The sequence below is a fragment of the Cervus elaphus genome, chromosome 15 (assembly GCF_910594005.1).
Source record: "Cervus elaphus chromosome 15, mCerEla1.1, whole genome shotgun sequence".
Classification (NCBI taxonomy): Eukaryota; Metazoa; Chordata; class Mammalia; order Artiodactyla; family Cervidae; genus Cervus; species Cervus elaphus.
Genome location: NC_057829.1, coordinates 8,596,738 through 8,668,826, shown reverse-complemented (window position 1 = coordinate 8,668,826; position 72,089 = coordinate 8,596,738). Strand labels below are relative to the sequence as shown.

The window sequence follows — 72,089 nt, the reverse complement described above, 5'->3', positions numbered from 1 at the left end:
ACAGCTAGGGCTCTGATATTAGAAAGACCTAGATTGTGATTTGAATCACAATTCAACTATCTGTGATTTCAAACAAGTTACTTAACCTCTCTAAGTCCATAACCACATCAATAAAATGGTATACTATAGTAGTATCTCATAATCAGGTTTTAGAATTAAATTAGGTAATATAAGCAGAGGACATAGCAATAATCTTGGTTCGAAGTAAGCCTTTAATAAATGTTTAAATGTTGGCACTTATTAATACAATTCTCACGCATGGCTCTAGTTTTGAATTCTCTATATCATCCATTGATATAGATAAATTTGCCTATTACTCCAAGGTATGAATATTTTAAGATCTTGGTTAAATAGCTAAATTGCTTTCAAGGAAGTCTGTCCATCCTCATCCCCGCAGACAATTTAGCAGAGTGTCACATTTCACCTAGTATTATTATGTCAAAGAATCTTTGCTTACTTGAGGCATGAAAGGTATTATGTCACATAAGTTTTAATGATGTGTTTCTTTGGTTGTTAATGAGCTTTCTGTATTCCCCCACATGTACTGACAATGTGTATTTGCTCTATAGTGAACACAGGTGACCATTCTCCCATCATCAGGACAGCAGTGCTGGACTCGTGGCCACATAGCTCACACTGCAATTCCCACCTCCCTTGCTGACTGTACCCATGTACCTAAATTCTCACTCATATAATATGCACAACTCTCACCTCACCCACAGAGGGCGGGATGTTCTTCTCTTCCCGCTAAACATATATCCACAACTCGCCCCACCATGCAGACAGGGAAATTCCTCATGATGGAATGGAACGGCAATCTGGAAGTAACTTAGATCTTAGAGCAGAGTTGTCTCGGCCTGCTGGACCACTAACTTTAGGATTGTTATTCAAGAAAGACTTTTATTGTCTTTGAAAAAAAATGTGAAAGTGTTAGTTGTTCAGTTGTATCTGACTGTTTGCGACCCCACAGGCCCCACTGAGCCTGCCAGGCTCCTCTGTTTATTCAACTTGCTGTATTTTTAGATCTTTGTATTAATTATACATAGGGCTTCCCTGGTGGCTCAGATGGTAAAGAATCTGCTTGTAATGCAGGAGACTCTGGTTTGATCCCTGGGTTGGGAAGATCCCCTGAAGAAGGGAATGGCAACCCACTCCAGTATTGTTGCCTGGAGAATTCCATGGACAGAGCAGCCTGGCAGGCTACAGTCCATAGAGTCGCAAAGTCAGACACGACTGAGTGACTAACACTTTCACTTATTAATAATACATATTATTTGTTCACTTACCTATTGGAATATTAACACTTTTTTATTGATTCATGGGGCTTCTTTGCTCTATTCAAAGCAAACATTTTTATGTAGTCATTTCATTATGCTGTTTCTGTGTGTGATATCTTCTTTGTATTAGCTAAATAAGAAACACTCCCTATACCACAGACATTATATGTCCTCATTTTTATGTGATTTTTAAATTTCTCATTTAACTCATTGATCTAGCCAATGTTATTTCAAATAATGAATGGATAGTAAAATATATCAAAATCATTTTTCCAAATAATTCATTTTTTCTTACTTCTTAGGACCATTTATAAAACAATTTCTCCTTTTCCTGATGATTAGTGATACTACCATCATCATATTCTATATACTAGTTCTACATTCGAAGATGTGTTTCCAGATTTTATATTTTGATCCAGTCATCAGTCTAGTCTAGCATCAATCTGATATTGTTTTAATAATTGTGGTCTTAAATTTGAGATGTTTCTTTTTATTAATGTGGCAAGGTGAGGGACAGCAGTTGCCACAATGTTGGGAAATTGAAGGAACAGACTTTCTGGGGGAAGCAGACAAGCCAAGGATCAGTGGGACATACCACACGGTTCCAGTAATCTCAGCGTCCCAAAGAGGTGCTATAGCCCAGGGCATCATTGGACACACAGCGAGATTTGATCTGAAAGGGGTCCTGCCTCCTCATTCTTTACCAGTTTAGAATGCTAGCAAGGCATCTGCTTTACATATGAATGTGCAGGTTTACTTCTCTACCTTTATATCAAAAGGAAAAGAAAAATCATGTAACATAGAATCAACTTCATGTAGACTTCCCTGGCAGTCTAGAGGTTAAGACTCTACGCTTCCACTGCAGGGCTACAGGTTCACGCCCTGTTCACGGAAGTTCCCCATGCTGTATGATGTGGCCAAAAAAAAAAAAGGAAGAATCAACTTAATGTATCTTTTAAAGTGAAAGTGAAGTCGTGTCCAACTCTTTTCGACCCCATGGACTGTAGCCTACCAGGCTCCTCCGTCCATGGGATTTTCCAGGCGAGAGTACTGGAGTGGGCTTTCATTTCCTTCTCCAGGGGATCTTCCCAATCCAGGGATCAAATCTGGGTCTCCTGCATAGTAGGCAGATGCTTTACCATCTGAGCGGGGTCAGGAAAGTTCCAATGTATCTGTTAAACAAGCAGTAATAAATTTAAACTTTCTTTTATTTAAATAAAATTCTTTAATAAACTAATGGATAGCTTCTGGACACAAAGAATATTTATAACAATATCCAGTCTCATATTCACCTGCTAAAATACATAAAAAATAAAAGTAGAAGTTTGAGCATCCCAGTTCGAATTAGAAACAAAACAGTGCTACTCCTCTTCACCATTATTCTCTAATGCTGTTCTGTAATTTTGAGCCAGCGCAATAAAACATGGCATAGAAATAAGATCTATTAGACTGCCAGTGCTAAAAGTAACATCAATATTTTCAGACTCTACTCAGCATGTTCCAAATGTAAAACTGTTTGTTTAAAGTCTATCAGAAAAGGTAAGCAGGTAAACATAGGTAGGTGATTTTGGAAAAAGACAGAAAACATGAGAAAGCAGCAGAAGTATCCACGAATGATAGCCGAAAGTTCAGGTTATCTGACTGAGCCTTCCAGGACTGGAGACACCTCTCCCACAGACAGAGAGGCTAATTTTTTTCTCATTACTAATTTCTCTGATCATTCAATTTTATTGGTTTAAAGTCTGCAGTGCATAGGGTCGCACACAGTCAGACATGACTGAAGCAACTTGGCACATATGTAGTTCCAGAAGAATAGAACCTTAAGGATGAGTCCTCTGGGTTAATGGAATTAATTCTGGGTTCTGTGCAATTCATTTCCTGATCTGATTTAAAGTTCTTATTGACCCTGTTTCCAATGTGAAGAGGACAGTGGTGGCCATGGCATGGAGTGACAAAACACTTCTGTACATTATTGGCTGTTAGACTGGCCATCAAGTGCCTGGAAAAGATAAGGCTCTGAGCGCCAAGTACTTGCTGCCAGAGAGCACCGTGGTGAAAACAGGAGGGTGACGGGCTGCTTGGTCGGACCAGAGTATTGTGCAGAACTTAGGGAAAGAAAATAATGATGTCAGGGCTTTAACTTTGTACTCTAAGGACTCTGTGGGGACCCTGCACCTTTCATGAGTGCCCTAAAGGAAGCGCTTCTCCTGTAGCCACTGGTCTATCATTTCTGAAAACCAAACCTGAAGACTAATCTATCAGGTGACTTAATTACAACTCACATTCATTCCTAATCTAGCAGGATCTCTTATTTCCCAGTAAGAGTACTGCTTGGGAAGATGTGGTATACTGAATATTGGTTTGGGATAATATGGACAATTTCATGCACCTGGAGACCTTGGATCTAGTGCCATGCTGAGCTATTTTGAAGCTTAAAGCAAAAGGATGAAGTCATTTATATTGATTCTGTCTTTATTAAAATTTTTGATATTTTGTTCATCATAGATATTTTGCATCAGCTTAGGTATTTTAAATATCACATTAAAAAGTTCTTTATTTTTATTATTGAATTGTTGGTGCCCTCTTAAAGTCTGCACCCAAAGCAGGTGCTACCCTCTGGTCTCCATCCTTCTTGAACCTCTAAAATCTGCCAAGTCTTCTTGACGAGGAAAAGTAGGAGGTTATGATTACCCTTTTAAAGAGGCTAGGCTCTCTTTCCCAGAGGAATCCATAAGGACCTTCCTTGAGACAGCTGCCTTGAAGACAGGAGTGGTAAGCTTCTAAGGACGACCCCACCACCTTTCACTGCTTCTAGACGTATGTGTGCTTAGTCGCTCAGTGGTGTCTGACTCTCTGCGACCCCATTGACTGTAGCCCGCCAGGCTTCTCTGTCCATGGAATTCTCCAGGGAGGAACACTGGAGTGGGTTCCCATGCTCTCCTCCAGGGGACCTTCCCTACCCAGGGATCGAACTCAGGTCTCCCACATTGCAGGCAGATTCTTTACCATCTGAGCCCCCAGGGCAGCCCCTCTAAACCTATAGCCAGACTCAAACCGAACTCTAATTGACCTACCTGGTGAAGACGTCCTAGCTGGCGTCATTTCAATTGGAGTGGCTTCTGTGTTGATTAGCCAATGTTCGTCAGTCATTAAGTATTCAGGCTTTTACCTCAAATATATATAATTAATGTTATATTAATATGTTGAAATATTCAACATCCTGTTTTTAAAAATCTACTTGATATATCAATATGATGAATTGTGTTTCTATTTTATTTTGTGTATTTCTATTTTATTTTATTTCTACAGTAATTGTGTTTCTCTGTTAATTTGTGGCAGTTTTAGTTCCAGATGGATAGATAGATGGGGGGGTGGGGTGGGGAATTGGTTTTATTTTTTGTGTTTTTATGCAGTTCACCTCAGATGACTTATAATAACTTCTTCAACATCAACTATAGTTTTTCCAGTTTGGAAATATACCTATAAAACTGTCTGGGCCTGGTTATCATAGAAAAAACATGGAAATAGAGAGCAGTATCCAAAGAAAAAGTAAAAATTCCACATCTGGAGACAGCACTTGTGAAAATTGTGTTGTATACTTTACAAAACCTAAGATTACAAAGCATGGGTTATTTTGGATCAGCTATTTTCCTCAACTCCCACATTAGAGAATCAAATGTGATTCTCACATTAGAGAATCAAAAGAATTATCACCTATTTGAAGGTGGTAAAATGCTTTAAAGATACAGGGGCATATTATCTGGGCTGTGCAGGTAATCAACCAGAGAAGTGAAAACAGATGGATCAATGGTGAGACTGAAGGGACAATTTCTAACATGATTTTTCCCCCTTCTGTCAAAATTTTACTTTTAGGATGTGTATCTATTTCTTCTCAAATAACAAAAAGTTATACACATTTTTAAGAAGCCAAGAAAGATTTGAATATCCCTTTAAAAAGGCATAAGTCAGAGATTAACAAAATGATTGATAATAAAATATTAATGGAACAATATACTGTAATAAAAGTTATGTGAATGTGGTCAAAAAAAAAAAAAGAATGTCATCAAAACACTGAAGGTATATTTAACGAGAATTTTATTAATTGCATTAAGTATTCAACGTTGATTGAAAAGTCAAACATGTATTTTAAGGGATGATCAGAGAATATCAGAGGAAACTGATTTTTACGCAGACTTGTTTTTCTACCAGTATATGGAAGAAATGCAGTCTAGATAAGAATTTTAGAAGGATGCTGCCTCTTCTTTAGGGGAAGTAGGAAGCTGTAAAATCACAGGGGAATCAGATCTAAAATGGAGAATCTCTATAAACCAGTCAGTCTTAAAGGAAACCAACCTTGAATACACTTTGGAAGGATTGGTGCTGAAGTTGAAGCTCTGATACTTTGGCCACCTGATGTGAAGAGCCGACTCATTGGAAAAGACCCTGACGCTGGGAAGGACTGAAGGAAGATAGGAGGAAAAGGGGATGACAGAGGATGAGATAGTTGGATGGCATCACCGACTCAATGGACATGAGTTTGAGCAAGCTCTAGGAGATGGTGAAGGACAGGGAAGCCTGGCGTGCTGCAGTACATGGGGTTGCAAAAAGTTGGACAGAACCAAGTGACTGAACAAGAACAACAAATGCCGTCTGCAGCAACGTGGATCAACCTAGAGACTGTCATACTGGGTGATGTCAGTCAGAGACAGACATATTATATGACACTGCTTTATGTAGAATCTAAAGGAGTGATGCAAATGAACTTATCTACAAATAGAGTTCCAGATGTAGAAAGCAAACTTATGGTTACCAGGAGTAAGGGCCAGGGAAGGCATAAATTGGGAAATTGGGATTGACATCCACATATATAAAATAGATAGCTACTGTATAGCACAGGAAACTCTATTCAATACTCTTTAATGGCCTATATGGGAAAAGAATTTTTAAAAGAGTGGATATATGAATATATATAACAAATTCACTTTGCTCTACACATGAAACAACCACAACATTGTTAATCAACTATACTCCAATAAAATGTTGAAAAAAGTGAAAAAAAATATGAAGAAAAGTCTGGGTATGAAGATTTTGAACTTCAGCATTCCACATTTTGCATTAGTATGTGCCACTTTAGAAGGTATCCCAGGAGAAAGTCCATGTGAATAAATGCTCTTTGTACTTTATTTACAAATTCATTCATCTTATTTTTAGTAACACCACATCTAATTATAAAAGCCAAAGTATAATTGTAGCAAATGTGAAATACAACTGTTCAGAAAATAGTAAAATTCCCCATAAACCCACATCTGGAGCCAGAACATAGTAGCATTTTATTGCATATTTTAGCAACACTTCCCAGGGGGTGCTAGTGGTAAAGAACCCACCTGCCAATGCAGGAGACACAAGAGACGCAGCTTCCATCCCCGCGTAGGGAAGATGCCCTGGAGAAGGGAGTGGCAGCCCACTCCAGTACTCTTGCTGGAAAATTCCATAGGCCGAGGAGCCTGGTGGGCTAGTCCATGGGGCCCCAAAGAGTAGACCATGAATGAGCACAACAAGGTCACGGAGTATATATTATTTTGAATCACCCTTGTTCACATTGTAGCACATTTAAGACACACTGTGAATGTCTTTCCAACGTTCCCAATCGCTTTTCTGCATTATCATCTGTCAGTGCTGCCTAGTCATCCATTGCTGGATATGCCATGATTCCTTTAGCGAAGTCCCTGTTTCGGCTGTTGTTTGTTTTTACGTCAGGCTCTTGAGATTCATGGCTTGAATTTGCATACCCAACTACTGGTGCATTCTTGACTAACTCGCCTAACCTTGAAAACTAAGTGTTCTCTTGTCAATGGAAGTTGTACAGAGTACCTCATGACATTTTTTACAAGGCTCAAATGAGATGATGTTTATAAAATTCTTAGCATAACACTTGGGCACATGGTAAGTCCTGAATGAATGATTTGTTTGTTTAGTCGCTTAGTCCTGTCCAACTCTTTGTGACCCCATGGACTGTAGCCCACCAGGCTCTTCTGTCCATGGGATTCTCCAGGCAAGAATACTGGAGTGGGTTGCCATTTCCTTCTCCAGGAATCGACGGTAGCTAATTTTATTCAATATATTGGCATGAACATACATGTAGATAAATTTTTGTGTGCATTTACAATGTCCTGATTAAAATAAAATTTTAGAGACAAAGTAGCTGAATCAAAGGTATATGCATAAAATTGTGTTAGGTATTTCTAAGCTTTCATCAAGGGATATTAACAATATAGCAAAGATACTTTTGCCTGAGGTATGTGAGATAGCTTTTACTCCCTTTCTTTACCAACTTTGGATAAGTTAGAGCTTCTTAAAATTGGCTATTTATACAGGCAAATACAGAATTTTGTTTTAATTTTCATTTCTTTAATTACTATGAGATTTAACATTTTCATATTTCATAAAATATCACTTATTATTGCTTCTTTGAGGAATTGGTTTGTATTTTGCTCATTTTCCCAATGGACTTGTCAGAACATTTAAAAAAAACTGCAAAATTCTTGCATAGTCAAATACTAATACTTTTATGGCTTCACCTTTAATCTATATACAGTTTATTGGGTGTTTGGTGTAGGTCAACTTTATGTTTCTAAGTTGTCTGTTGTACCAGGGCCTCTTGCCGTGTGGATAAGGGTACACAAGCAAGTCTGGGCAATCAAGATTTTCAATTCAAGTTTAAAAGTGTAGGAAGTAGTAGAATTAAATTAGTTTACAGAATTTATCAAACGCACAAAAGATGAGTATATTTTAAGCCCAGGCTTAACTGAAACCACAGGGGCAAATTTTTTTCCATCATTTGGAGACTGTTTTCTCAAAATACTGAAATCCAGGAAACTCAGACATATGAAGAAGTCCTGGGTTTTAGCCTTTCAAGTGAGAAAATATATATATATAAAACATAATGCTGCTCCACTTGTTTTTTAATTTCAGTATCAATAGCTTCATCTTAAACTTATCCTATTTCTTGTCAGCTACAAAATCGTGACATAAAATCAGTTTCTACTGGTGAGAATATGGTTGTGGGTGAACCATAAAGTAACTTTGAGTATGTGGTACATTATATTCTTATGACCACAGGATCCCTGGTTCTCTTGCTAATTAAAAGAGTAGAATATAAGGCTTCCCTGGCGGTCCAGTGGTTAAGAAATCTGCCTGCCAATGCAGGGGACATGGGTTTGTCCTGATCCAAGAAGATTCCACATGCACAGGGCAACTAAGTCCATGCGCCACCACTACTGAGCCTGCATGCCTAGAGCCCGTGCTCTGCAACAAGAGAAGCCAATGCAGTGAGAAGCCTGTGTACCCTAACTAGAAAAAGCCCACATACAGCAATGGAGACTCAATACAGCCAAAAATTTTAAAAAAGAGTAGAATACATAAATGTATTTTATAAATATGACTATGTATGTGTGTATTTTTTCCAAATATTAAGGATCCTTAATGAAACACCCTTAATTTACAAAGGAAGAAATTGAGGCTAGGGCTACAGTCTCTAAATATTTTTTATTTCACAATCTTAATAAAAATGGGTATGTATATATATATTTCTGAATCATATTCATGTTCTACTTATTAAAGTTAATGTATTTTGTAAAACACAGCACACATACTAAACTTTTAAATGATGCAATGGAATTGGATCTAACTAGAGATACTGATATTGTTCTTCCTCACCCCAAAACAACATCCCAAGGACATATAAATAACCCCACTTTGAAATAACCAACTTAAGAATTTAACTGACTTGTCCACAGTCGTGTGAGGTGGAAGAGAACTATAATTGTGGTTTTCTAACTCCAAGTTGCATTTATTGCTACTACATTGACCTTTTCCTTCCAAATATATCCTCAAGTTAGAATTGGGCCAGGATTGACCAGGTTAATAGCTTCCACTCTTATAAACTCTATACTTAGAAATATCTTATTTCCACAAATAACTGAACTTTAGATTTCAGGCTAATATTAAAGGTACACTGGTGCTAACTTAAAATTCCCCCAAATTGACTTTAAGGTTATGTCAAAGGGAAAGTTTCAGATTATTAATTTCCTGCCAGTCTTGTCCAATGTTGGCTTAAACCTGCAGTTTATTCTTAGAAAGCACTTCCCTCCCCAACACAAGGCACTAAAGCAACTTTTAAAATTCTAAAATTATAACACAGAGACATTTCTTTCAGAACGTAACTTTGTCTTCTTGTCCTTGAAAAAAGAAAAAAGATGTATTTTCCTAATCCAGATCCCCCTACAGTTGCAAATAACTTTACCATCTCATAAGGTGAACTTTTGAGATTTGTCTTGCTTGATACGACCAGAATTCTCCTAAACTGAATGTTCTAAAATGGAAGCATTTATACTTGAGAATGAGCTAAGGGGGAAAAAAAAGCGGCAAGGTGTAAGTGCATGGACCATGATTATCTTGACATTCGGATGAGCGTAATTGAATGTTTTCATTAGAACTCCAGGCAGTGTGTTCTCGTCCTTCTAGCTCAGGATTTCTCAAACCAGGCGTGCAGTTGTAGTCTTAGGGCTCTGAGCTCTCTTTAGGGCTTTTGTGTGTATGTGTATTTGTTGGTGCTTGTACATGCTTTCACAGCATGGTAATCAGAACCATATTTGTGAGCTCTGCATATTCTGGACCTTCTGAACAGTCATCTTAAACTTAAATATCACCACCTTCCCAGGTGGTTCAATGATAAAGAAATCCCTGGCCAATGCAAGAGACATGGGTTTAACCCCTGGGTCAGGAAGATCCCTGGAGAAGGAAATGCAACCCACTCCAGGATCCTTGCTGGGATAATCCCAGGGACAGAGGAGCCTAGTGGGCTATAGTCCACAGGATCACAAAGAGTCTGACATGACTGAGTGATTTAGCATGAATGCACACATACATGTGCAACATTAGTGCCTGGATTTGCCTTTGGATTTATGACTGCAGCTAAGAATATAAAAATGTGTGTGTGTGTGTGTAACTGAGCCATTTCGCTATACAGGAGAAATTAAACACAACGTTGTAAATCAATTACACTCCAATAAATGTTTTTTTAAAAAATAGCAGACTTATCACAGTCACTTGAAGCCACCTCAGAAGAAGGAAAGAGCCCTGTCCCTTTAGTATCCATGTATGATACCAGGGTGGGGCTTCCCTGGTGGCTCAGTGGTAAAGACTCCACTTGCCAATGCAGGAGATGTGGGTTCGATCCCTGGATCATGAAGATCGCCTAGAGAAGGGAATGGCTACTCACTCTGGAATTCTTGCCTGGGAAATCCCAGGGACACAGGAGCCTGGTGGGCTACAGTCCATGGGGTCGAAAAAGAGTTGGCAATGATTTAGCAACTAAAGGACGGTGATACTGGGTAGGGCTCTAACCTGCTTGGGTCATTTTCCATCCATAGGGCCAGAAAGTTGAGTACTAGGTTCGAAATCCAGATCACATGGCCTCTCCTTTGAAGGCTGAGTCATTCAGCTTTGCTGCTTATCCTTGTGCAGGAGGTGGGCAAGGAGAGTTATGTAAAAGAAGGGATACTAGGAAGAAAAGAATCAGCCAGTGGTCTGTACCACAGGCAAAGGAAACCAGAGCAGACAAATCAGAAGTGATGCATTTGAGCTAAATGAATGCCAGATGGTATTGCAGCATGGTATATAATTAAAGGTTTAGCCGTAGTCTGAATAAAAAGAAGTGGTGGTAAAACTATGATCTCATGGCACATGATAGCATGCCAGCTTTAAAAAACAACGCCTTTACAGCATCAGTACCATAATATAATCAGACTGCTAATGTGACTTTTAGTAGTTCCACTAAAACTCTATCAGCACCACATTAAATTAATGTTTGCTCAATTTACTTGTTGATTTGTTGGTTTTTACTGGATCTTTCTGTATTTAATCAGTAAACATTTTGATTTATTAATGTATTTGTTACATAACTACATGGCTGCCCACCCCAGTATTCTTGCCTGGAGAATCCCATGGACAGAGGAGCCTGGTAGGCTACAGTCCATAGAGTTGCAATGAGTCAGACACAACAGAGTGACTAACAATTTCACTTTCTTTCATAAGCAATTGCATACCTGGTTTATGGCTTATGTATTTTGCCAACATTATAGTAAAAACAATGTTAACCAATACTATGCTTGACTATTCTTTCTATATAAGAGAATCCATACAATATTCAGTTTCAAGAAGCCTTGCTAACTTATCCATTTCATCTGAGATCCACTCTCTTTTTCGAGGCCAAACACTATAATTCCCTCAGTCTTCTTTCATATGATCAGATTTCTGAGTTCCTTTGGACTCGGGATTCCCAAACTGGGGGCGGTGCTCTTTGGAGGTATATTAGAATCATCCAAGGGGCCTTGTCCAGCCCTGAAGATGCCCCTAGCATTCTGAAATGGCCTTTTAGGAGGAACATTCTCCAAAAGGATGTTGAGAACCACTGCCACGGTAATCTGCATTCACAATGAACTATCTGATGTGCCTCAAGAGTACCAGGGTGGAAAGCAGGGCAAGTATCATGGCTTTTGAATGCCAACCCCTTTACATACAGCTCCCAGAACGGAACACAGTGGTCTATGTACGGTCTAGTTGCCAGAAAAGGCAGAAAAGCACCTGAGTTGAATCTAGTTTTACTCACTGCACCCCTGGTTCTCAGTCCTGTCTCTCCACTCACTTTGAATCTCTGGATACTGACTATGGTGGACAGGGGGTAGGCTGCCCAGATCTTCCTCAAAGAAAGGACTTGCTGCCCAGCAGCCAGCTCATGTAGAGTCTGTCCTAGAGCCTGTCTGGCCTGAGGACTATGGCTTTCCAAGGATATCCGGCCCTTAGTGATCATTCTGACCAGCCAGAGACCCTGTGAGGGGCGATCCATGAGTTGGAGCTCCCTGGCAAGTCAGCCAAAGGAAACCCACAAAAAAGAGGGGATACATGTATAGGTATAGCTGATTCACTTTGCTGTACAGAAGCTTTAACTATACTCCAATCAAAATTAAATACAAAGATTCGCTGGATCTGCATCACAGTTGACATCTTCTTCTGCCCCTGCCAGCGTCCTTTGTTATGGACTGTTTGTGTCCTTCTCCCTCCATTCATATGTTAAAACTTCACTTCCAGTGGGGTGGCCTTAGGAGGTGGGCCTTTGGGAAGTTTTGGGTCATGAGGGCAAAGTGCTCAGGAATGGGATTAGTGCTTTCATAAAAGAGGCCCCAGAGAGCTCCCCCACCTCTGCCACCACGTGAAGACACAGGGAGAGGACGGCCATGTATGATCCAGGAAGGGGATTTTCACCAATGAATCTGTTGGCAGCTTGACCTTGGACTTCCAGCCTCCAGAACTGTAAGAAATGTATGTCTGTTGTTCATAAGCCACACAGTCTCTGGTGCTCTGTTTTAGCCTTGGTAGCAGAATAGGCATGCCCCCTTCCTCTCACATGTTTGCTGTCACATAAACACCTTGCACCCCTAACGCCACCTCAGTGCCTGCGCCTGGAGACTGACCATGCTCTCCCGGCCACCTCACTGTGTGCTGACCCTGCCTGGCCACCCAGACAGTGCTGCTACTTCCTCCTCAGTCTGATGTGCTTCGTTGAGATACTCTGCTTAAGGATTCCCAGATGCAGATCTCTGGGATACAGAGAGAACAAGAAGCATTTTCAGATAAGTAGACTTATAAGTATTGTGCTTCACCTGAAAAACTCACAATACCCCATATCTATGGAGTGCTTATAATGTGGTGAATACTGTTTTAAATTTACACTTTGTGTGAATTAATGGGGCTTTTCTGGCTCAGTGGCAGAGAAACCATCTGCCAATGCAGGAGACTCAAGAGACTCAGGTTTGATCCCTGGGTTGGGAAGATCCCCTGGAGAAGGAAATAGCAACCCACTCCAGTATTCTTGCCTGGAGAATCCCATGCAGGGAGGAGTCTGACAGGCTACAGTCCACTGGGTCGCAGAGGTAGAGATGACTGGTGTAAGGCATAGTTCGGGCGAGGCAGAAAAGGAAAGACGACCTCAACAGAAGTAGGTTACCTTTATTCAGGCAAGGAGGGGCGACAGTCGGCCTAATGACCAGGCTGAGCGCTGAGAGGGATCAGGGAGGCTTCATACTTATAGGGAGGTTTGTGGAAGCGATAAGGGAAACGTTAATCAGGCAGGATATTTTGAGTATTCTTTTGTTGAGATGACATTTGTAGTTGGGCAGGGGGTGATAAGTCTTCTGGGCAGGTGTAGGGGGTGCAAAGTTCCCGGACAGGGGGCGATAAGTCTTCTGGGCAGGTGTAGGGGGTGGAAGGTTTCTGGACAGGGGTTGGTAAGTCCCAGATAGATGCAACCGGCCTGGAGCATCAGGGTGGAACTAAAATTCTGTTTTGTTTTCTCCAAAGTTAGATGATTCAGCAAGGGGCCTTTGAGACTGTTGTTCTCTTTTCTAGGCCCAAAAGACCCCTTCAACTGGACAACTGAACACACACATATGTGAATTAATTCATCACAACCCTATTGTTAATACTATTATTTACTCCAGTTCTTTTAGGTAAGGAAACCAAGGCATAAAAAGTAACCAGACAGTGAGTTGGTAGAGCTAGGGTTTAAATTTAGGCAGTCTTACTGCAGAGTCCACAATACTGATCACCATGTCAGTGTTCTCCTCTTTGACATGCACCAGTATCACACGGAGGACTGCCCCCTCGTATGCTATTTGATGTGGCAGATCTCAGGTGGAACTGGAATATTTGCATCTCCAGCAAGTTTCCAGGTGATGATGCTGATGATGCTGTTCAGGGACTCCATTTGGCAACCACTGTGCTTCATGATATGACCTCTTAAGTGAAATAACAACTGCTGTCACTGGGGGTTAGTACATCTTTCCATATGATAAACAAGAGTTTCCAAATTTAATAAGCTTGCAGAACACCAGCTAGATAACCTTGTCATGCCTTCTCCAATATCATGCATTTCTCATCTTCTCTGGGCCATGCTTGACTCTGTTACCCATATGTGGTCAAGTACCTATGGCAGGACCCTGACTGCAAACCCAGTGTTGCTTTCCTTGGGTATTAACAGGAGCCTAGCGTGGATAGATAAAGGATAATATACTGAAGTGTGCTTAGACTTAGACTTTTAAAAAAAGGGAGAACAGCTATTGTTAGCTCAGCCAATGGTAAGGTCCCCAAATTCACAGCATAATCCCAAAGGTAGTATTTCAGAAATTTTGCTAAGCAGGTTGTGTGAAAGCACATCTATTTTAAAAACAGCAATACAAATGTGATACTTTTGAATCTTGGAAACAATAAGGCGATGTGATAGATTGTTTTCTAAATGTGAATCTTTTATTTGTTCAATAATTCATTCAATTAATATTTAGTAAGTATCCATGAGTCTATGGCATAGCCTTTGCCAAATTATATATCATTATAATTGTTGTAATAATAGCCACTAATTTTTTTTTATTGTACTCACTTTCTTGGGGAATTGAAATTCTTTCCAAACTTTAGGTCATTGGTTTTCACATCATCTTCATAAGTAAGATGATCTTGTGTGCTATTATGTCCTGTGTGTACCCCAGAAAGCTAAGAACCAGAGAGTCAGCACTGCCTCCAGGCAAAACTATACTGGAACCACAAGTAAAATGCAATCTTGGACTCTTACTCTGCCAGACAATTTTCTATCTCTGGAGAATGATCTTTCCTAAGTTTTCATGGTAAAATACTTACCTCTAATTTTACTTTTTTAAAAAAGAAAAAATTCTATAAGATGGTTAAAAAAAATTAATATGTTTGGCTCTCCCATGATTCTAGACAGGAAATCTGTTGCATACACCTCAAGTCCCAAGGGGGGAGCTCTACTTTGCCCTCTATAGGGTTCTGTAATTTATAGCCTCTGGGAAATAATATTCCAGGTTAAGAGAGAACTGTGAGGAAGTAAAAAGGGGGAAGACACATGCATTCGTGGTATTGTAATATTACTATTCTTTTTACTTAGCTTGTGGGCAGATGGAATATCTTTGCCTTTTTGAAAAGACTATGATCTCATAGAACTATTGTTATATATATACAATTGTCTATTTATTTCATATTTTATTGGAGGTTTAACAAGTCCAGTAATACAGAGTTCAGCAAGTCTTGTTGGATATAAAATCAATATTCAAAAACCAATTGGATTTCTACACATCGGCAACAGTTAAAAGCACAACTTATTAAAAGAAAGTGTTAATATTTATAATAGGAACAAATAAATAGGGTGCCTAGAAATATATCTGAGAAAAGCTGTGAAAGGCACTTATGGAGAATCATTGAGACATTAAAGAAAGCCTACATAAATGGAGAGATATGGCATGCTATTAAGTGGCAAGATTCTGTAAAGTTGAGATGTCATGACTTCTTCCCAAGCTGATGCAGAAACTCCAATAAAAATCTCCATAATGCTTTTCCAGGGACTTAAATCAACTCTGAAATATTTATTCAAAAGAGGAGCCCAAAATCAAAAAGGGCACTTAAAGAAACATTTATTTGTTTATTTAGGTGCACTGGGTCTTAGTTGAGGCATGTAAACTCTTAGTTCACCACGTGGGACCTAGTTCCCTGATCAAGGATTGAACCTAGGCCCCTGAATTGGGAGTGTGGAGTCTTAGCCACTGGACCACCAGGGAAATCCCAGGAAAGCATTCTAATAAGAAGGGAAAAAAATGGAATTTTCCCTACTGGATAGTAAAAAAAATTTAGGAAGTTATAGTAATTAAGACAGTATTGGTACCAACATGATAGATAAAAATAAATTACAAAACAGGGTAGAAAATCAAGAAACAGAACTTTGAGTGCAATAAAATGATATATGACAGAGACAACATTACAAGTTTTGGGGGGAAAGAATGGACTTTTACATAAATAGCACTAGAACAACCAGCTATCAGGAAATAAAATTTGACCTCTATTTTATGCTAAACACAAAAATCACTTCTAGGTATAACCATGTGTAAAAGTCAACACTTAAAACATTTAAAAAGAAAATACAGCATAAAATATCTATGACCTCAGAGTAAAGATTTATTATACAAGACATAGAGATCACTAATAAAAACATAAGGAATGATAAATGTGATTATATTTTAATTGAGAACAGATGTCCATAAAAGTTTACTATAAAGAAAGTTAAAACATAATCTGCAAACTGGAAATATTACAAACACACACATGCAGACATACACATAAACACATATATGTTTATAAAAAACTTCCATAAATTAATAGGAAAAAGAAAACCTGTAGAAAGATAGTCAAAAGGGTAGATAAAGATAATAAACAAACCAGATGTTGTTAGTTTCCTTAAGTAATCAGAAAAATGCAAATTAGAAACAAATGAGATACCATTTTTTATCTACAGCACTACCAAAAATAAAAATATTGATACTATCTGAAGCTGGTGAGAATGTAAATTGATATGGCCCTTTTGAATAATAATTCTGGCATATTTCTTTAAAAGATGATGTTATTTACAAAACTGAAACAGATTCATAGATAGAGAAAACAAATTTATGGCTTCCCTTGTAGCTCAGCTGGTAAAGAATATGTGTGCAATGTGGGAGACCTGGGATCGATCCCTGGGTTGGGAAGATCCCTTGGAGAAGAGAATAGCTATCCACTCCAGTATTCTTGCCTGGAGAATTCCATGGACAGAAGAGCGTCGCAAGCTATAAGGTAGCAAAAAGTTGGATACAACTGAGTGACTTTTACTTTCACTTTCTTTCAAAGGGAAAACAGAGGAGAGAGATAAATTAGGAGTTTGGGATTAAGAGATATACACTCAGTTCAGTTCAGTCGCTCAGTCGTGTCTGACTCTTTGCGACCCCATGAATCGCAGCATGCCAGGCCTCCCTGTCCATCACAAACTCCCAGAGTCTACTCAAACTCATGCCCATCGAGTCGGTGACACCATCCAGCCATCTCATCCTCTGGCGTCCCCTTCTTCTCCTGCCCCCAATCCCTCCCAGCATCAGGGTCTTTTCCAACGAGTCAACTCTTCGCATCAGGTGGCCAAAGTATTGGAGTTTCAGCTTCAGCATCAGTCCTTCCAATGAACACCCAGGACTTAGCTCCTTTAGGATGGACTGGTTGTATCTCCTTGCAGTCCAAGGGACTCTCAAGAGTCTTCTCCAACACCACAATTCAAAAGCAGCAATTTTTCGGCACTCAGCTTTCTTCACAGTCCAACTCTCACATCCATACATGATCACTGGAAAAACCATAGCCTTGACCAGACGGACCTTTGTTGGCAAAGCAATGTCTCTGCTTTTTAATATGCTATCTAGGTTGGTCATAATTTTCCTTCCAAGGAGTAAGCGTCTTTTAATTTCATGGCTGCAGTCATCATCTGCAGTGATTTTGGAGCCCAAAAAAATAAAGTCTGACACTGTGTCCACTGTCTCCCCATCTATTTCCCATGAGGTGATGGGACCAGACGCCATGATCTTAATTTTCTGAATGTTAAGCTTTAAGCCAACTTTTTCACTCTCCTCTTTCACTTTCATCAAGAGGCCTTTTAGTTCCTCTTCACATTCTGCCATAAGGGTGTGTCATCTGCATATATGAGGTTATTGATATTTCTCCAGGCAATCTTGATTCCAGCTTGTGCTTCTTCCAGACCCGCGTTTCTCATGATGTACTCTGCATTTAAGTTAAATAAGCAGGGTGACAATATACAGCCTTGACGTACTCCTTTTCCTATTTGAAACCAGTCTGTTGTTCCATGTCCAGTTCTAACTGCTGCTTCCTGACCTCCATACAGGTTTCTAAAGAGGCAAGTCAGGTGGTCTGGTATTCCCATAGAATTTTCCAGCAATTAGAGAAGAAAAAGAAATAAAAGGAATCCAGATCAGAAAAGAAGAAGTTAAGCTCTAACTGTTTGCAGATGACATGATACTGTACATAGAAAATCCTAAAGATAGTACCAGAAAATCACCAGAGCTAATCAGTGAATTTAGCAAAGTTACAGGATACAAAATCAATACACAAAAATCACTTGCATTTCTATATACTAACAATGGAAAATCAAAATGAATTTAAGGAGTCAATCCCATTCACCATTACAACAAAAAGAATTAAATATGTAGGAATAAACTTACCTAAGAGGACAGAAAGACTGTATACAGTAAATTACAAGACACTATTGAAAGAAATCAAAGATTACATAAACGGAGAGATATTCCATGTTCCTGGGTAGAAAGAATCAATATTGTGAAAATGACTATACTACCAAATGCCATCTACAGATTCAATGTGATCCCTATCAAATTACCAATGACATTTTTCACAGAACTAGAACAAAAAATTTCACAATTCATATGGAAACACAAAAGACCCCAAATAGCCAAAGCAGTCTTGAAAAAGAAGAATGGAGCTGGAGAAGTCAACCTTCCCAACTTCAGATTTTACTCCCAAGCTACAGTTATCAAGACAGTATGGTACTGGCACAAAAACAGAAATGTAGACCAATGGAACAAGATAGAAAGCCCAGAAACAAACCCATGCCCCTATGGGTGTGTTATTTTTGAGAAAGGAGGCAAGAATATACAATGGGGCAAAGATAGCCTCTTCAATATGTGGTCCTGGAAAAACTGAATAGCTACATGTAAAAAAATGACATTAGAACACTTCCTGACACCATACACAAAGATAAACTCAAAATGGATAAAGACCTAAATATAAGACCAGAAACTATAAAACTCTTAGAGGAAAACATAGGCAGAACATGCAATGACATAAATCAAAGCAAGATCCTCTATGACCCACCTCCTAGAGTAATGGAAATAAAAACCAAAGTCAACAAGTGGGACCTGATTAAACTTAAAAACGTTTGCACAGCAAAGGAAAGCAAGGTGAAAAGACAACCCTCAGAATAGGAGAAAATAATAGCAAGTGAAACAACTGACAAAGGATTAATTTCCAAAATATACAAGCAGCTCATATAACTCAATACCAGAAAAACAACCCAATCAAAAAGTGGGAAAAAGACCTAAACAGACATTTCTCTAAAGAAGACATACAGATGGCTAACAAACACATGAAAAGATGCTCAACATCGCTCATTATTAGAGAAATGCAAGTCAAAACTACAATGAGATATCACCTCACACTGCTCAGAATGGCCATCATCAAAACGTCTACAAGCAATAAATGCTGGACAGGATGTGAAGAAAAGGGAATGCTCTTGCCCTGTTGGTGGGAATGTAAATTGATACAGCCACTATGGAAGATGGTATGGAGATTGCTTTAAAAACTAGGAATAAAACCACCATAAGACCCAGCAATCCCACTGCTAGGCATATAACCTGAGGAAACCAAAACTGAAAGAGACACATGTATCCCATTGTTCACTGCAGCACTATTTACAATAGCTAGAACATGGAAACAACCTAGATGTCCATGGACAGATGAATGGATAAAGAAGTTGTGGTACATATACACAATTGAATATTACTCAGCCATAAAAAGGAACACATTTGAGTCAGTTCTAATGAGATGGATGAACCTAGAACCTATTATACAGAGTGAAGTAAATCAGAAAGAGAAAGATAAATATCATATTCTAATGCACATATACAGAATCTATAAAAATGGTACTGAAGAATTTACTTACAGGGCAGCAATGGAGAAACAGACATAGAGAATAGACTTATGGACTTGGCGGGGGAGAGGGTGAGATATATGGAAAGAGTAAGATGGAAACTTACATTACCATATGTAAGAGAGATAGCCAAGGGGAATTTGCTGTGTGGCTCAGGAAACTCACACAGGGGTTCTGTATCAATCTAGATGGGTGGGGTGGCGAGGGAGATGGAGGGAGGTTCAAACAGGAGGGGAAGTGTGTATACCTATGGCTGATTCATGCTGAGGTTTGACAGAAAACAGCAAAACTCTGTAAAGCAATTATCCTTCAATAAAAAACAAAAAAGAAAGAAATGGTTTGCTGTTTTTGCATAGAATAAGAGAAGATGACACTTCAGAACAATGATTTTTTAAATTTGTGGTCATCTGGTGGCTCAAATGGTAAAGAATCTGCCTGCAATGCAGGAGACCTGGATTAGATCCCTGGGTTGGGAAGATTCCCCTGGAGGAGGGGATGGCAACCCACTCCAATATTCTTGCCTGGAGAATCCCATGGACAGAGGAGCCTGGCGGGCTACAGTTCATGGCATCACGACTAAGCACACATGAGGCACCCACTTGTCAAGCTTTTTCACCTTTCCAATTTATTCCAAACAGCCTTAGGATGGTTGATGTTGAGTTCTTCGGCAACTTCTCATGTAGTTATAAGAGAATCAGCTTCCATGACCCTCTCAGTTGGTCATTGAACTTCCAATGGCCAGCCACTATTCTCCTCATCTTCAAGGTTCTTGTCTCCTTTGTAAAACTTCTTAAACCACCACTGCACTGTACATTCATTAGCAGTTCCTGGGCCAAATGAGTTGTTGATGTGAGTTGTCTCTGCTGCTTTACAACCCATTTTGAACTCAAATAAGAAAATCGCTCAAATTTGCTTTTTGTCTAACATCATTTCCCTAGTCTAAAATAAATATAAAATAAGCAGCAAGTAATGTCATTAGCAAAAAACATAAAGTGAGAAGTGTGTATCAAAATGATCCATAACATAAGCACATTTAAGAATGTATTCCAATATCAAACAGCAAAGTTCAAGAATGCAAACCCGCAATTACTTTTGCACCAATCTAAGAACACTGTAGTGGGTCAGATATATATATCTGACATATATATATATGTATATATATATCAGATTATATATCTTATATTATATATAAGATATTCAATATATCGTAATAATCTATAACAAAAATGAATCTGAAAAAGAAATTATATATATATGTGTGTATGTATGAATAACTGTTTCACTTTGCTGTATGTCTGAAACTAACACAGCATTGTAAATCAACTATACTTCAGTAAAAATTTTAAATATTTTTAAAGAAATTAAAAATTTTTATGTATGCATCGAAACTAAATATGTAAGTACCTTTTCACCCAGGTGTTCTATTAATCAGAATCTATTCCACATATGTATAAAATAAACAAGCAAACAAAAAACTATTGTTATTATTTCTAACACTCCTACAAAATAATGATGGAACCTGACCTCATTTCAGAATAAAAAGTCATCAAACTACTGTCACTGGCTGTGATATTGCACACAGATCAGAAACCCACATCAGAAACCTTCTGCTCTGATCAACAGAAGATGACAGGAAAGGAGCTGGGAATTTAAAATAAAGGAAAAAAATTCAATTATAAAATGTGAAGTTCTTTATATGTTTGCAACCCCCAGGTTTCACAAATAAGTTCACTTTACAGATTTAGATTTTACCAGGGTGTCTTTCCAGAGTACTAAATACTCGTTCAATATGCAAAAAGTGTCAAGTTAAATGATTTTTGCATTGATTATCATTTATATCTTAAAACCTAAAGAGTTATTATTTGGGGAAAGTCTTTGGGACAATTCCATCTATCAATATACACTAAATCATTAAGAGAAACGACAATATAAAAGGACTCAGGCTTCCTGGTTTTTATCCAAGTAAGCATCAATCAATGTAAATTCAGACTGTGATTTTTATTCAACTAAGCATTTTATAGTTGAATTGGTAACACTTAGGGAGAAAAAGATTCTAAATTATATCTTTCCCCTTCCCTCTAAGTATACATTGATTAAGTTAATGCTCTTTAGGTCATCAGGCTTTAGGCGTTATTGTAACATAAAATCTAAGATCATGAGAAATATAAATTATAAAACAAATTTACAACAAAGTTTTCATGAAAGTGAAAATGCAAGTTGTTCAGTCGTGTCCGACTCTTTGTGACGCCATGGACTATACAGTTCATGGAATTCTCCAGGTCAGAATACTGGAGTGGGTAGCCTTTCCTTTCTTCAGGGGATCTTCCCAGCCCAGGGATCGAACCCAGGTCTCCCGCATTACAGGCAGATTCTTTACCAGCTGAGCCACAAGGGAAGCCCAAAGTTTTCATAATGACATATGTATAACATGCATGCTAAGTCACTTCAGTCGTGTCTGACTGTGCAACCCTGGCCCACCAGGTTCCTCTGTCCATGGGAGTCTCCAGGCAAGAATACTGGAGTGGGTTGCCGTGCCCTCCTCCAGGGGAATCTTCCCAACCCAGGGATTGAACCCACATCTCTTACATCTCATACATTGGCAGACTGGTTCTTTACCACTGGCGCCACCTGAGAAGCCCCATATATAAAAGAGCCCCATAGAATGGAGCATAAAGTTTTCTTTATGAAAAATCATGAAGTCAGAAATCAAAGCAAAAGCATCTAGGTTTGGGGGACAAGATTAACATTTACTAACAATGCAATTTCAAGGGTGAAGACTATTTGAATGCATGTTCTAGTCAATGAGAAACAGTATTTTTACTCCTTTTGGAAGATCTTTTTGAAGTACCTTGTAGGTCTATTTTAATAGTCATAATAATAATGTTAGGGAAACACATTGAAACTGCCCACCTTGGCCAGGTACCATATTAACCATTTGCATGAGTTATTTTATCACAGGAAGTCCTAGTAAAGAACACAGAACTGACAAGCCACCACCAACCAGAAGAATTTGGGAAAAGTCAAAAGGAGACACCACATGTCCTACTACTTTCCAGAATCCTTCTTGCTGGCATCCACCTTGGCTGAGCAATGCGTGCCTCACCAGGAAAGACCCTGAGTTAGAATGATTGGCCAAAGACAACCTGGGAACTAATCCCATCACCATAAAACCTGAGATTGTGAGCCATGTGGCAGAGCCGTTCTCCTGGTTTCCCTGACCCGCCTGCTCTCCACCTGGGCATCCCTTCCAATAGTCTCTTGCTTTGTCAGCATGGGTGTCTCCTTGGACAATTCATTTCCAAGTGTTAGACAAGAGTCCATTCTTGGGCTCTGGAAGGTATACCCCTTCCTGCAACTATAATAACAGTCATCATTCATAAGCACCCCAAAATTAAATGTTAGTTACTCTAAAAATCTAAAGGCTTGGCAGAGCTAATGAGCTATGAGTGAGACAAAGAAAAAAAGGGAAAGAATGGAGGCAGTATGGAGGTCCAGTGTGGGTCAGGAGGGTTAGGATGAGGCATCATAGTAAGTGAACTCTGCACGCTGTGGGGACACGGAGGATGGGAGGGCTCGTACGTCTTGCCACATGGCAATTTTTCCTGTATCAAGTACCATACTGGATCTGTTTCTGTGACTTTCAGTTCAGTTCTGTTGCTCAGCTGTGGCCAACTCTCTGAGACCCCATGAACTGCAGCATTCCAGGCTTCCCTGTCCTTCAGTGTCTCCCGGAGTTTGTTCAAACTCATGTCCACTTTAATCCTCGTTTTGCTTTGTTTTCTCCTCACTTTTGTTATTAAGCATACATAATGGCCTGCATCAGGGAACCCTGCCCCCCTCTGCAAGACCCTTAAACTAAAGTGCCTTTGTTTAGTTTACAGAGAGATACTCTGACCCTGAGCACCTGTGAACGACTGTCACATTATTTTTTTTTTTCTTTATTAGTTGGAGGCTAATTACTTTACAATATTGTAGTGGTTTTTGCCACACATTGACATGAATCAGCCATGGATTTACATGTGTTCCCCATCCTGATCCCCCCTCCCACCTCCCTCCCGACTGTCACATTCTTGAGTTACTAATACATCCCCCTGCCTGAGGCCTGCCATTCTAGGAGATATTTGCAAAATATTAAATGGGCTTTTGCTTTGTTTCCTCATTTCCCCCATCTCTGATCCATAAAAGAACCTGGCATCCAGGCCCCGACAGGATGGCTATTTTAAGACGTTAGTCTGCCATCTTCTCAGTCAGATGGCTCTTCGTGTAAAATCATATTCCTTGCCTCAACACCTCGTCTCTCGGATTTATTGACCTATCGTGCAGCAACCAGAGCAAGCTTGGACTCAGTAACAATGAGGCCTATCTCCTTGGCCTACAAATGGCCACATACTCACAGTGTCTTCTTGGGGGCTTTTGTCTGTGTGTACACACTCCTGGTGTCTCTTTCTTAAAAGGACAATAGTCCTATTGGATTTTGGCTCTACCTTAACAACATCATTTAACATCAATTACCCCTTAAAGGCCCTGTCTCAAGCCGTGACTTTGGGGGTTATGTCTACCACATATAAATTTTGGGAGAACACAATTCAGTCCATATAATACTGCCATACCCTTTTCCATAATGGTTGCACCATTTTACAATCCCACCCACAGTGCACAGGGTTCTAATTTCTACATGTCCTAGCAGACATTTGTTCTTTTCCTTCTTTTTTTTTTTTTTGACTGTAGCCATGGGTGTGAGGTGTGACCATGCCCCTTTATGTGGGGCCTGGGGAAGATGAACTGAGTAGTCACACTTAAATATTGAATTCTTGGTATTTATGGCAAGTAGTATTTCCCTAATATGCCAGGCTTTGCAGGTGGGGAGTGGAGAAACAAAGGAGAAGACTGACATTTCCATGAAAGGGAGGAGTTACTTAAGAAAATCTGAGCTAACTGAACACGGAGTCTGTTTCTAGCTGGGCTGGATTACAGTTTCCTTAGGTCGTTGCATGCATTAAAAGTAATCCTTTCAAAGAAGGCAGAGCTCACACTTGCCTGGTATCATTTACAGCCTCAGCTGCAGCTGCAGCAGGGGTCCTGGCCCTCCTGCTGTCTGGTGGGCACGGAGAAGTCTTCAGAGAATGTTCACACCCGGTGCCTCGACAGAAAGGAAACCTGCTCAGAAAGAGAAGCCCAGGTATCAGAAAACTGGCATGGGGAGAGAGTGCTTAATCCTGTTTACTTTCGTTTAAAACCTAGGGCCTTGGATTCAGTCAACCATGACTTCAAAATCAAAGGCAAATTGAACACAGGAGGGTCTCTTTGAAAAGGTCCACACATTCTGTGAGGTTGTCCTTGGTTTCTAGAAAACACTATCCCATACAAAAGAACACTGCAAATTGAGAGGAATCAGAGCTTTCTTTTAAATATTTGCTTTTTAAGTTTTTAGCTCAGGATATTTTCCAGACTTAGTCCTCTGCACGAGTAAGTCATATAGATATAGTATATGCTTGGTTATAAAAATTCTCATATCTTTGGGACTTTGAAATGGTAAATATTCATGATGTGTGAAAGAGCATGATACATAACTGTATGATCTTAATTACATAAAAATAGAAGCTTCGTTGTGAAAATACACAAATGAGATCTAGAAGGACACATCAAACCATCAACTGCTTGTGCTTATAAATGACTCTGTTCTTTGCTTCTTGTGTTTTTGGGTTTCCTATTATGCACATGTTAACTTTTAAGAAATAAATGTTGTTTTAAAAACCTTAAAAAATTATATTCTCCATTTAGACATATGTCAAATATATCCAGGTCCAATATACAGAAACAAGATCTAAGTTCACTAAAAGAAAGACCATTATGGAGCAGCTTATGGGGAATGAGGGTCAGCAACTCATGTGGGTCAGAAGATCACTCCAAGACAGAAAGAGTTTGCAAAAGAAATTCAGCCTTTGGGAAAAGAAAGATCACATCCAGCCAGCACCACCAGAAGAGAACTTCAAAAAGGACATGGTATTTGAGTTAAACTTAAAGAGAGCTCAAGTTTGAGGCTTGTGGAGAAGGAGAGAGAATATCCTAGGCAGAAGGAAAGCAGACCGTAAATCCAGCATTGAGAATAGGAAACTTTGTGTATAAAAGAGTAACCGTAAATGGCTCAATTTGGATGGCAGAAATAAAGGTGAGAAGTTGGTTGGGATCTGGTCTTAGAGGTTCCCATGTTTTTATATAAAATTTGGAAATGTTACTATGCACTCAGCATTTTATGATTGATACATATACACCTACTTACAGAGCGAAATTTCCCTTTTGAAGTTCCAGTTCAAGACATGATAAACACATCCATATTTTAAGGAAAAATAAACTTTTAAATGTAAATTGTGCTTGTTACCTTAAAATATTGATAGCTGGTGGAAAGTTCCAGCAGTAAATTAAGATATAATATATACATACACAGGAAAGGTGGGGAGGGCATTTCTTCTTGTAGTTATGCAGCTGGCATTGAGAAATGAGGCAAGGTCAGAAGGAATTGCAAACACGTTTGGCCTTGAAGATCTATAAATAGGAAGCCTGCTATTTATACATAACCTACTTACAAATGCTCCTTAGTTTAAGTGCTACTTGGGACAGCCATCAGAACTTAATTCTGAGCTGTCCAGAAGCTCACAACTGCAGCAAGGAAAAGAAATTCCCCCCAGAAACATTATTATACATCACGGTTAATTCCTACAGTCCTGAAGACCCACCACTACACTGTCAGAGGTTCATAGATCACAGGGCTGATCTGAAGAAACATGGGAAACAGAACTCACTAACTTTTTTTTATTACAAAAGGTTCAAAACATACACAAAAGTATCAAAAATAATGACCCCACATACATTTCACACATAGATTCACTAATGATCAAGACTGGCACATTTGCTTTGCCTATTTCATTTTTTAGAAAAATCCTGCAGCATTGTGAAGTGTTCCAGGCATCATTCTTTGATTCCTACAACTTCAGTTGGCATCTCTCATGCACAGGAATATTTTCTTAAATAATCTTAATGAGATTCACACAATGTTAACAATCATTCTTTTGTTTCATCTAAATGATAGACATTTATATTCAAATTGCCCTTATTGTGTTAAACATGCTATTTCTTAGATAGCTTAAATAAGAATCCAAAGAAGGTCCACTCTTGACATTGGTGGTTACGTCTCTTAAACTCTTAATTTTGAGCTGCCTCCTTCTTTCTCTCTCTTTTTCAACTTTTTATTTTATATTGGAGTGTAGCCAATTAGCAATGTTGTGATAAAGATAGTTTGAGGTGCACAGCAGCGTGACACAACCATACATACACATGTATTCATTCTCCCCCCAAACTCCCCCCACCCAGACTGCCACATAACATTGAATAGAGTGCCCTGTGCTATACAGTAGGTTGGTTATCCATTATAAATATAGCAGTTTGTACATGTCCATCCCAACTCCCTCACTATACCTCCCTGCCATCTGCCCTCCCTAGCCACTATAACCATTAAGTCCATTCTCTAAGTCTGTGCATCTGTTTTGTAAATAAGTTCATTTGTATCAAGTCTTCTTAGATTCTACATTTAAGGGATGTCATAAGATATTTCTCCTTCTCTGTCTGACTTACTTCACTAAGTATGGGAATCTCTAGGTCCACCCATATTGTGCAGCAGCCTCCTTCTCTTCCTCCTTTCTCTGTGCCCTTGACTCGATTAAACAAGGTCAGTTTTCTTATGTAATGTACCACATCCTGCATTTGCCTCTTTGTTTCCATGTGGTATTATTTAATTGTTTCTCTGTATCAAAATGCATTTCTGAATTGGATAGTGTCAGTTTTCTGTTATATTAATACTCTCTTTGAGCAGAAATGAATGAGCTAAAAAAGGATTTATTGGGATGAAGATAAGCTTTTTCTTTCTCCCTCAGAGAAGCAACACTGAATTTTAGTGCCAGCTTCTCAACTTAATTGTTGTGTAAATTCATACTTGTATATGTTTTAACTTCTCCAAGTTAGTTTTATCATCAATAATTTCATGGGGTTGCTGTGAGGGTTAAAGAAAGAGAATCTGCAAAGGACCTAATCCAGTGGCAAGCACATAGAAGAGGAACTGTTGTCAGACAAGTGTAATCTCCTCGGTTCTGTCTCATCACAACAAAGATTTGAAGTGACGGACATTAAAGCCCTCAGTGCATCACAGCTCTTGGACAGAACATGTCACAGCTCTTGGGTCTCGAACAGACCATGCTATAGCTCTTAGACAGACCAGTGTTACAGCTCAGTTTTATTTAGAGAGTAGCAGGAAAATACATCCTCAAGGCGTGAGGGAATGCAGACCCAAAGACGCGAAGAGAAGAGAGAGCCCCGGCCCTTTGGCTTCTCTTTTTATATGTTTTTTCCTCCCCTCTGGACCTGCCCTATGTAAATTGGGCTAGCCTGGAGTGCTGCTTCTGAGGTCCTCACGCCAGTCCTCAGACCTCCCTTTGACCTTCTTTTGTTCTATTTTTGTGGACTTTTTCCTTCCGTGTCTTTTAGCCACTGCCATTTTGGACTCTTGTTTCCCATTCTACCTAACACTGTGAAATGGAACTTTCTAGATAGTTATATTAGTATCTAACTAGACAGGGGAGCCTGGTGGGCTGCCGTCTATGGGATCACACAGAGTTAGACACAACTTAAGTGACTTAGCAGCAGCAGCAGCAGCTTATTTATGGTCAGAATCTCCTGAAGGACGGGCTGCTTCATGAAGTTATCAACGCTTGGTTTACTTCCCAGATTTCAAAAGATAAGAATCTTACTAACTATGGAAACAACAGCTGGCTACATTTTTGTTGTTGCTCAGTTGTATCCAACGTTTTGTGATCCCATGGACTGTAGCACACCAGGCTTCCCTGTCCTTCACTGTCTCTCAGAGTAGTTTGCTCAGACTCATGTCCATTGAGTCAGTGATGCCATCTAACCATCTCATCCTCTCTTGCCCCCTTCTCCTCCAGACCTTCCCAGCATCAGGGACTTCTCGAATGAGTCAGCTCTTTGCATCATGTGGCCAAAGTATTAGAGCTTCAGCTTCAGCATCAGTCCTTCCAATGAATATTCAGGACTGATTTCCTTTAGGATTGACTGGTTGGATCTCCTTGCAGTCCAAGGGACTCTCAAGAGTCTTCTTTAGCACTACAGTTCAAAAGCATCAATTCTTCAGCAGTCAGCCTTTCTTTAAGGTCCAATTCTCATATCTGTACATGGCTACTGGAAAAACTATAGTTTTGACTATATTCACCTTTGTCTTGGAGGAGTCTAAATTATACAGATAGTCATTTAAAATAAACTCAACTTAAAACCCAGTCCCATTAACAAGAGTAGCTATTTACGTTAGTCTTGACAAGATGGTCTAGGTCAAAAGGCCCAACAGTGTTGATCTGCACGTGAAAGAAAGACTTCATGAATTAAATTATGTCTTTTAAGCCTTCCCTATTGCTGAAGGCAAAAAGGGTACCCAGGCTAAGGGACCTATAGCCAGTCTTGCCTGGATCAGTACAATGGCCTTGGAGTCTTCAATCTAGGATTCAGGCTCTTGAGGGGGTTTCTTACAGTCTGTAAGTTGGGCTGTTGCTGCTGCTGTATTTCTTCTCTTGGCTTGGGGCATGTTGACAGCAATGCTTCATCGTTAAAGGCTACCCATTTCTTTTTTTTTTTTTTCTTTTCTACCCATTTCTTTCCCTCCATTTTACTTGGAAAGCATGAGAGAGGGACTTTGATTGCATGAGTCATTCTGTTACTCTATTGGCTTGATGATAATAACATTCTTCTTATTACAAACATCACAAAAAGTAATCCGTCTGTCCTCAATGTGCTAGAAATTAGGGTGATGGTTCTCAGAATCATCTGGACACTAGTTACAAATGTGTTATCTATGGGCCCATTTTCAGACTTAGTAAATCAAAATCCCTGGAAGTAGAACCCAAGAATTTGCGTGTTAACATGCACACTACAGCTTGAGAATGTATGAGATATTCTGGGATGAAATCTCCCAGAGGTGATGAACTCGAGCCAGAGTTACATGGTTATGAAATGGAGAAGCTGATATTTTAATCCAGGACTGCTGTGCCCAGAACTCCTATGCCCATTGACCTCTGCCACATTTCTAATTGCCAAGGACTGGCATGTAAGTCTCACCAAACCATTCCAATCAACCATGTGTACTATTTAGCTTATTAATGAACCCGTCCATCTTCAAAGGTCTTCTGAGGGGGCTCAGTAGTGGTAAAGAATCCACCTGGCAAGCAGGAGACATGGGTTCGATCCCTGGGTTGGGAAGATCCCCTGGAGAAGAAAATGGTAACCCACTCTAGTATTCTTGCCTGGGAAAACCCATGGACAGAGGAGCCTGGTGGGCTACAATCTATGGAGTTGCAAGAGTCAGACATAACTTAGTGACTAGACAATAACAACCATCTTGAATGCTTAAGATGCTGCATCTTTCCAATGCCCACTCCTTTCTGAAGATAGATTTTTCAAGAGTGGGGTTTCAGTCATTCATTCCCTTTATCACTAGTGATTTCTTTGCTTATAATCCAACCCCCTTAAATCCTTCCCGCCTACTGGCCTGTTTTCCTCTTTATCCTTCTTTTTTTTTTTTTAAGATTTTTTTTATGTGGACCATTTTCAAAGTCTTTATTGAATTGTTACTATATTGCTTCTGTTTTATGTTTTGGCTTTTTGGCCAAAGTGTGTGTGGATCTTAGCTCCTCAGCTAGGTATCAATCCCACACCCTCTGCATTGGAAGGCAAAGTCTTAATCCCTGGACCACCAGGGAAGTAAATACCTGTCCTCCTTAAGTGAAGGAATTTCCCATATCAAATTCTGGCAAGTTTAACATACAAACTGAAAAGGCAACACACAGCCTTGGTACTGCAAAAAAAATTATAGAATTTCCTTAGATTATTTGTGCTTACTGACAGCAGCTTTTCCATGTGTATGATATGGGAAGTGGTAACTATGATTCTGATCGTAAGTCTGTCCTTGATTTAATGACAGCAAGATGGAAAAGCTATGGTGCCCCCCATGCAAAAGTATCTATGCTCATAGAAAGGGGTGAGAAAACAAAGCGAAACAAAGGACAGGAGACCCATGTTCAAACACTGCACACATTCTGAGCACAAAAGTTATGTCATCTTTACAAACAGTAGAGTATGTCAAAGAGAGTGTTATTAAAGTTATTAAATCATGTCTGACTCTTTGCAACTCCATGGACTGTAGTCCTCTAGGCTCCCCTGTCCATGAATTTCCCAGGCAAGAATACTGCAGTGGGTAGCCATTTCCTACTCCAGGGGATTTTCCTGACCTAGGGATCAAACCCACAGCTCCTTGAATTGGCAGGTAGATTTTTAACCACTGAACCACCAGGGAAGCCCTAAACAAAGGCCTAGCTATGACATTTAAAATTTTTCCACGTTCATAGAGTCAAATAGAAAAACAGCACAGAGCAGTAGCTTAGAGCCTGGATTCTGTAGCAAACTACCCAGCTCAAATCCTGGCCCTGTGATCATGTACTAGTTTCTTAACAGTTTGTGAATTATTTTCCTTATCCAAAAAAATGAGGTAGTTATAGTGTCAACTTCATAAATGTAAGTATTAAGTGAATTCATATTCACAAAATTCTTAGAACAGTGCCTGGCACTTAGTAAATTCTTATTCAAACAAATGTTATTTTATTCATTATTTGCCAAACAGCAGGCACTTTTTAAATTTAAGTATAGTGGATTTAATAATGATTTGTTAGTTTCAGGTACACATATATGTATATTTATTTTCAGATTCTTTTTCATTATGGGTTATTATAAGGTATTGAATACAGTTCTCTGTGCTATACAGTAAGTCTCTGTTGTTTATCTATTTTATATAGTAGTCTGTATCTGTTAATCCAAATTCCAAATTTATCATCCTCATTTCATTCCTTTTTGGTAACTGTAAGTTTGTTTTCTATGGCTGTTATTTCTGTTTTCTAAATTATTCGTATCATTCTTTTTAGATTCCATATATAAGAGTCAGACATGACTTAATGACTAAACAACAGCAACAAACAACATTTACTTGCAACATTTAACATTATTTATAATGAAAAAATCTTACTCTATATTGTAATGTCAGTGGTGTAGAAGTGTCTGGGTAGAGTATTTATCATCCATGTAGAAACTTTATACATTTTGGGAATAATGTTCTTATGAAGGAGGAACACTGGTTTCTTTGTCTATAAACTAAGTGCGAATATTACACATTATTAACCTTACTCAAAAGACATACCACAGGTATCTTCAGTGAGGAATTTTATCTACTGTTTGTCTAGCATACATGAGCTCAATACCTCGTCGCTTTTCACTTGTGAACATGCTGTGATTTATTGCTCCATGTCACCCATCTATTAAGCATGTCACTAGATAAGCTTCCTCTTAGACAGTAAGATTCTGAAGGCCAAGAGCCGTGTCTTCTATTGACACACTGCAGTGAAATCTCCCCATGAGTTCACGCTAAAGCACCAAGTCCCTCTAGTCCTGAACTTGTCTTTGTGTCTCACAAGGTTCTTCTGTGTTCAATGTCATATAGTTTAACTATCAATTATAAAGTTGTCTCAAGCTGAACATACATAAAGTCTGGCAGGTATCTCAAACTCTATCTAGCCAACAAACCCAAAGTAATCTTTAAAATTCAACTCTGTGGGAGACTTCCCTGGTGGTCCAGTGGTTAAGAAAGGCTTGCAATACAAGGGTGGGGAGTTCAGTCCCTAGTTGGAGAACCAAGATCCCACAGACAATTAAGGCCACAGATAGCAACTACTGAGCCCACGCTACAACTAGAGTGAACCCAGAAGGAAAGACCCTGCATGAGGCAAGGAAGATCCTGATGCACCAACTAGGACTCTTCTCAGCCAAAAATAAATATTAAAAAAAAAAAAATCTGTACCTCCTCAATATTTTCTCTCTTAATAGCAGAAAATTTTCACCTGTAACTTGTCTCACTCACACTCACTTCAGTCACTCAGTTGTGTCCGACTCTTCCTGACCCCATGGACTGTAGTGCACCAGGCCTCCCTGTCCATCGCCAACTCCCGGAGTTTACTCAAAACTCATGTCCATTGAGTTGGTGATGCCATCCAACCATCTCATCCTCTGTTGTCCCCTTCTCTCACCTTCAATCTTTCCAACATCAGGGTCTTTTCCAATGTGTTAGCTCTTCACATCAGGTGGCCAAAATATTGGAGTTTTAGCTTCAACATCAGTCCTTCCAATGAATATTAGGACTGATTTCCTTTAGCATGGATCCTAAAGGATCCTTTAGGATCTCCTTGCAGTCCAAGGGACTCTCAAGAGTCTTCTCCAACACCACAGTTCAAAAGCATCAATTCTTCTGAGCTCAGCTTTCTTTATAGTCCAACTCTCATCCATACATGACTACTGGAAAAACCATAGCCTAGACTAGACAGACCTTTGTTGACAAAGTAATGTCTCTCCTTTTTAATATGCTGTCTAGGATGGTCATAACTTTTCTTCCAAGGAGCAAGCGTCTTAATTTCATGGCAGCAGTCACCATGTGCAGTGATTTTGGAGCCCCAAAAAATAAAGTCTGCCACTGATTCCAGTTTTCCCATCTATTTGCCATGAAGTGATGGGACCAGATGCCATGATCTTTGTTTTCTGAACGTTGAGCTTTAAGCCAACTTTTTCACTCTCCTCTTTCACTTTCATCAAGAGGCTCATTAGTTCGTCTTCACTTTCTGCCATAAGGGTGGTGCCATCTGCATAAATGAGGTTATTGATATTTCTCCTGGCAATCTTGATTCCAGCTTCATCCAGCCTGGCATTTTGAATGATGTACTCTACATATAAGTTAGATAAGAGGGGTGACAATATACAGCCTTGACGTACTCTTTTTCCGGTTTGGAACCAGTCTGTTGTTCCATGTCCAGTTCTAACTGTTGCTTCCTGACCTGCATACAGGTTTCTCAGGAGGCAGGTCAGGTGGTCTTGTGTTTCCATCTCTTGAGGAATTTTCCACAGTTTACTGTGATCCACACAGTCAAAGGTTTTGGCAAAGTCAATAAAGCAGAAGTAGATGTTTTTCTAGAACCCTCTTGCTTTTTCAGTGATCCAACGGATGTTAGCAATTTGGTCTTTGGTTCCTCTGCCTTTTCTAAAACCTGCTTGAACGTCTGGAAGTTCATGGTTCATGAATTGTTGAAGCCTGGATTGGAGAATTTTGAGCATTGCTTTGCTAGCGTGTGAGATGAGTGCAATTGTGTGGTAGCTTGAGCATTCTTTGGCATTGCCTCTCTTAGGGACTGGAATGAAAACTGACCTTTTCCAGTCCTGTGGCCACTGCTGAGTTTTCCAAGTTTGTTGGAATATTGAGTGCAGCAGCTCTTTCACAGTATCATCTTTCAGGATTTGAGATAGCTCAACTGGAATTCCATCACTTCCACTAGCTTTGTTCATAGTGATGCCTCCTAAGGCCCACTTGACGTCACATTCCAGGGTGTCTGGCTCTAGGTGAGTGATCACACCATCATGATTATCTGGGTCGTGAAGATCTTTTTTGTACAGTTCTTCCATGTATTCTTGCCACCTCTTCTTAATATCTTCTGCTTCTGTTAGGTACATACCATTTTTGTCCTTCATTGAGCCCATCTTTGCATGAAATGTTCCCTTGGTATCTCCAATTTTTTGTAGAGATCTCTAGTCTTTCCCATTCTATTGTTTTCCTCTATTTCTTTGCACTGATCATTGAGGAAGGCTTTCTTATCTCTCCTTGCTATTTTTTGGAAATATAAACTTCTCTCTAATCAAGTTCTATTTAAAAATTCTGCTCTCACAAATGTCTCATATCTGTCATTTCCTTTTAAACTGCACCAACCCTAACCACATTCTGGTCACAATTATCCTTCATTAGACCACTGCAACAGCCTCCCGAAAAGATTGCACTGAATTGAATTTCTTATTAGTAGAATCCATCCTTTGTATTGATATTTGTACTGCTAGGTTTCCAAACATCAATATAATCACATTTATTAATGTTAGTTGGAAGGTTAGGCATGAGCAACAAAGGGTGGCCTAGCAGAAAAGGAAGAAACCTGACCTCTAAATCCCACCCCAGACATACCCCACTGCTGCCCCAGGATAGCTCACAAATATGTTACAAAATAACCACACTTTTCCAACTCCAGCACAAGCTCTGAACCTACACAGTGGATACAAACTAACCACAGGGGCATCTACAACTCTGCACATGTGCCCTTGGTACACAGCTGTGTTCTCAACACAAGTGACCTTAAGCAGCCAGGAGCCCATTAAGGGTTCATAAATATTCTATACATACATACATACATCTGATTATATCGGCCTGAATTATGGGAAAGACATGGGTAATAGAGTCTGTTGTTATGTAACTTACAACTGTCAATCAAAACTGTCAGTCCATGCCCACCTAAATGAGTATATAAAAGCCCTGTTTTAAAAATTGCCATACCTCATCATTCCAGTGCCAGTGACTCTGTTGGCTTGGCCCACCTCTCCCTTGAGGTGCTCTTTGTCTTCTTCCCTTAATTAACTTGTTTTTGTCATAGGTAAGACCTCAGATTCTTCTGAGGAATCTGAAACCAAGAATGGAAGTCCATGAGAGAGGGTCTTCTTTGACCTTCCCTACCCAGTAACAACTCAAAATAATTTATACCAAATAAAGTCCAAATTCCTTGCTATGGCATTCAAGGCTACTTGTGGACCTTGGTTTCAACCTAGCTGGCTAGCTTTTTGAGGTTAGAAGTATGTCTCCTTGAAACCAGGCTAGAACTATAAGTCTCCCTCACCCCAGCATTTATGTAGATACATTAGTTTTTCAATTTTATTTATTTTAATTGGAGGATAATTACTTTACAATATTGTGATGTGAATTCATCAGCATGAATTGGCCATAGGCATACACATGTCCCTCCCTCCTGAACCCCCCACCACCTCCCTCCCCCACCATCCTGCCAGGTTGTCAAAGAATGCTTACTTTGGGTTCCCTGTGTCATACATCAAACTCACACTGGCTATCTATTTTACATATGGTAATGTATAGGTTTCAGTGCTATTCTCCCAAATCATCCCATCCTCTCCTCCCCCACTGAGGCCAAATGTCTGTCTTTATACCTGTGTCTCCTTTGCTGCCCTGCATGTAGCATCATCAGTAGCAGTTTTCAAGATTCCATATATATGCATTAATATATGATGGCTGTCTTTCTCTTTCTGACAGTCTATATAATAAGCTCTAGGTTTATCCACCTCATCAGAACGGACTCAGATGGTGTTCCTTTTTATAGCTGAGTAATATTCCATTGTGTATATGTACCACAACTTCCTTATCCATTCATCTACCAACAGACATCTAGGTTGCTTCCATTTTCCATTATAAGTAGCATTGCAAGAAACATTGGGGTACATGTGTCTTCTTCAATTCCATGTCCTTAGAGTATACGCCCAGTAGTGGGAATGCTGGGCCATGTAGTAGTTTTGGAAATACCAAAACTAGAATTGGAAGTGGTCAAACAGGAGATGGCAAGAGTGAATATAGACATTTTAGGAATCAGTGAACTAAAGTGGACTGGAAAGAGTGAATTTAATTCAGATGACCATTATATCTACTACTGTGGGCAAGAATCCCTTAGAAGAAATGGAGTAGCCATCATAGTCAACAAAAGAGTCCAAAATGTAGTACTTGGGTGCAGTCTCAAAAATGACAATGATCTCTGTACGTACGTTCCTAAGGCAAATCATTCAATATCACAGTAATCCAAGTCTATGTTCCAATCACTAAAACTGAAGAAGCTGAATTTGAATGTTTCTATGAAGACCTACAAGACCTTCTAGAACTAACACCCAAAAAAGATGTCCTTCTCATCATAGGGGACTGGAATGCAAAAGTAGGAAGTCAAGAGATACCTGGAGAAACAGACAAGTTTGGCCTTGGAGTACAAAATGAAGCAGGGAAAAGGCTAGCAGAGTTTTGCCAAGAGAATGCACTGGTCATAGCAAACACTCTCTTCCAACAACACAAGAGACAACTTTACACGTGGACATCACCAGATGGTCAATACCGAAATCAGATTGATTATATTCTTTGCAGCCAAAGGTGGAGACGCTCTATACAGTCAGCAAAAACAAGACTGGGAGCTGACTGTGGCTCAGAGCATGAACTCCTTATTGCCAAATTCAGACTTAAATTGAAGAAAGCAGGGAAAACCGCTAGACCATTCAGGTCTGACCTAAATCAAATCCCTTATGATTATACAGTGGAAGTGACAAATAGATTCAAGGGATTAGATCTGATAGACAGAGTGCCTGAAGAACTATGGAAGGAGGTTCATGACATTGTACAGGAGGCAGTGATCAAGACCATCTCCCAGAAAAAGAAATGTAAAAAGGCAAAATGGTTGTCTGAGGTGGCCTTACAAATAGCTAAGAAAAGAAGAGAAGCTAAAGGTAAAGGAGAAAAGGAAAGATACACCAATCTGAATGCAGAGTTCCAAGGAATAGCAAGGAAAGATAAGAAAGCCTTCCTCAGTTATCTATACAAAGAAATAGAGGGAAACAGCAGAATGGGAAAGACTAGAGATCTCTTCAAGGAAATTAGAGATACCAAGGGAACATTTTATGTAAAGATGGGCACAATAAAGGACAGAAATTGTATGGACCTAACAAAAGCAGAAGATATTAAGAAGAGGTGGCAAGAATATACAGAAAAACTATACAAAAGAGATATTCATGACCCAGATAACCATGATGGTGTGAACACTCACCTAGAGCCAGACATCCTGTGGCCTTAGGAAGCATCATGACAAACAAAGCTAGTGGAGGTGATGGAACTCCAGTTGAGCTATTTCAAATTCTTAATGATGATGCTGTGAAAGTGCTGCACTCAATATGCCAGCAATTGGGAAAACTCAGCAGTGGCCACAGGACTGGAAAAGGTCAGTTTTCATGCCAATCCCTAAGAAAGGCAATGCCAAAGAATGTTCAAATTACCACAAAATTGCACCCATCTCACACGCTAGCAAATTAATGCTCAAAATTCTCTAAGTCAGGCTTCAACAGTACATGAACCACAAACTTCCAGATGTTCAAGCTGGATTAAAAAATGCAGAGGAACCAGAGATCAAATTGCCAACATCCACTGGATAATCAAAAAAGCAAGAGAGTTCCAGAAAAACATCTACTTCTGCTTTATTGACTATGCCAAAACCTTTGACTGTGTGGATCACAACAAACTGTGGAAAATTCTTCAAGAGATAGGAATACCAGACCACCCAACCTGCCCACTGAGAAATCTGTATGCAGGTCAAGAAGCAACAGTTAGAATCGGACATGGGACAATGGACTGGTTACAAATTGGGAAAAGAGTATGTCAAGGCTGTATATTATCACCTGGCTTATTTAACTTATATGCAGAGTATATCATGCGAAATGCTGGACTGGATGAAGCACAAGCAGGAATCAAGATTGCCGGGAGAAATATCAATAACCTCATTTATGCCGATGACACCATCCTTATAGCAGAAAGTGAAGAAGAACTAAAGAGTCCTTTGATGAAAGTGAAAGAGCAGGGTGAAAAAGCTGGCTTAAAACTCAACATTCAAAAAACTGAGACCATAGCATCTGGTCCCATCACATCATGGCAAGTAGATGGGAAAACAATGCATACAGTGACAGACTTTATTTTGGGGGGCTCCAAAATCACTGTAGATGGTGACTGATCTGATGCCAGGAAAGACTGAAGGCAGGAGAAGGGGATGACAGAGGATGAGAAGGTTGGATGGCATCACTGACTCAATGGACATGAGTTTGAGTAAGCTTCGGGAGTTGGTGAGGGACAGGGAAGCCTGGCGTGCTGCAGTCCATGGGCTTGCAAAGAGTCGGACAGGACTGAGTAATGGACCTGAACTGAATGATAGTTTTGGTCCTAGTTTTTTTAAGGAATCTCCATGCTGTTCTCCATAGTCGTTGTATCAGTTTGCATTCCCACCAACAGTGTAAGAGGCTTCCCTTTTCTCCACTCTCTCCAGCATTTATCGTCTATATCTTTTTGATGATAGTCTTTCTGACCAGTTTGAGAATACACCTCATTATGGTTTTGATTTGCATTTCTCTAATAATGAGTGCTGCCTTAGTTCTGATGTACCGAAATCATTAACATAACTCTCCTACACCTGGATGCCTCAGCTGGCGATGTGCCCACACTCTGCATGTCCCAGCGCCACCACACTAAGACAATGACCTCCATGCCACTTCAGAGCCATATCCTTACCTTTTGGGTAACCAGCAGCACAGAAGGCCAATTGTGGACAATTAGCTGACTTGCTTTAGCCTGGAGACTCGAAAGGAAGCCCTGATTTACTTTTAATATTCCTCCGATAGATTTGACAGGACTCCAAAATTGCATGGAACTTGTAGTGATAAAACGTGACTTGAACCAAAAACCATGCGCGTACTGCTCTCCCCACCCCGCCCCATTCATAGCTTCGGTATTACAAGCATTGTGTTAATACAAGTCTGGAAACCAAAGAGGTACAGTGAAAACCAAAAATTCCCACAGCAGCCGCATCTCGGACCTGTCCGGGCGCCCTCTCAAGTCTCGCGAGAGAACAGGACAGACGCCGGGTTTTCCCTGTTTCTCGCGAGAACGAAGGACTTCAGCTTTCGGCTCCCAGCGTTTCCGGGGTAACAGCAATGGCGTCCGTGGTGTCTGAGCGGCTTTTCTCGTTGGAGCTACTCGTAGACTGGGTATACCTTGAAGCCTGGCTGCCGCAGCCACCCGTGGTTGCGGAGGAGGAGCAAAAGGAGGAGGAGGGAGAGGCAGCATCGTCGCCGCTGCCCTCGCGCAGCCTGTGCCCCGCGGTGGCCTTCCGCCTGCTGGACTTCCCCACGCTGCTGGTTTACCCTCCCGCCGGGCCCGCCGCCCCCTCCCAGGAATCTCGGCCTGGCCTGGTCAGCTTCCGTCGCGGCAAGTCCTGTCTCTTCCGCCTGCAGCCCGCCACCCTGCACCGCCTGCTCCTTCGGACCCCGCTTTACGCCTTGCTGCTGCAGCTGCCCCCCGGGCACCCAACCCCTGCCCCGCAGCTCCTGGGGTCCTGCAGCATCTCTCTGGCCTCGGCGGTCCACAAGATCTTAGGGTCCGCCGCCCCCGGCAGCTCCCAGAGTCATCGGGGAAGTTTCCCGCTGTGTAACCTAGACGGGGAGCGGATTGGGGACATTGCCCTGGGTTACCGTCTGACTGATCTGGGAAGCAGCTTGTTGGGCCATCTGGAGCGGCCAGTCGCTTCCACAGGAGGTGGAGTGGAGGGTATGGAGGTGCAGAAGTCAGTGCAGGTCAGTCCCCAAACCTGGCAGGAAAATCAGCAGCTGCAGCAGCCAGACTCAGAGCCAAGCCCAGGAGAAGCCGATAAGCCTCTGGTGGATGTAAAAATCTCAAGGGCAGGGAAGGATTTGAAGGGAAGAGCTTTCCATAGCAAGGCTGACTCTGATTACACGGATTCTATGGAAAATGGCAAAACCAACTCTGTTATGTGTTCAGAGGGTAGCAGTGAGAGGAGTAGCCCACCAAATCAGGAAGGCACAGAGATGGAACTTGAAACTAACATAATTTGCCCTCCTCCTCTGTATTACACTCATTTGACTCAAGAAAAGGCACCCCCTAAACTGGGTAAAATAACCATTGAGCCTCAAATTAATGCACCTGAGGAATGGGATGATGGTACGTTCCTGAAAGAAAACCTTGTAAATCCCCCAACACATACTAATCCTCCAGAACATACAAATTCTGCAACAGGTGAGAGTGGTCCAGTGCTTGTAAATCCTGCATGCATTCAGGATACAGGAGCAAGTAGTCAAACTACAGATCATCCTCCAACTGAACATAATAGAATTAATACTATAAGGCAGCTGCCTTTGTTAAATGCTTTGTTGGTTGAGTTGTCCTTGTTATACAACCAACCCATGGCAAGCCCTACTCATATACATCCTCACTTAGCCTGGTTATATAGAACTGAGGATAAGAAGTCACCAGAATCTTCAGTGAAATCCACCTGTAAATCTGAATCTAAGAAGGATAAGCTTTCTGTGGGGGAAAATGAGAAGTCAATGAGTCTTCAGTATAAAAAGAACCAAACTGAAAACCTTAAGAAAGGTAAATATTTTGAAAAGAAAGGTGGTGCCCCCCCCAAAAGAGTTTCAAGGGGAAGACTACTTTATGGCTTAACAAACACACTTAAACTACGTTTAAAACAAAAAAATCCTAATATGTTGGTAGAACATGAAAAGAGAGAACAGTATAGAAAAATGCAAACACAAATGTTAGGTGCAAAACTCAGAATTCCATCATCCAAAGTTAAGATACTAAGTTTTGCTGAACTGTATCAGAAGCCACCTGAACTACCTAAAGAAAAGTGTTTAGAATCAGATGCATCTTGTGCTGAAAATAGCAATACCTCAAAGCAAATTAGTGTAGTTGATGATGACCCTAACACAACCAAAGAAACTAAACTGAAACGTGCAACTGAAAAGACAGCTGATTGTGATGAAAATAGAAGCAATAATGGTTTTTTGGGAGAAATTGTGAGTCCTGCAAATTCTGTCATCTCAGAAAGGTTTATTCGTACAAATATTTTGGAAGGAAAAGTGGAAGTGAAAGTCCAAAGTCCAGGTGTTTTCCAGCAGGTTGCAGTAGTTGACAGAATTGTAATAGATAAAGAAATAGATGACAAGCAGGTCAAAATCACTAGTGATGACATTCTAACTGCTGATATCAATGAAAACAATCAAACTACAAGTAGTTGCTCTGACAGTATCTCAGAACTAAAGTATTCAGATGACTTCACCAGCCCTTGCAGTTCTGAAGACACCAGCAGAATTTTACGAGCTCGTGATAGCAGTCCAGGGACAGAAAATCCAAAACACAGTCAACGTACAAGCAAGTCCAGTGAAACAAAGTTGTCCATAAGGAAAAACAGCAGTGAAAAGAGTTCTGTTCTTAGCCCACCTTTTTCAGCTGGATCTCCAGTACTCTCATATAAAAGATTTCCTGTTTCAAAGACTCAAGATAAAAGTTTGGAGGAAGCATCTTCCAGTGATTTCTCTTCATCACACTGGACTGAGGAAAAAGAAAACCAGAGAGACCAAAACAGTATGCATAATTTTAAAGTTCTAAAGCAGGATCGTGACATCTCTGCTAAACCTAAAACAAGAACAGTTTGCAAGTCCTCAGAAAAAAGCCAGTCACCTCGGACATCTCAAGTGAGTTCTTACCTGCCTTCTAATCTGTCGGAACTAGAACTTAATGTCCTGGATAGCAGTACTTTAGATCACTTTGAAGAAGACAGTGATGACCTTGGTTCACTAAACATTTCCAAGCAATGCAAAGATATTTGTGAATTAGTAATAAACAAACTTCCAGGATATACAGTGTAAAAATATGTGCTTTTAAATAATATTTAATTTGTTTTATAATCTGTGTGTACTATTAGTGAAACAATTTTAATAGCTGTACATAATTTTTAGTACATAAATTAATGTGAATAATTCTTTTTCAGAATATAAGTGTTTCGTCATTCCTTTGGGGTTTAGGATTCTGCCACTAAATCTGACAAGACTGATCATGAGATGATCTTATAACGTAGGTAAGATTTAAGTTGTTTAACCTTGTAAAAATAAAAAGTATCTTCCTAAACTGCTCCTATTAAAGTATCCTAAAGCTGACTTCATTCACACCATTGAAAACTGAAGGCTGGTTAACAAAGATACCTTCAAATTTTAATGGGAATAAATCATTTAATGGATATAGAAGACTTACTGTATGAGACCCAGAAAGGTACAGAAGAATTTAGGGTATAGCTACTGCAGTTATAAGGGCTTACCATTTTATTTAGATGTGAGTTCTTTAGGGAAATCTTCCAGGACCCATATGCATTCCACATCTCTAATAGGCGGAATCCTTTTTATATGCTGTCATAGTGCTCTGTGTACCTTTTCTTAAAACCACAATCTGGGTGGCTGCTTGGTTAATGTTTATCTTGTGCTAAACCTAAGTTCTGTGATTGAAGGGACCATGTCTGTCTGAGCAGCAATATGGTCTTAGTACCTGGCACAGTCTCTGGCATATGGCTGGGGTGCAATAAAAGCATTTGTTGAACAAATAAGTGATGGCCGTACACTTAACATACCTAACGAGAGAGGTTAGAATTAAGCAGTAAAACATGCAGAAACCTAAAAAATATCCTTCTTGGATACTGGCTATTTGACTACAGTATTTTTGTTTTGCTGAAACACCTTTTGATGTTCTCTGAAGTATTTGGAGAAAGGAGCTAAAAAAGGTGTCTTCCTATACAGTTTATTGTATAGAAATTCAGTTTATTGTCATTTCAGCCTTTTCAAGTTATTTTTAATGTATGATAGTTTGTTCCTATGAAATCTAGTGATCGTTTCTTTATAATTTCTTCCATTGTTTTTATATTTAGATCTTATTCTGTGTGCAGATATTTACATGTATTTTCTTCTGTGTTATATTTAAATTTTACACTTAAGTTTTAATATAGCTAATACTTTTGGATATATGAGGTGAGGTCCTAATTTTCTTAAGTAATTAAATAATTATGTAGGTATTATCTTGTCTGATCATAATAATAGAATTTAGTTAGATGGTGAGATGAAGAGACTATATTTTGAGGAGAAATATGAATAAAGAATAATGATGGGAATGAACACAATGTCACAATGTACTCATGGGACTGAGAAGACCTTATGTGATCTTGATTAGAATGGTAGAGTCACACTAGAGTGGTAGAAGAAAAATTTGTTGAGTAAGAAAATACCAGATTGTAGGAGCTTCAAATGTCAAGCATACCCATAAAGTCCTAAGCAGTAAAATCAGTATTTTAATGTATAAGTGAGCACCAGTAAGTAGTCATGACATTTTGAATATTTTAAATTATTGAAATAAACTTTTAGAGATCCAGAAATTATACCAGTGAAAATTTTGGAGTGTGAAATGTTTTTAATGGCTATGACCTTACTTTTTTGGTAAATAGAAAACATAGTGTTTCATTTCACAAAATCAAGCTAATTTACTGCTAGATGCTGCAGCTGGCTACTCAGATGACATCATTTTGGCCTGCAGATTGTTAGCAAGTTTTCATTATCATGGAGGAAACAGAAAATATAAGCAATATTAGAATAATCAGAGAAATAATTCTTTAAAAACTGAGAGTAAATTGTTGTGCATGATGAGAATGGGTAAGGAAAATGGTGAATTCAGTATATTTAAGGTTCAACAAAGACTAAAGAACTTTAAATTACAAAATTGAGTAGCTAAATAAGCTTCTCTTTGAATTATTCCATGAACACCTATTTCTAGAATTGTGGAGGTGGTGGTTTTTCCAGCTTAATTCTAATGAAATACCTGTTTCATGTATTTAGCACTTCCTGTTTGAATCCTATATTCAAATTGTACTTCATGTTTTAATTCTAAAACCTGTAAACTTAGTACTTTAAGAATGTCATAATAGATACTACTCCTGAAGCCTTAATTATCTCCTTAAATTACTTAAAATCATTGACACATGAAATAGTTGTTTTAGGTTAAAAATGAGACGAGAAGGATCCAGCAAGTCCTGGCTCACAAACTGTCATTCTGTACAAGGATCAGATATTTTAATCTAAATTAAAACATAAATAGCCCGAAGGATGGCTATATCTCTTGGTCCAAGGACAGTTTATGACTAGGCAAATATAAATATTATGTATCTAATAGACAGATACAGATATTATTTATCTTATTTAGATGTTGCTTTGTTATGAAATTTCTTTGCCTTGCCAGCAACACACTGTGATAATTAAAAACTTGTTTTTTAAAATTGATAGTCTTTTCCTGAACTTTCAGGGTCATAAATAGGGAAGAGTGTCACTTAATTGTAAAACTGAGCTGCTGCAATCCAGCTTTTCTGAGCAGCTTAGGTATCTAAACTGCTGTGTTAGGGCTACCTCTCTATAATATTAAGAGGCAACTGTCAACAATGACAAGTTCTTTGAACTTATTAAAGCAGATTCAAAGAGGACTGTGCAGATGCATATGTCCAATTTTTTTTTTTTCTGGAGTCATCTGCATGCTATTCATGACATTTCTAAATACAAAGAACAGTGATACTGAACTCTTAGGCACTTGTGGCTCTGTTGAGAGCCACCTGTTCACATCTTGATTAAATTAATTTTTCTGCCTGTACAAGCAGTGCGTTTATTATGCAGTCACATTTAGGAACCAAATTTTATTTGTTACAACATACAGGTCAAGACTATCAATTAAAAAAAACAAGGTTTTGATTATCACATTGTGTTGTTGGCAAGGCAAAAAAATTCATAACAAAGCAACATCTAAATAATATTTATATTTTATTTGTCTATTAGATACATAATATTTATATTTGCCTAGTCATAAACTGTCCTTGGACCTCGAGATATAGCTGTCCTTTGGGCTATTTATGTTTTAATTTGGATTTAAAATATCTGGATCCTTGTACAGAATGACAGCTTATGAGCCAAGACTTGCTGGATCCTTCTCATTTCTAACCTAAAACAATATGAGGGTAATTTACTTGGTCAAGGACCAAAACATTTTTAGTGTTTTTCTCCAGAGATCTAACTGTCATGCCAGGAAATATTAGACCTCAGAATGAGCTTTATTAGGTTGGAGTGCCAAGCCACAGTACTAGAAATATTTTCTTATTTTCCAAACATTTCTCATATCTCTGTTATACAAGTAATATGTATATCAATTCTAGAAAAAATTAGAAAATTCAGATAAGAAAAAAGTTTATGTGCTTTAAAAATTTTAAATTTAAAAGGAAGGTTATGGTCCTTTCCTTTCAAAAATCCCACCAAAATGAGAGAAGAGGTATAAAAATTAGAGTGAGTCCCAGAGAATAAGGAAAATGCTGGTGGTGGACAAGATACTTGGAGGAACTTCCAGAAGAGACAAAGCAGATGGAATTAGGTTGCTGAAAAATTGACTGGAAATCTATTCTTCAACATAGCTCAGGGAGATGCTGCTGGAGAGATGAGAAGATGGTGTTTTCTAACAAAGCCCAGAGATAAACATCAAATTCAGTGAGCAAATCTTAAGAAGGAGCAGGTCATGGGACACAAAGGGTAGAAAGCAAACGCTGAGTGTGATGGAGAAGCTGGGGCTGGGCTAAAGGTTATCTACTAGAAGAGGTGTTGGGACCAAAGAGAAAAAATACTTTTGCTTTGGATGGCAAAACATGTTAGCAATGTCTTTCTCAATTTTATTGGAAAGACCACTAATCCTAGTGGCAAATTACAGTGTTAAAGCCCTGGTCTTTGGAGACAGGTGGGTGGTGATTACATCTTTGGTCATGCTATGTATTTTTTTGACATTATTTCTTCATTATAAGATTAGTTTGGGGGTTGAATCAAATAACATTTATCTAGCATATATAACAGCAAATGCGCCTGGACTGTTGGTGTATTTAATAGTACAGAAAATGTACCATGTATCTGTATTCTTGCCCTTCGGGGGATATATTTTCAATAAAACCTCAGTCAGGAAGTCAGCTCTTCCTTCCAAAGGTTAAAACAAATGTTTCATTTGACATTGTAACTGAGTAGGAGAACCCTTGACAACAGGAATCCATGGAAAGTTTTGGGCTTTAATAAGAATGTTTGTGTTTGTCCAGCAGCAGGCCAGTGCAGGAGATCAGACAAGCTCCTGAGTAACAGTACAAGATAGCAGCTGAAGGCCATAAGGTAGAAAGAAGGCATGTGCAAGGGGACAGGTCCACAAATCACTAAATGAGGGAGTTATTACAGGTTCAGAAACCTATACTTGCAAACTTGACTATTCAGGATACTTTGTCTTATTTGTTTATTTTTTGTTTTGTTTTCTTCTTGGTTTTAATATAGTTCTCCTTGAACTATATTGTAGCTGAGCCATAAGAACAAAAGGATCTTGTAGTTGAGCCATAAGAGCAATAGGAAGTGGATTTGGCTATGGCTCATAATTGAGCTGAAACCCTAACAGAGGAGCAGTAAACCCCCAGGGTCTACATAGTGAAAGACAGAAAAAAGATCCAACCCCTCTTCTGTCCAGAGATTTCTCCTTCAGCTATTCTCCCCAAGAAACCTTGGAGGGTTTTGCCTTTTGTTTCATTAAGGGAAGCTGCTCAGATTCAGAGTTTCACACCCAACAGTGGCCTGGAGGACTGTGTTTCCTTAATTGTGATGTTGATGTTAATGCTGAGGAGAGAATTGGGGCAGGATTTGGATTCAGAGTGACATAAATAATGGATTGCTTTATATGTGGAAGAGCCTGTTGTCAGCAGTGTTAGTCTGAAAATGATTGCTTGCATATCCAGAATTCTTAAGGGTATTTCCACATACTTTGGACAGTATTTGTTAACCTGAAGGAGGAGATCTTTCTGATCTGGAAATGTTCAAGGCATGAACGCTGGCGTTGTGTCAGCAAAGTTCTCCATATCTCCCTCTGTAGTGGCCAGAAGCCAGGTGTTTAGGGAGGCACATTTTTTCTTTTCAGATGGCACGGCCTTACATTCCAGTGCACCTTATCTGAATCTATGATTTCTTGCTACTCTCTTGCTACTTCACTGATCACAGCATGAGCGCATACCGTCAGCATCTAAGAATCTATGTGAGAGGTGAGATTTCACTAAAAGAATGGCCTTTTCACTGGAAAATAGGATTGCTGGAGAAACAGAGTATTTTGGTCTCCGTTAATGTCATTAATTTAATCCTAATGCTTCCTGACACTGATTAGCACCTTATAGCTGGTGAAGGACTTCCACTGTCTCACTTCATCTTCACGAGCACCCCATAAGTTGTTAGTATAGATGAGAAAACGGAAGCTGTTTTTCTCATTCATTGCCTTTCTCACTTTCTAGAAAAACCAAAAGACTGTTGGTCTAAATCTCAGGAAGTTAATGTTTCTTCAATACTTCTATCATTTCCAGAATCAGAGTGGATAGCAGTTATCTATAAAGTTCCAGTTTGAAACATTATAAGGGATGGGATGGGGAGGTAGGTGGGAGGGGGGTTCAGAATGGGGAACACACGTAAATCCATGGCTGATTCATATCAATGTATGGCAAAAGCCACTACAATACTGTAAAGTAATTAGCCTCCAACTAATATAAATAAATGAAAAAATAAATAAAAGTAGGAAAAAATGTTTTTTAATTAAAAAAAAGAAACATTATAAAGTTGTGTTGTATTTTAGGCCTCCCTATTATTTTTATGTATTTTAATTTTATCTTCTAACTTAGCTGTTTTTACTAAACTAGAAGTATGCTCTCCTGCATCAACAAAGAAGTACCCACCTCTATGCTGAGAATATGATTATACTGAATCCTGGTGTGGTATTAAAAAGTAGCTGAATGACTTCCCTGGTGGTCCAGTGGTTTGGACACTATGCTTTCACTGCAGTGGTCATGGGTTTGATCCCTGGTCAGGGAGCTGAGATCCCACATGCCACAGCCTCCCCAAAATAATAATAAAAAGCAGCTGAAATTTTAGACAAGTCAGAAAAGAAAGCTTGAATACACAGGAATGTGGAGCCGGAAGATACTTTGGAAATCACTTAGTTCAGTTCCTTCACTTAATAAATAAGGGCTGTGTCCCTGAATAATGAAGTTTGTTAGCTTCTTGCCCCCTCTTTCCATTTGAAGATGCCACCTCGTGTGTTAAACCGGGATCACTGCAAACCCAGTCTGTGTGTCTGGCAAGCTTTCTATAACATTCATAGTAAAAACACTAACCAAAAATGAACGACTTAGAGATGTGGGAATCATACTCTTTGCCACAGGGAAGGCATTTGTGTTTGGGATCAGACAGACCTGTTGGAGTCCTGGCTTCACCTCTTAGCTGTTAACCTTGGCAAGTCTCTCTGGAGCTCAGTTTTCACAGCTGTGAAATGGAGAAATGAATCATCATAGTGAACGTCCATTGTGAGTTTCTTAACAATATTCACTGCCTTTCTACTACTACTGTGTAGGTCAAGCCCAGGTAGGGGATGTGTACCAGAAGAGGTGATTCTGATGGTGAGATACAACAGTCTCAGTCTTCCTAACGCATGGGTACCACCTACTTTTGCCAAAAACTGGACGACTGACACCTGCGTCCTTCTAACTAAAGAGATCGTGAACCCACTGGCCTCCTGAATTGAACTGCTCATCTCCACGTCAGTTCAGTGCTGTACTTCTCCCTCCTTAATGGACTTTGCCATTGAAACCCCACCTTCCATTCCAGGCCCTGTTGCCTGGTCCTCAACTAGAAGTGAGGAACCCAATTAAGTTACAGAAAAGGAGATAGATTCTTGACAGCTATAGAGTAGCAACAGGTATGGCTCTTCAGAAGCAGAATACATCAGAGGAGCTGTCCCATGCACTTCTACACCCTGAAATATGTACATGAATTGCCATGGGTTAGACTGCTGGTGGGTGACCTAAGGAATGCTCCAGCCATACTCCATATCCCCCTGAAGAGGAGGGGCTCAGAAAAATGTTCATAGGGCTGGTTTCATGGGAATGCAGCCTGTGCGGTTGTGTAAACCCTGTACTCAGAAGAGCCTCACACTGGGTTTAATGCTCTGCTGTTGTCATGTTGAAATTCTCCATTACTTTCCCTTTGAGCTTGGGTTTTTGAGTGACGTCTAATGGGACAAGAGGACATCCACATTAGTGGGGGAGATGTGTGCCATGTGTGTGTCCAGTCTGGTTTCTTCCCGTCCTGTTCACATGCAGCTTTCCTAGACAACTAGCTTCTACTCAGGGCCCCATTAAGGAAAGCACAGCTCATGGTTTAAAGTTATCACTGTCTTGAAATTCTTAACAATTTTATCTTTGAGTTTGTGTTGTGCAAACATACAAGTGGGCCCTAGGAAGCTGTGAATAAAGCTAGTGGAGGTGATGGAATTCCAGTTGAGCTATGTCAAATCCTAAAATATGATGCTGTGAAAGTGCTGCACTCAATATGCCAGCAAATTTGGAAAACTCAGTAGTGGCCACAGGACTGGAAAAGGGTCAGTTTTCATTCCAATCCCAAAGAAGAGCAATGCCAAAGAATGTTCAAACTACTGCACAACTGCACCCATTTCACATGCTAACAAGGTCATGCTCAAAATCCTCCAAGCAACAACAGTACATGAACTGAGAACTCCCAGATGTTCAAGCTGGATTTAGAAAAGACAGAGGAACCAGAGATCAAATTGTCAACATCTGTAGGATCATAGAAAAAAAGCAAAGGAATTCCAGAAAAACATCTGCTTCGTTGACTATGCTAAAGCCTTGACTGTGTGGAACACAAACTGTGGAAAATTCTTAAAGAGATGGAAATACCAGACTACCTTACCTGCTTCCTGAGAAAACTGTATGCAGGTCATGAAGCAACGGTTGGAACTGGACATGGAACAACAGACTGGTTCCAAATCAGGAAAGGAGAACATCAAGGCTGTATATTGTCCCCCTGCTTATTTAACTTATATGCATAGTACATCGTGAGAAATGCCAGTCTGGATGAAACACAAGCTGGAATCAAAATTACCAAGAGAAATATCAATAACCTCAAATATGCAAATGACACCACCCTTATGGCAGAAATTGAAGAGGAACTAAAGAGCCTCCTGATGAGGGTGAAAGAGGAGAGTGAAAAAAATTGGCTTAAAACTCACCATTCAAAAAACTTCAGTACCATTTTTCTAGATTCCATATATATGTGTGTGTTAGAATACAGTATTTTTCTTTCTCTTTCTAACTCACTTCACTCTGTATAGTAAGTTCTAGGCTCATCCACCTCATCAAAAAACTAACATCATGGCATCTGGTCCCATCATTTCATGGCAAATAGATGGGGAAACAATGGAAACAGTGACCGGCTTTATTTTCTTGGGCTCCAAAATCACTGTGGACAGTGACTGCAGCCATGAAATTAAAAGATGCTTGATCCTTGGAGGAAAAGCTATAACAAACCTAGAGAGCATATGAAAAAGCAGAGACATTAATTTTGACAACAAACGTCTGTATAGTCAAAGCTATGGTTTTTCCAGTAATCATGTATGGATGTGAGAGTTGGACAATAAAGGATGAGAGCTGAAGAATTGATGCTTTTGAACTGTGATGTTGGAGAAGACTCTTGAGTGTCCCCTTGGATTCCAAGGAGATCAAACCAGTTAATCCTAAAGGAAATCAGTCCTGAATATTCATTGGAAGGACTGATGCTGCAGATGAAGCTCCAATGCTATGGCCACTTGATGTGAAGGGCTGACTCATTGAAAAAGACCCTGATGCAGGAGAAGGAGACAACAGAGGATGAGGTGATTGGCTGGCATCACGAACTCAATGGACATGAGTTTGAGCAAACTCTGGGAGGTAGTGAAGGACAGGAAAGCCTGGCATGCTGCAGTCCATGGGGTTGCAAAGAGTCAGACAAGGGTGAGCGACTAAATGAAAACAACAAACATACCAATTCAAGTCTGATGGGACAGTGGTGTGTGCCTGAGTAAACAGGTACAATGTGCATATTTATCTCTTTGCTGCCCTATTTGCATACAGTGTTCATGATATCCAAGGGCACAGAATTCCAGGGACTCACAGTCTGTGGGAGCTCAGTGCAACTCAGCCTAGCACAGGTGAGTGCATTCCGTCTACACCTGGGCATTCTGAGAGGCTGGGCTCTCTTTGGGTGCCAGAACTGGTTTCACATACAGAAAGAAGGCAGTGCTATTCCAAAAAGTATGAATGACCGAGGAACTCCATCATATTTTTTGACTGGCTTGTGTTACTTCCCTATGTTAGTCAACCACTGACATTCAAAATGATGATACAGGAGAAAAGAGAGCAGCCTAGGGTTCCTTGTCCTTCCAGCTCCTCAGTCATCAGGAAGCCTATGGTGGAGGATGTCAGTGGGATGTGCAGGCATCAAGAAGTGGAACAGAAGAGTTAGTTTAGTTGGGACCACATTTCCACTATCTGCATGCCAAATAAATATTACGTATTACATAAATATTACAAGATACCAGCTGTAATTTTGATTTCCACCTACAAGTAAATATTCTATTCATACTTAAAACTGACCTTTCAGAATGTAAAGATGAACAGTCAAAATTAGGTTAAAGATTTTAATTTTCCTTTACATTGAAATACATTGAACAGTGAGACAGCATTCTAAAATGATCCCTCAATGACTTATGCCCTTGTACAATCCTCATGTAGCAAGTCGGCAGGACCTGAAGTTTGCTTCTAACTAGCAGACTATGGCAGAGGTGAAGGAGTTTGGCAGAGGTAATTAAAGCCCCTAATCAGTTAACTTGAAATAATCAATGAATCAAAGTGAGATTATCCTAGGTGGGCCATACCTAATCAGGCAAGCCCTATAAAAGTGTATAGAAGTGAGACTTTTCTTCTGCTGACCTTGAAGAAATGAGCACTGTGAGTCCTGCAGCTGGAAAAAGAGTTCTGCCAACAACAGCCTGAGCTTGAAAGTGGACTCCAAGCCTCAGATGAGACCCCAGCCCTGGCCGACACCAAGACTGAAGCCTGTGAGACCCTGGGCAGAGCACCCAGCTACACATTACTGGACTCTTTATCCACAAAGACTGTGGGACACTACATGGGTGTTGTTAGAAGTGGCTAAGTTTGGGGGTAATTTGTTATGCAGCCATAGAAAGTTAATACAAACAGCCAATAAAAGCACCATGACAAGTTGAGAAAAAGACCTTGGAAGAAAGGGAAAAGTTTTATATTTTAGGCACTCCCTATTTTTGAACAGGCCCTGCATTTTTACTTTTCACTGAGCCCTGCAGATTCTGTAACTGGCCCTGGCTGTTACTCCAAGCTTAGTGAGGCACATCCAAGGACTGACAGGCTTTCTGCTTGACTCTCCAGCGCACCCGGGCTTTGGCACAGCTTTTCTGGCCTTGCTGTGTATCATACTTGTGAATACGGGGCGGGGGGGAGGCGGTGGCTACGCGTTTCCTCTGTAGAATTGGAACACCATCTTTAAATTTTTAATTTTATAGTCTGAACTCAAACGCCTACATTTCACACTAATGACAAATTTGGCTTCTGAAACTTTTATATAAAATTACTCATAGTAATTCTTTGGGGGTAGAACTAATGTAATTCTGCATACAATATTTTTAATGCATAACAAAATGATTGAACAATCCATAACCATTTAGGAACTGTGTCCTATTTATTCTTGACAGTTAATTTCTAAAGTTTTTTTTTTTTTTTTTTTTAAGGACTGACTTTCTCCATAAGGCTTCTTTAGCACTAGTTGCAGGCTTCTGCAATAGTGCTATTTCCTCAAAATGGTTAGTTTTGTAGATGTTCTGGGTATATGTGTGTGTAACCACTTTGACCCACTTCCCTGTTTTGGAGAACAAATATAATAATTCTCCTATTCTAGTCCGGTAGGTAGTGCCAGCTCCACGTACTTGTGTTAACAGGAAATTCAACATCAAAATTTAATGAACTGCCATCCCAAAGGACCAAGGTCCTGAGACGCTTACTTCTTCTTACTTAAGTAAGATCTCTCCTGCTTACAAATGCCAGACCCACCTGCTAAGTAACTGGGCTTGGTTTTCAGCTGTCATGGTTTCTGTTGCTGTGAAAAAGTTTGGTGTCTGAAGACCAGTCCTCTTCCTGGTCTTGACTCCAGCACAGTTTGTGAGGGTGCAAGTTACTTTGGTTTTTGTTCATGAGTTCAAATGCACAGAGTGGCTGAATCTGGAGTTGTCTTAAAGCCTTTCCCCCTGATGATCTCTCTGTACAGAGCAAGGACCACTAGGACAGATGCTTACTTCTCTTGTCTGCTTTGGGGTCTTTTCCTCCCAGAGAGTTTTGACTGAAACTAGCCTAAGACATCAGAGTTCCTAATTAGTTCAAACATCTAAAGGGAAGGAGTCATGCATGGACTGGATTCTGCTCTTCTCTGAAGCCTACTGAATCCCACACGAATCTATTCTCAGTTTTCATCAAATCACAAAAATGATTTGATTCCTAAAGCCAGTGATTGTGTGTGTGTGTGTGTGTGTGTTAGTCCCTCAGTCATCTCTGACTCTTTGTGACCCCATGGACTGTAGCCCACCATGCTCCTCTGCCCATGGGATTCTCCAGGCAAGAATACTGGAGTGGGTTGCCATTTCCTTTTCCACGAGATCTTCCCAGACCAGGGATTGCACTAGTGTCTTCTGCATTGGTTGGCAGATTCTTTACCATCTGACCCACCAGGGAAGCCCCAGAGAGACCTTTGCGGTGTTGTGAGCAGAGTCCAAGAACATTTCTGGAGAGTGTTCTGTGTCCTGTTTTGGAAAAGTGGTTGGCAGTGCTGGCTTAAAATAATAAAGAAAACTCACTTTCCCTGTGCCAGGCACCTCCTACATGTGTATGTGTTGAGAATGTCTTATTCAGTTTTGTTTTCGTCTCTCATCCTTAGCAAGGAGCCTACTGCAGCCCCTTTCATAAAGTATACATTTAATGGATGCTGGTGGAGTTGAATTGAAACAATAATTAGAACTAGCATCTATTCATGGGGCTTCCCAGGTGGCATTAGTGGTAAAGAACCTGTCTGCCAATGCAGGAAAGGAAATGCGGATTCAGTCTCTATGTGGGGAAGATCCTCTGGAGGAGATGGCAACCCACTCCAGTATTCTTGCCTGGAGAATCCCATGGACAGAAGAGCCTGATGGGTTATAGTCCATGGGGTCACAAAGAGTCGGACGTGGCTAAAACGACTTAGCACATAGCACAGTATCTATTCATAGTTTACAAATTAGGGTCTGCTATACTCTGTCTGCCTCACCGCTTAGCTAAGAGTTCTGCCACACAGAAATCTGGGTGCTGGGGCCCAGGGAATAGTGACCCATGAAACTAACTTCATCCCCTTTAATCCTAAAGAATAAATCAAGGTCGAAACTCTTCCGTTGATTCCGCCATCCAATTCATTTGACTGATAATCCTTAGGTCCACTTGGGTTAAGAATGAGATGACCACAGACCAGGGAGATGCCCTGCACATCCTTGATGTCGCTCTTGTTCTTCAAATTTACTCTCAGATGGGTTATGCAAGCTGACGCCCCAGAATTCCTGGCGCACTTGTGTAGCGGATGTTTTCCTGGCTGACAACTATTCCAACATATGGCACCTCCTGAGAAACACCAGAAGACCGAAATAGTCTGATCTCCAGGCTTCGACTGCAGTTCTTGAAATAGCTTGGTTATAAAACTCACAACAAATAACACTTCCTTTGACACTCAGGGTGTGAGGAAGAGCTAGACTGTGGTGTGTATTTAGACCACTTTGTACCTGAATTTAAATTTTTAACGTTCTCTTTAGAGGCATGCAGTTTCACCGTGTGCATGTTAAAGAACAGCAATGCAAATGAATGTGTTTGGTCTCCAGTCTGTGGACTCATTCACTTGTTTTTATTGTGTAGCATTTTAAAGATTGAGAATAATTATGACGAGTCCTGTGTAAACATCACCCAGGTTTACCCCCATGCTGGCATTATGCCATGCTCTCTCTCTCTCTCTGTCTCTCATAAACGAACATCAGCTACCTCTGAAAGCCCCTTGTGGGCCCTCTCCCATTTCTTTGCCCTCCCTTCTGAAGAGTAACCATTACTCTAGGTTACTGTAGACTCTTCCCATTCCCATGGGGGAGGGCATGTAGGTTGTTTCCAGATTTTTTTTTTTGTTGTTACCAATAATGCTGTAATTAACATTCTTATCCCTATGTGCCCATCTGCTCAAATTTCCTTAGGATTTTGTACCTGGAATTGGAATTGCCAGGTGCTATGGTATATGCATCTTCAGCACTGCCAAATCACTCTCCAAAGTAGTTGAACAAATCTACTGTGCTGTCAGCAGCATATGAGAGCGCCCTTTCTTCATATTCTATCACAAAATTCAGTGAAGACTCGACATTTTAGTTTAGCTGCTCTGTCTAACTAGTGTAGCTTTACAGTAAGTACTGATCTCTAGAAAGGCAAGCCCACGCCCTTCTGTTTTTGAGTTGTCTAAGCCAGCAGTTCTCAGACTTTTTGAGCCCTTTACACTCTTAGAAATTGAGTACTCCAAAGAGCTTTTGTTTATGTGAATTATTTCCATCAATATTTACTAGCAGTCAAAAATGCAAGGGTTTTTTTTTTTTGAGGTGGACCATTTCAAGGCGAGGATGGGATGCTTTGAGAGAATAGCATTGAAACATGTATACTATCATGTGTGAAACAAATTTCCAGCCCAGGTTGGATGCATGAGACAGGGTGCTCAGGGCTGGTGCACTGGGGTGACCCTGAGGGATGGGATGGGGAGGGAGGTGGGAGGGGGGTTCAGGATGGGGAACACATGTACACCTGTGGCTGATTCATGTCAATGTATGGCAAAACCACTACAATATTGTAAAGTAATTAGCCTCCAATTAAAATAAGATAAAATAAACTGTATTAAGAGAAAAAAAATAAAGTCCTTATTGAGTTTGTTACAGTATTGCTTCTGTTTTACATTTTGATTTTTTGGTCACGAGGCATGTGAGATCTTAGCTCCCCAATCAGGGATTGAATCTGCAACCCCTACATCAGAAGGTGAGGTCTCAACCACTAGACCACCAGAGAAGTCCCAAAAATGTGAAGTTTTTTAAATGTGTAGTTACGAATCCATTTAAAAGTGTCACTGGTAAACCTATTACATGTGAGCATGAATAACACTTTTCAATAAAAAAGTAACTAATATTCCAAAACAAGAAGATTCTAATGGCACTGTTTTATATTTTTGCAATTTTTTTTAATGTCTGGTTTAATTCCCATAGCTGCTCCTGCATTCAGTCTATTATGATATTAACTATCATGTAGCCTCTGGACAATTCCAGAGTGAGGGAATGAGAATGAACATGGCAAATAATGTCTCAGTATTATTACGAAAATAGTTTTGATCTCTTAGACCACCCCCACCCCCGACACCTACAAGAGTCTCAAGGATCCCCTGGAGTCCTTGGGTCCATCCTTCAAAAATGCTGTTCTAAGCTATTCTTGGTTCTTTTACTTCTGTGAGTTTTAGGATCAGCTTATGAAGTTCCACAAAGTAGGCAGGTGTGTGGAATTTATAGATTAATTTGCTAGAACTGGCGTATTTATGGTGGTGTGTGTATGTGTGTGTGTGTGTGTGTGTGTGTATTCTCAGTCATGTCCAGCTCTGGACTGTAGCCGCCAATCTCCTCTGTCCATCAAATTTTCCAGGCAAGAATAATGGAGTGGGCAGCCATTCCCTTCTCCAGGGGATCTTCTTGACCCAGGGACTGAAGCCGTCTCTGGTATCTCCTGTGTTGGCAGGCAGATTCTCTACCACTGTGCCACCTGGGAAGCCATTTATGATATTGGGTATTCGTAAATACACTACATTATCCTATAACTTTAAGCCCTATTGAGTGTCCTTCAATCATATTTTAACATTTTCTTTGTCAGTTCTTATATTTATACACTGTGCTTTAATTAGTCAATTTATGTGTTTGCTGCCATTGTGAATGGACTATTTTAAATGTGTTTTTGAAATTGGCTGGTTGCTGGCATATAATCAGAATCATGTTGATTTCTGTACATTGATGTTGGTTCCAGCAACCTTCCTAAACTCTTCTTTTTTCTTATGATCTGTCCATAGATTTTCTTGACATTTCTATGTAGGCGATCTCATAGTCTAGGAATAACAGTTTTGAAACTCTTATGCCTCTATTTTTTTAGGTGGAGAAGAATAAGGGCTACATTATGTTGGCAAGGACCTCTTCTTGTCCAATGTTGTCAGGAGCTGAGCTGAACAGCCAGGTGACAAGATTGTCAACTAAAACAAGATAAAATTACAGTCAGGCCTTACTGTCAATATAAGCAAGAGTCTGGGGGCTGGTCCCACCAGTGGTTGATTTTCCCTACAGAATGGTATTGAGTGAGTCAGATGTACCAGCCAAGAGGAAGGATCCTTTCATTGCAGTGGATACTCCCCCTTCCCCCCAAAAGCTTCCTGCCATTTATGGACCCAGGACAGCCAGGGGCGGGGAGATGGGGAAGGGGCTGGAACAGCACTGAATACTGTGTCAGAGTGGAGGGAAGTGTCTCCAAGCCGCTCCCACACCCAGGTGGTCTTGGCAGAGGCACCCGAGAAACACCTTGCCCAGTGCCCCGCAATAAGATGGCCTTTGATGGGCGTCCCAGAGCTGTGCAGGGGCGGGTGGGGGCTAAGTGCTTAACGGCGACTTTCTCCCTCCAGACCGTGCACCGCGTCTGCTGTGGGGAGGGCGGCTCTGCCCCAGGAGTCCTGCCGCGTAAGGCCTTGGTCGTCGCCAGGTGGGGGAGACAGGTGAGGGCTGAAAGACCTCACGTAGGATTTTGGCCAAGAGCTGGATTCCTCAAGGTTAAGTGAAGCTGTGATTGTGAGCACCCTTCTCTTATTCCTGACTTTAGAAGGAATGTTTCAAATAGTTCACCATAATACATGGCATTCATTTTAGGTTCGTGATAGATGCGCTTTGGCGTGGTTTAGCCGCTAGGTCGTGTCTGACTCTTGCGATCCCGTGGACTGTACCCTGTCAGGCTCCTCTGACCATGGAATTCTCCAGGCAAGAATACTGGAGTGAGTTGCCATTTCCTTCTCCAGGGGATTTTCCTGACCCAGGGATCGAACCCAGGTCTCCTGCGCTGCAGGCAGATGCTTTACCAACTGAGCCCCAGGGAAGCCCAGATACGCCTTCAGATGGAAGTTTCCTTTAGCTGTTTGGTTGCGATCATTGCATTTTATTTCTTAATCATAAATGTCTTGAGTTTTATCAAGCACTTATCTATATCTATTGGATGAATTATATGCTTTTTCTTCTCTTATCTTGATTTTACCAGTCTTGATTCACCCTTGTATTCTTGGTTCTGATACATTCTATTCTATACAATGTTTGCCAACATTTTGTCAGTAATTGCCCATTCTCATACTATTTTAGTCTACTTTCCACATCAGGGTTATAAGAGCCTTGAAATAATAAATCACGGAACTTTCTATTTCTGTTCTATGGACTGGCTGGGATGAGATAGGAGTGATCTGACATTTAAGATTCGGTAACAATTTGCTTGTAAAACTATTTAAGCCTGGAGTTTCTTTGTGGTAGACTGTTTTGCTTAGACTATTCGGGGGTCCTGGTGTTATGTGATTAGAAAAGCCCAGTGGATTTGTTGCTTAAACAATTTAGTATACCTTTTATACTGCAAAAAAAAGTATAAACATGTTTAATTAAAGCTTTTGTGCAATTTTGAAACGTAAAAAGGGATTCAGGATTGACAGACTCACCTGATTAACCTCCCCACTGCACAGAGGGTATCTGCCCACTTTCTTCCTTCCACTCTGCTTTCCTGTCTTAAATTCCTCCACATCACATTCTTTGGGGTATTCTCCTTTTCTGGACTCAGAAACAATCTTCTTTAGTTTATTAAATTTAAAAAAATAATTTTTATACATTCCATTTGCAATTATTACAAAATATCGACTATATTCCTTACACTGTACAGTACATGCTGTAGCCTATCTCACACTCAATAGTTGGTGCCTCTGACTCTGCACCCCCATCTTGTCCCTCCCCATGCCCCTCTCCCCTCTGGTAACCACTAGTTTAAACCAATCTTCTTTTTAGGCTCCTTTCACACTGCATCTAAAGCTCAAAATTCCCAGCTCTCACCCCTGCCTGTCTTTTCAGTCCGTCCCAGATTTTCCAGATAACTCATCTCTCCATTGCTTCCAGTACCACCTAGATGCTGATGACATCGGGATTTTAATCTCCAGTTCCAGTCCCAGAAGAGTATCCCCAACTTAACAGGTACAGAATGTAACCTGATTTCTACCTGCAACACAGTTCGGGTATTTCTATGTTGCTCTTTCTAGGCCTGCACCTTAGCATCCGCCCACCAGCTCTCTCCTCCGGCACTACTGCCTTTGCAGACAAACTGACTTTGGCTTCAGTTTGGGGTCCTTCAGTAGCTGCACAGAGGAGATGGGCCGGTGGGAGGAGAGGGTCGTTGGGATCCCGGGTCACTCCTTGGCAGTCGTGGCTCCCACTCTGCCCTCTTTGAGTCCCAGGATCTTTTCAGCTGCGGATGCTGGCGGCTCCTTCCTTGTGGCACCGAGGCCCTTACCATCGCTGTGGTCCCTTTGAACTTGGCCAGTCTTCCTAAGTACTCCCTTCATTCAGCTTTCCTCAGTCACCCTGTTTGAGCGTAGAGATGCTGACTGAGGGCACTGCCCAGCATTAGTCAGCACCGCCTCTCTGGCTGCTTCAGACAGAGAACCTCCATCTCCTCCTCCCATCTGCCCCCACTGCCCTCCCCACCCCCTCCCGCCCTGTGGATGCTGCTTCCTGCACACCCTGAAATGAGCCACGTCTCCTCTCCCCGCAACTGAGGAGCAGCCTCTTTCCCAGTCTCCCCACAAAAGTATAAACTTTTGCTTCTTTCAATCTATTCAGTGCAAAAACACGAGTTACGTATTTCTTCACTGCTTAAACCTCACTAATGGTGTTGTCTTAGATTTTGAGTTAAATCCAAGTTCCTCCTCACAGGTCCACAAGGTCTTGCATGACTGGACCTCTGCATGCCTCACTGAAGCCATCACACATGGCCCCTGGCTGCCACACTATGCTCCTAGCACACTGTCCTCCCAGTTGTTCCTTGAATTCGGCAAGCTCATCCACACCGCAGGACCCTTGCTCCTTCTTTTCTTTGTAGACGAAACTCAGGATCCCCTCCGTAGAAAACAATGACTGTGCCCTACATATGTGCCTTTAAAAAAATTTTATTGGAGTATAGTTATCAATGTTGCATTAGTTTTGGGTATGCACCAAAATGTATCAGTTATGCATATCCATGCACCCACCCTTTCTTAGATTCTATTCACATACAGGTCATTATAGAGTACTGAGTTCCCTGTGCTGCACAGTAGGTGCTGCTTAGTTACCTATTTTATATGTAGTAGTGTGTATATGCAAAGAAATCAATGCATATAAATCATTGATCACTGCAAAGAAATAGAGGAAAGCAATAGAATGGGAAAGACTAGAAATCTCTTCAAGAAAATTAGAGATACCAAGGGAACATTTCATGCAAAGGTGGGCATAATAAAGGACAGAAATGCTTCTAACAGAAGCAGAGGATATTAAGAAGAGATGGATAGAATACACAGAAGAACTATACAAAAAATATCGCAATGACCCAGATATTCATGATGATGAGATCACTCACCTACAGCCAGATATCCTGGAATGCAAAGTGGGCCTTAGGAAGCATCACTACAAACAAAGCTAGTGGAAGTGATGGAATTCCAGTTGAGCTATTTCAAATCCTGAAAGATGATGCTGTGAAAGTGCTGCACTCGGTATGCCAGCAAATTTGGAAAACTCAGCAGTGGCCACAGGACTGGAAAAGGTCAGTTTTCATTCCAATCCCAAAGAAGGGCAATGACAAAGAATGTTCAAACTACCACAGAATTACACTCATTTCTCACAGTTCAGTTCAGTTCAGTTGCTTAGTCATGTCTGACTCTTTGTGACCCCATGGACTGCAGCACGCCAGGTCTCCCTGTCCATCACCAACTCCTGGAGCTTACTCGGACTCATGTCCATTGAGTCAGTGATGCCATCCAACCATCTCATCCTCTGTCGTCCCTTTCTCCCGCAGGCCCTCAATCTTTCCCAGCATCAGGGTCTTTTCAATGTGTCACTTTTTCACATCAGGAGGCCAAAGTATTAGAGTTTCAGCTTCAACATCAGTCCTTCCAATGAACACCCAGGACTAATCTCCTTTAGGAATGACTGGCTGTGTCTCCTTGTAGTCCAAGGGACTCTCAAGAGCCTTCCCCAACACCACAGTTCAAAGCATCAGTATTTCAGCATTCAGTTTTCTTTATGGTCCAATTCTCACATCCATACACGACTACTAGAAAAATCATAGCTTTGACTAGATGGACCTTTGTTGGAAAAGTAATGTCTCTGCTTATTAATATGCTATCTAGGTTGTCATAGCTTTTCTTCCAAAGAGCAAATGTCTTTTAATTTCATGGTTGCTGTCACCATCTGCCATGATTTTGGAGCCCCCCAAAAATAGTCTGTCACTGTTTCCCCATCTATTTTCCATGAAGTGATGGGACTGAATGCCATGATCTTAATTTTTTGAATGTTGAGTTTAAGCCAGCTTTTTCACTCTCCTCTTTCACTTTTATCAAGAGGCTTTTTAATTCTTCTTCACTTTCTGCCATAAGGGTGGTGTTATCTGCATATCTGAGGTTATTGATATTTCTCCCAGCAATCTTGATTCCAGCTGTGCTTCATCTAGCCAATATTTTGCATGATGTACTCTGCACATAAGTTAAATAAGCAGGGTGAAAATATACAGCCTTGATGTACTCCTCTTGCTGTTTGGAACCAGTCAGCAGCCGTGAAGAGATATCCCACGTCCAAAGTAAGAGAAATCCAAGTAAGACGGTAGGCACTGAGAGAGGGCATCAGAGGGCAGACAGACTGAAACCACAATCACAGACAAATAGCCAGTTTGATCACAGGACCACAGCCTTGTCTAACTCAATGAAACTAGGCCATGCCGTGTGGTGCCACCCAAGGGTCATGGTGGAGAGGTCTGACAGAATGTGGCCCGCTGGAGAGGGAATGGCAAACCACTTCAGTATTCTTGCCTTGAGAACCCCATGAACAGTATGAGAAGGCAAAATGATAGGACACTGAAAGATGAACTCCCCAGGTTGGTAGGTTCCCAATATGCTACAGGAGATCAGTGGAGAAATAACTCCAGAAAGAATGAAGGGATGGAGCCAAAGCAAAAACAATACTCAGTTGTGGATGGGACTGGTGATAGAAGCAAGGTCCGATGCTGTAAAGAGCAACATTGCATAGGAACCTGGAACGTTAGGTCCATGAGTCAAGGTAAATTTGAAGTGGTCAAACAGGAGATGGTAAGAGTCAACGTTGACATTCTGGGAATCAGCAAACTAAAATGGACTGGTATGGGTGAATTTAACTCGGATGACCATTATGTCTACTGCTGTGGGCAGGAATCCCTTAGAAGAAATGGAGTAGCCATGATGGTCAACAAAAGAGTCAAATGCAGTACTTGGATGCAATCTCAAAAACAGATTGATCTCTGTCCAATTCCAAGGCAAACAATTCAATATCACAGTAATCCAGTCTATGCCCCGACCAGTAACAATGAAGAAGCAGAAGTTGAACGGTTCTATGAAGACGTACAAGACCTTCTAGAACTAACATCCAAAAAAGATGTCCTTTTCATTATAGGGGACTGGAATGCAAAAGTAGGAAGTCAAGAAACACCTGGAGTAACAGGCAAATTTGGCCTTGGAGCACAGAATGAAGCAGGGCAAAAGCTGATAGAGTTTTGCCAAGAGAACGCACTGGTCATAGCAAACACCCTCTTCCAACAACAGAAGAGAAGACTCTACACATGGACATCACCAGATGGTCAACACCAAAATCAGATTGCTTATATTCGTTGCAGTCAAAGATGGAGAAGCTCTATACAGTCAGCAAAAACAAGACCGGGAGCTGACTGTGGCTCAGATCATCTACTCCTTATTGCCAAATTCAGACTTAAATTAAAGAAAGTGGGGAAAACCACTAGACCATTCAGGTCTGACCTAAATCAAATTCCTTATGATTATACAGTGGAAGTGAGAAATAGATTTAAGGGACTAGATCTGAAAGACAGAGTGCCTGATAAACTATGGACGGAGATTCCTGACATTGTACAGGAGACAGGGATCAAGACCATCCCCAAGAAAAAGAAATGCAAAAAAGTAAAATCGCTGTCTGAGGAGGCCTTACAAATAGCTGTGAAAAGGAGAGAAGTGAAAAGCAAAAGAGAAAAGGAAAGACATTCCCATTTGAATGCAGAGTTCCAAAGAAAAGCAAGGAGAGATAAGGGAGCCACCCTCAGTAATCAATGCAAAGAAACACAGGATAACAACAGAATGGGAAAGACTAGAGATCTCTTCAAGAAAATTAGAGATACCAAGGGAACATTTCATGCAAAGATGGGCACAATAAAGGACAGAAATGATATTTACCAAACAGAAGCAGAAGATATTAAGAACAGGTGGCAAGAATACACAGAGGAACTGTACAAAAAGATCATCACGACCCAGATAATCATGATGGTGTGATCACTCACCTAGAGCCAGACATCCTGGAATGTGAAGTCAAGGGGGCATTAGGAAGCATCACTACGAACAAAGCTAGTGGAGGTGATGGAATTCCAGTTGAGCTATTTCAAGTCCTGAAAGATGATGCTGTGAAAGTGCTGCACTCAATATGTCAGCAAATTTGGAAAACTCGGCAGTGGCCACAGGACTGGAAAAGGTCAGTTTTCATTCCAATCCCAAAGAAAGGCAATGCCAAAGAATGCTCAAACTACCACACAATTGCACTCATCTCACACGCTAGTAAAGTAATGCTCAAAATTCCCCAAGCCAGGCTTCAGCAATATGCGAACCTTAAATTTCCAGATGTTCAAGCTGGTTTTAGAAAAGGCAGAGGAACCAGAGATCAAATTGCCAACATTCGCTGGATCATCAAAAAAGCAAGAGAGCTCCAGAAAAACATCTATTTCTGCTTTATTGACTATGCCAAAGCCTTTGACTATGTGGATCACAATAAACTGCGGAAAATTCTGAAAGAGATGGGAATATCAGACCACCTGACCTGCCTCTTGAGAAATCTGTATGCAGGTCAGGAAGCAACAGTTAGAACTGGACATGGAACAACAGACTGGTTCCAAATAGGAAAAGGAATATGTCAAGGCTGTATATTGTCACCCTGCTTATTTAACTTTTATGCAGAGTACATCATGAGAAATGCTGGGCTAGAAGAATCACAAGCTGGAATCAAGATTGCTGGGAGAAATATCAATAACCTCAGATATGCAGATGATACCACCCTTATGGCAGAAAATGAAGAAGAACTAAAAAACCTCTTCATGAAAGTGAAAGAGGAAGGTGAGAGTTGGCTTAAAGGATCAACATTCAGAAAACTACGATCAAGGCATCCAGTCCCATCACTTCATGGCAAACAGAGAGGGAAACAGTGGCTGACTTTATTTTTGGGACCTCCAAAATCACGGAAGATGGTGATTGCAGCCATGAAATTAAAAGACGCTTACTCCTTGGAAGGAAAGTTATGACCAACCTAGACAGCATATTAAAAAACAGAGATATTAGTTTGCTGACAAAGATCCATGTAATCAAAGCTATGGTTTTTCCAGTAGTCTTGTATGGATGTGAGAGTTGGACTATAAAGAAAGCTGAGCTGAAGAATTGATGCTTTTAAACTGTGGTGTTGGAGAACACTCTTGAGGGTCCCTTGGACTGCAAGGAGACCCAATCAGTCAATCCTAAAGGAAATCAGTCCTGAATATTCATTGGAAGGACTGATGCTGAAGCTGAAACTCCAATACTTTGGCCACCTGATGCGAAAAACTGACTCATTGGAAAAGATGAGTTCTCACCTAATGCTGAGAAAGATTGAAGGCAGGAGAAGGGGATGACAGAGAATGAGATGGTTGGATGGCATCACCAACTCAATGGACATGAGTTTGAGCAAGATCCAGGAGTTGGTGATGGATAGGAAAGTCCAGTGTGCTGCAGTCCATGGAGTCGCAGAGTCAGACCTGACTAAGCAACTTAACTGAACAGAACTCATTTTTGTTAACTAACAAAAAATCTCTACATGTGAAAATTTGTCTAGAAAGATATATGTGGAAATTTCAGTGATTCTCTCTGGAGATAGAAACCCAAGAGATTTTCATTTTCCATTTACACATTTAAATCATTTAATATTAGACAAAAGTATTTACTGCTTTTCAATTCTGAAACATCCATTCTGGTTTTTATATAACTTTTTACTCCTTTAACTTATAAGGGACTTCCCTGGTGGCTTAGACAGTAAAGCATCTGCATGCAATGTGGAAACCCGGGTTTGATCCCTGGGTCGGGAAGATACCCTGGAGAAGGAAATGGCAGCCCACTCTGGTACTCGTGCGTGGAGAATTCCATGGACAGAGGAGCCTGGTGGGTGACAGTCCATGGGGTCGCAAAGCATGGGACACTGAGTGACTTCATTATCCAACTGCATTGATCTATGAAGGCACACCATCAAACTGCATTGACCTGATTGCTTGCAAACATAGTTGTTGACAAAAATAAAGAAATGTGTTTCTAATTTTCTGGATTCCTCATAACTAAGAAATACCTCTTTTTGTAAACAGTTATAGGATTCAGAGATTTCCTTTTTTTTTTTTTTTTTTCTTTTCAGAAGCATCAGAGAAATAGTTTGAGACACCCGGAATGGCCTGGAAAGGTTTTGGTCTTCAAACAAATGTGTTTGTCCTAGGACTAAAGAACACTCACCGTGGCAGAGATTTAGTTTTCTATTTTAACCAAATCAACAGAATTTTAAAAAGATGACTGTACTCATTTTTGGCTGCGCTGGGTCTTCATGGACTTTCTCTGGCTGTGGCGGGGGCGGCTACGCTTCGCTGCGGTGCATGGGCTTCTCGCTGCAGTGGCGTCTCTTGTGCAGTGCAGGCTCTAGGTATGTTGGCTTCAGCAGTCACAGCACACAGGCTCAGGAGCTGTGGCACGTGGGGTGAGTTGCCCCGCAGCATGTGCAATCTTCCCAAACCAGGGATCGAACCCGTCTCCCCTGTACTGGCAGGTGGATTCTTATCCACCAGGGAAGTTCAGCAGAACTTTTTTGGATCTTTGTAAGAGGCCTGGCATTGAGGAGGGAACTGGTAAAAATTAATCAAAACAAATAACAAAGTACCCACAATGTCCAAGAATTGTTTTGGTTGCAATGGCCAGGCCTACCAATCCAAAACGGTCTTGATTTTTTTAGAAGTGAATTTACTTGCTTAGGTATTTTTAGAGTCCAAGAATTAACTCTCTTCAGCTGTGTGAGTAGCACCCAGTTTCCTTGTTTATCCAAGCACTGGTTCCATCTCCAGGCAGGTCTCTCCTGATTGCTTCCAAGATAACCTACAATACATTTTGTAATTCAGACCCAGTGGGAAAAAGAGAGGGTTTTTCCCAGAACAGTTTTAAAACACTTCCTGATGTGGAGTCGTATGCCCGTCCAATTCCTGTTGCCTGGGAGAGGAAATACGCTTGTTGTTTCAAACTAGTGGTGGGATTAAGCTCATCAAACCTCATTGCTCAAGAGCTGGGGTTGAGGGGTTTCCCCAGAGGAAGATTACAGTAAATATTTTATCCAAAGAAAAGTGAATCATTCAGGGTAGCAAGATTAATAGATGTTCACTACAGTCCTCTGGAAGATTATTTAGACAACAAAAAGAAGTTTAAAACACATCTTTAGCCACAAAATTCATCACAAGAGCAGTGGGGAATAAATCTCAGACACATGAAAAAATGACTGCAATTAACGACTGAGCCTGCTAAGTGGTAAGTTAGTTGTACGAGCAACAAATGGGTCCCAAAGGAGGAGACATTGCTGTGTGTTTAGATATTCAGACATCGTCTCTTCATCTAGTAACAGCTTGGTGGTTTAAAATATTCTTGCCAAAGCCAAGTTGTTCTGTTTTTATTTTTGACTTTTTGGCCACTCTCTTAAGATTAGTCTTCAGGCCTTAGACCCAAGGTCTGAGGCTATGAAGTAATTTTTTATTAATATCTTTTGCTTCTGTTAGGTCTGTCCTTTTCTGTCCTTTACTATTTCTATCCTTTATTGTGCCCACCTTTGCATGAAATGTTCCCTGGGTATTTCTAATTTTCTTGAAGAGATCTCTACTCTTTCCCATTCTGTCATTTTCCTCTATTTCTTTGCACTGATCACTGAGGAAGGCTTTCTTATCTGTCCTTGCTATTCTTTGGAACTCTGCATTCAGATGGGTAGCTCTTTCCTTTTATCCTTTGCCTTTAGCTTCTCTTCTTTTCACAGCTATTTGTAAGGCCTTCTCAGACGACCATTTTGCCTTTTTGCATTTCTTTATCTTGGGGATGGTTTTGATCACTGCCTCCTGTACAATGTCACAAATCTCTGTCCATAATTCTTCAGGCACTCTATGAGATCTAATCCCTTGAATCTATTTGTTACTTCCACTGTATAATCATAAGGGATTTGATTTAGGTCAGACCGGAATGGCCTAGTGATTTTCCCTATTTTCTTCAATTTAAGTCTGAATTTGGCAATAAGGAGTTTATGATCTGAGCCACAGTCAGCTCCTGGTCTTGTTTTTGCTGACTGTATAGAGCTTCTCCATCTTTAGCTACAAAGAATATATAATCAGTCTTTTTTTGGTATCAACCATCTGGTGATGTCCATGTGTAGAGTCTTCTCTTGTGTTGTTGGAAGAGGGTGTTTTCTATGACTAGTGCATTCTTTTGGCAAAACTCTGTTAGCCTTTGCCCTGCTTCTTTTTGTACTCCAAGGCCAAACTTCTCTGTTACTCCAGGTATCTCTTGACTTCCTACTTTTGCATTCCAGTCCCCTATGATGAGAAAGACACCATTTTTTGGTGTTAGTTCTAGAAGGTCTTGTAGGTCCTCGTAGAACCATTCAACTTCAGCTTCTTCAACATTAGTGGCTGGGGCATAGACTTGGATTACTGTGATACTAAATGGTTTGCCTTGGAAACGAACAGAGATTATTCTGTCATTTTTGAGATCACACCCAAGTACTGCATTTCAGACTCTTTTGTTGACTATGATGGCTACTCCATTTCTTCTAAGGGTTTCTTGCCCATAGTAGTAGATATAATGGTCATCTGAATTAAATTCACCCATTCCAGTCCATTTTAGCTCATTGATTCCTAAAATGTCAATGTTCACTCTTGCCATCTCCTGTTTGACCACTTCCAATTTACCTTAATTCATGGATTTAACATTCCAGGTCCCTATGCAATATTGTTCCTTACAGCATCGGACTTTACTTCCATCACCAGTCACATCCACAACTGGGTGTTGTTTTTGCTTTGGTTCCATCTCTTCATTCTTTCTGGAATTATTTTCCACTGTTCTCTAGTAGCATACTGGGTACCTACTGACCTGGGGAGTTCATCTTTCAGTGTCCTATCTTTTTGTCTTTTCATACTGTTCATGGGGTTCTCAAGGCAAGAATACTGAAGTGGTTTGCCATTCCCTTCTCCAGTGGACCACATTTTGTCAGAACTTTCCACCATGACCCATCCATCTTGGGTAGCCCCACACAGCATGGCTCATGGTTTCATTGAGTTAGACAAGGCTGTGGTCCATGTGATCAGTTTGATTAGTTTTGTGTGATTGAAAAATGAAGTCTTTCTCATATTCTCTGTATTCTTTTTTCATTTAATAATGATAATAATGTGACAGTATTTTCATGTCAACATATATAATTATTAGAATTTTGAATGACTACTTAGTATTCCATTGTGTGGCTATACCATAGTATATTTTTAAAACTCCTCCCTTATTAAAGAACATCCCAACTGGTTCTCTATTATATTATACAATTATCATTGTATTATAAGTGAGGTTGATAAGTCATCACATGTGCAGTTTTAAAACTGAGGTATAGTTGTAATACAGTGTTGCACTAGTTTTCTGCTATACAGTGAAGTGAGTCAGCCAAAGGTGTGCACATATCCCCTCCGTCTTGGATCTCCCTCCCGCCTCCCGAGGTCACCGGGGGGTACGGAGCTGAGCTCCCTGTGTTGTACAGCAGGTTCCCACTAGCTATCTAGTTCACACACGGCACCGTGGGTGTGTCAGTCCTACTCTCCCAGTTCACACCCCCACTCCCCTGTCCATATGTTTGTTCCCCATGTCTACACCTCTGTTCCCGCCCTGCAAAAAGGTTCGGCTGTACCATTTTTCTAGATTCACATGCATGCACTAATATATAATATCTGTCTTTCTCATTCTGACTTACTTCACTTTGTATGACTCTAGGTCCAAAAGCTAAAACCAGAATTACTATCTGACCCAGCAATCCCACTACTGATAAAACCATATTTCAAAGAGACATGTGCAGCCCTATGTCCATTGCAGCACTATTTACAGTAGCCAGGGACATGGCTAAATGTCCATGGACAGATGAAAGGATAAAGATGTGGTACATACATACAATGGACTATTACTCAGCCATAACAAAGAACAAAATTGGGTCATTTGTGATATGTACATAATTTTTTAAGAGTAAAATTCACAAAGTGTAATAGCTGGCATCTTTGAAAATTTGATTCATATTGCCAAATCATCTTCCAAAAAGGTTGCATGATTCAGCCCTCCAGTGAAGAGTCTTGCTTATCTCTTGGAGAAGGAAATGGCAACCCACTCCAGTATTCTTGCCTAGAGAGTCCTATGGACAGGGGAGCCTGGTGGGCTTCTGTTCGTGGGGTCGCACAGAGTCGGACACAACTGAAGTGACATAGCATGCATGTATGCATGCTTATCTCTACCTGTGTCAAAGGTGACGACTAGTCATACTTTCCTGTTTTAGCTTGAATTGCTTTGATACGTAAGGGGGTGAAACCTTTGTTAATGGATGAATGATCAGTTTTTATCACCGTGTGAAAAGCCACCTCGAAACTTACGGGGCTCATGACCCCAGGTGGGTGGCTCTGACCTGAATGGAGAGGCTGGGCTCAACCACGAGTCTGTGGGGACTTGCAGGCGGGCTGGATGACTCTGCCTCAGGGCTTGATGTCAGTGAAGCTGAGGCATCTTGACTTTCTTTCATACGCTCTCCCAACATTTCCGCAGGAAATTCCAAGCTAGTTCACACAGTGGCAGAGAGGTTCCAGGAGAAAAAGCTACAAACTTACATTGCAAAAGGGGTGTGGACACAGGGAGAGAAAAACTGGAGTTGTCTTTTCAAACAATGTACCCTGCTTTTTTAAAAAATATAGACACAGTAAGACCAAAACCTCCATTTAGCTCTTTTGAAACAAATTTTATTTTGGAAAATATTCAGGTTTTTTCTGAATGTGAAGGGTAGATTTATTTCTGTTTCTTGGGTTAATAAAAGCATCATTTTGATGTCTTCTATTAGCTGCATCCTTTTTCTGCCACACCAGTTTTCATTTCAGGTTAAATGAAGTGCAGTTTTTCCAAATCAGTTTTTGCCTAGCGCACTAAAATCAATCTATTAGCTCTGAATGTCTTCCTATACACATTTTAATAGTTAGAATTACTGAAAAAGAGTAACTTTTTTCCATTCAAATGCACAGTACTTATTATTTTATAAGTTCTAATAGCAATATATATACTGCCCAGTGGGAAAAAATTTCTTCTTCAATTGAGTTTTCCTGGCAGTATGTCCAGAAAATTTCCTTCAAAAATTTTCCCTGAACATTTGTCTAATGCTGAGATACTGGAGTTGACTATTTTTATTTCAGAGAGGACAAACATGCTTATTAAAGAGTCATTCAGAAGGGAAAAAAAACACCCTAGATATGAAAAATCCAAATATCCTATTTTGAATATGAAGACTCTTCCTCCTGAAAGGTCAATTCAAAAAGATGTATAGTCACATGCTATAAATTTTTGATCTATCCTGATGGTTAAGCAATGTGGGGTGAATTGTGAGTTTTAAAATGTTCCAGTAGGCAAGGTATCTACTCTGGAAACTGCTCATCATCAGTCATTTGTTCAATGAATGTGAAGTGTTTCCCACTATCAGATGCTGTGAAAGTCACTCTGGATACACACGAAGTCAGTAACTTGCTGTCCCTGCTCACTCATGGTTTATATTGACTATAAGATGCAGGTCATTAAGCAAGTGATTAGAATAATATGCTCAGAGTATCCTTCACTGAAATTTCAGCTTCTAGTGATAGTTTCTTCTGTAACATTAGAAAGTTACAAGAAAGCACCACAAGTTAGAATAAAGTATTTCTTTTATTTCACTATTATTATTTTGCATAGCTTTGGGGGAATGTAGAGAGTGAAACAGTATCTCTTTTCTAGGTTGCACCCTCTGGATCAGAGGGCTTACCAGGGTACAGGACACAGCCCATTTATAAACGCTGTGG

The 72,089-nt window shown here is 40.3% G+C and overlaps 1 protein-coding gene and 1 long non-coding RNA gene across 4 annotated transcripts; one reads left to right on the top strand and one right to left on the bottom strand.

Annotated features, from left to right (window-relative positions):
• Positions 1-24,965: 24,965 nt before the first annotated feature.
• LOC122709291 lies at positions 24,966-39,568 on the bottom strand. The gene is made up of 3 exons (XR_006345464.1): positions 39,260-39,568; positions 35,447-35,570; positions 24,966-25,086 (listed from the first exon to the last, which is right to left on the bottom strand). It is a non-coding gene; the product is annotated as an uncharacterized LOC122709291 (long non-coding RNA).
• A 70-nt stretch (positions 39,569-39,638) lies between these two features.
• Positions 39,639-59,846, top strand: MAP10 (microtubule associated protein 10). 3 transcript variants are annotated; one of them, XM_043926551.1, is made up of 3 exons: positions 39,639-42,243; positions 42,540-42,626; positions 59,792-59,846. In XM_043926551.1, exons 1-2 carry the CDS (start codon positions 39,682-39,684, stop codon positions 42,585-42,587), a joined length of 2,610 nt encoding a protein of 869 aa, XP_043782486.1. In that variant the 5' UTR covers positions 39,639-39,681; the 3' UTR covers positions 42,588-42,626; positions 59,792-59,846. The 3 variants fall into 3 exon arrangements, with proteins under 3 accessions (XP_043782486.1, XP_043782485.1, XP_043782484.1); XM_043926550.1 differs by lacking the exon at positions 59,792-59,846 and adding an exon at positions 55,084-56,227; XM_043926549.1 differs by lacking the exon at positions 59,792-59,846 and having other exon boundaries at positions 39,639-43,979.
• Positions 59,847-72,089: the final 12,243 nt, after the last annotated feature.

What these genes read in the sequence shown, in the direction of transcription:
- MAP10 (XM_043926549.1), top strand. Translation starts at nt 39,682, where the DNA reads ATGGCGTCCGTGGTGTCTGAGCGGCTTTTCTCGTTGGAGCTACTCGTA.